Source organism: Coregonus clupeaformis, chromosome 9 (assembly GCF_020615455.1).
Source record: "Coregonus clupeaformis isolate EN_2021a chromosome 9, ASM2061545v1, whole genome shotgun sequence".
Lineage (NCBI taxonomy): Eukaryota > Metazoa > Chordata > Actinopteri > Salmoniformes > Salmonidae > Coregonus > Coregonus clupeaformis.
The window spans coordinates 30,450,623-30,521,847 of record NC_059200.1 but is presented as its reverse complement, the minus strand read 5'-3'; the positions used below and the strand labels follow the sequence as shown (position 1 = coordinate 30,521,847).

The following is a 71,225-nucleotide window of genomic DNA, read 5'->3' as shown; positions in this document are numbered from 1 at the left end:
TGCGTTTTGCAAATTAGTAACATATTGTACATTTAGCAAATTTCTAACATATTGTACCTTGTGCAAATTCGGAACATAATACGAATTGTAATTCGTAACATATCATACGAAGTGGGTGATGGACATCCACAAATTAATATATACCATACAAAAATATAAATGCAACATGTAAAGTGTTGGTCCTATGTTTCATGAGCTGAAATAAAAGATCCCATACATTTTCCATACGCACAGAGAGCTTATTTCTCTCATATTTTGTGCACAAATCTGTTTACATCCCTGATAGTGAGCATTTCTCATTTGCCAAGATAATCCATCCACCTGACAGGTGTGGCATATCAAGAAGCTGATTAAACAGCATGATCATTACACAGGTGCACCTTGTGCTGGGGACAACAAAAGGCCACTCTAAAATATGCAGTTTTGTCACACAACACAATGCCACGGATGTCTAAAGTTTTGAGGGAGCGTGCAATTGGCATGCTGACTGCAGGAATGTCCACCAGAGCTGTTGCCAGATAATTGTATGTTAATTTCTCTAACTAAGCCGCCTCCAACGTCGTTTTAGAGAATTTGGCAGTACGACCAACCGGCCTCACAACCGCAGACCACGTGTAACCACGCCATCCCAGGACCTCCACATCCGGCTTCTTCACCTGCGGGATCATCTGAGACCAGCCACCCAGACAGCTGATGAAACTGAGGAGTATTTATGTCTGTAATAAAGCCCATTTGTGGGGGAAAACGCATTCTGATTGGCTGGGCCTGGCGCCCAAGTGGGTGGACCTATTCTCTCCCAGGCCCACCCATGGTTGCGCCCCCTCATGTGAAATCCATAGATAAGGGCCTAATTTATTTATTTCAATTGACTGATTTCCTTATATGAACTGTAACTGAGTAAAATTGTTAATTGTTGCATGTTGCATTTATATTTTTGTTAAGTATATTAGTGTTAGCAAGTAATGTTAAACACTTGCTAGTTCTTATTAGCTAAACACTTGCTAGTTCTTATTAGCTAGCAGTGGATAACATAACAAGCTTAGCCTAAATGGTAGAACATCATGATCATGTTTATAGTAGAGTTATGTGTAGCCAGAGTGTCTATGCTAAATTGTCATTAATTGCTCTTCTCTCCCACAGATTCCCATAAGGTCTCAGACTCCAGGATGGGAAAATGCTTAACAAGAATGAAACAGATGAATACCCAATGTTTTATTTTAAATAGTCAATTTCTATTCTGACTTGTAATGTTAAAAGGAGAGAAAGACAGCCCCTGTTTATCTGAATTAGCTAGACTACTCACTATACCAATGATAGGCTACAGATTTGAGTTACTGCAATGAAAATTCTTTTTCCAATGTATCTTTCTATTAAATTATATTTTGTTTGAGATTATATGCCGTTATAAATGTTTGCAACTCATTCATAATTGGCCAGAAAGTTTCCACTTTCTTTAAAGGTGTCTTTTCAGCAGTAATAAATGTTGGTAACTAATTTGTTAATGGTCAGTGGATTGGCACTTTAAAATAAGGTATACTTTTAGTAGTTATACATGTGGTTAAATAGTATAGATTTGAGAGTTCACTCAGAGATTAGACATACTTATAGGCAGTATTTGGTACTCATCACTACATACATGAGAAAATATAACACTTTGTTAAACATGTTCAGTCAATTAATGGTGGGTATGAAGACCAAAACATTCAATGTAATGTGCGGATACCTCCTCCACTGTTTTACCAACCAAAGGTATAACAGTTACCATTTTACACAGGAGCGTTCACCACACATCACAGAGAAGTGGTAAGTGTGTTGATCTAATCTGGTAAGGGGTAATACACTTTATATACAAAACTATGTGGACACCCCTTCAAATGAGTTAATTTGGCTATTTCAGCCACACCCGTTGCTGACAGCTGTATAAAATCGAGCACACAGCATGCAATCTCCATAGACAAACATTGGCAGTAGAATGGCCTTACTGAAGAGCTCAGTGACTTTCAACGTGGCACCGTCATAGGATGCCACCTTTCCAACAAGTCAGTTCATCAAATTTCTGCCCTGCTAGATCTAGCCCAGTCAACTGTAAGTGCTGTTATTGTGAAGTGGAAACGTCTAGGAGCAACAATGGCCACACAAGCTCACAGAATGGGACCGCCGAGTGCTGAAGCACGTAAAAATCGTCTGTCCAAGGTTGCAACACTCACTACCGAGTTCCAAACTGCCTCTGGAAGCAATCTCAGCACAGGAACTGTTCGTAGGGAGCTTAATGAAATGGGTTTACATGGCCGAGCAGCTGCACACAAGCCTAAGATCACCATGTGCTGGAGTGGTATAAAGCTTGCCGCCATTGGACTCTGGAGCAGTGAAAACGTGTTCTCTGGAGTGATGAATCACGCTTCACCATCTGGCAGTCCGATGGACGAATCTGGGTTTGGTGGATGCCAGGAGAACGCTACCTGCCCGAATACATAGTGCCAACTGTAAAGTTTGGTGGAGGAGGAATAATATTCTGGGGCTGTTGAAAGGTGGGCCAAGACCTGGGACAGAGCACCAATGCATCACACCCAAAAGTGAAAAAATAACTATTCCCTTAAACGCAGTTTTAACTCCCACAAAAGACCAGAACAAAGTTTCGCAACTATTGAAAATAAGGTTGCATGATGACACAAATATTTATAATATTGAAACCTTATGTAAGTGCATTTATAAATAGTTAATAACTGGAGGTAAATATTGGCTCACTACTTGGCAAACTGACCAGTTATTGCACTATTCTGACCAATGCGATATAACCATTTATTAATGGTTTATCATGCATTTACAAAAAAAGTAATAATCGTTAACATAATTATAACCCTTTTATAAACCCCTTATAAATGGAACCTTATTGTGAAGTGTTACAGTATTGGTTAGTTGTAGTGGGGACAGTAACAGAACTTTCTAAAAATAACACTTAGATAAATGTTTTTTTTGTATGTTTTTTTTGTTTAGCTCACATACTAAATACTGAACAAAAATATAAACACACATGTAAAGTGTTGGTGCCATGTTTCATGAGGTGAAATAAAAGATCCCAGAAATTTTCCATACGCACAAAAATATTGTTTCTCAAATTTCGGGTACAAATTTGTTTACATCCCTGTAATGAGCATTTCCTCCTATAGTGGAGAGCCTGCTCTGCTTTCTATAGATGTGTGCCATGCCCGACCTGTGATTTCCGTTAATCTGATTGGTCAAGACACACACACAACCTGCAGCACTCTGATAAGCTTTTGCGTCATGTTTTATTAAACCAAATCAAAATTGAAAAGTGCTGTGGCAAATGCCTGACTGCCACACATTTGCCGGCAGCCCTACATAGCAGGGCAACTTCCCGCAGACAGCAATCAACAACAACAATATTCAGAGATCTTTTGTCACTAAATACAAAAAGGAGATCAGTAAAGAGTACATGTATAACACGATGGGTTAAACAAGCAAGTTGTTTGGGTAAAAACACCTCATGACAGAGAGGAAGCAAAATAAAGGATAAGACCTGAGGCAGGTTCAAAGTGGCAGTGAACAGGAAAGAAAGGGAGAGCAAGGCCCAGCCAGAACTGCACAGGATATTATTAGAACCAAGTGTCCCTTGTCCCAAATCAAACTTCAGCACTAATATAAAATAACAGGGCTATTACTGGAAAGTATTCATACAGTTCATGGTTCATACACCATTGAAAATAGATATATGTATACTGATTTATTCATACATTGCCTTATGCTTCTTAGATAGATATCAAGTCTACAATGAATTTTAGTTTTAAAAACAGCCATACTTGTTGGTTGGGGCTGTGGGCCTGGAAGAGGATTCGTCAGAGAACCACAACTAGCTACAAACATATACACATGCATAACTAAATAGTAGAACACTAAACTAAGGTTAACAGACGCATAGGAGAGGAAATGGATGAAACCAAGAGAGAAGAACAATATTGAACAAGTGGGTTGTTGTTCTGGCTTCAGGAATGGAGGTTCAAATCCACTCTCTTCCTGCGAGTTACACTCCAACTGGGCTTTGCAGTTGGACGCCACTGAGCGAGGCAGATCAGTCAACCTAGATCAGAGAACAATTTAGATCTGCTACGCAGCCCCTGAGACAGTCTGAGAGAAGCAGAAAGCCCAGACACACAGAAACAAAGTCAGACACACAGCCATCAGCTTTACACAGCTTAATTCCAGCTAACAGCAAACCCAATCCCAAGAAGTGCTGCCTGCCACAATATGTATTAGCTATACTGCAGTGTTTCAGGACCACCAGGAGATGGGGGTGTTCTCAGGGTAACTGAGACAGCACTTTACCACTCGTGTTCATTTTCAGACATAGCAGAAAAACATCCTTTCATTTGTCTATCTAAAGTAGGCTCAAATATTTATGGATGGGTTACCTAATGTAGCCTCTGCTTTGGGTACTTGTTCCTCGTTTGCCCATAGGGTTTCCAGTGGTGTAAAAATACTTGTTTTTTGGGGTATCTGTACTTTCCTTTACTATTCATATTTTGGACTACTTTTACTTCCCTACATTCCTAAAGAAAATAATGTACTTTTCACTCCATACATTTTCCCTGACACCCAAAAGTACTCATTACATTTTCAATGCTTAGCAGGATAGGAAAATGGTCCAATTCACACACTTATCAAGAGAACATCCTTGGTTATCTCTACTGCTTCTGATCTGGCGGACCCACTAAACACAAATGCTTCATTTGTAAATGATGTCTGAGGGTTGGAATGGACCCTGCCTATCCTTAAATTGAAAGAAAAAAAATGGTGCCATCTGGTTTGCTTAATATAAGGAATTTGAAATTATTTATACTTTAACTTTTGATACTTAAGTATATTTTAGCAATTACATTTACTTTTGATACTTAAGTATATTTAAAACCAAATACTTTGACTTTTACTCAAGTAGTATTTTACTGGGTGCCTTTCACTTGAGTCATTTTCTATTAAAGTATCTTTACTTTTACTCAAGTATGACAATTGGGTACTTTTTCCACCACTGAGGGTTTCCATGTTTTGTTCTCTACCTGTAGCATAGAAGGAACTGTGTTTAGAATTACAGACTCAACATTTTTTGGTTCCCAGACCAATGTATACCCCTTTTACATCTTGTTTCAACATTTGTTCATCCCAAAATACTGATATAAATGGAAGAATGGTGCCACAAATCAAACATGGTATTACTCAACTTTCAATGCTCACCAACATAGCTGCCTATACCACAAAGTCAGGTGCTGCAACAACCTTCCATTTTCATAGAAATTCAGCAATAGAGTACCACAGTATGAGTCATAATACCCATAAAACCTAGCGGTCAAACAAGGAAATGGTTCCAATCGTTTTCCCACAGCGGATTTTAGAAACTGAAAATAAGTGCTGTGTTTTGTGTAGGCTTACCCTGGCGTGGCATTTTGATAACCGTGTAAATCTCTCTAGGACAAGGTGATTTATCAATATAGTCATCTGTATTTACCCCCCCCAAAATGAAATGCTAATTAGCTGTGAATGTGGCTATCATAAAAAACTATAAAATGCCATGATGATCTGGAATCGAGGCAAAGGTAAGAATCTCAGAATTAACTATCAAATGTTAGTTAAATGTTAAATGTAGTAGTAGTCTACATTTGACTCATTTCTCTCTGCCTCCTTCTTTCCACTCCTCTCCTCTTTTGACCTCACCCTCTCACCGTCCCCCCCTACTCACAAGGCAGGCAATACGCTTGACTTCATCTTTACTAGATGTTGCTCTTCTACTAATCTCACTGCAACTCCCCTCCATGTCTCCGACCACTACTTTGTATCCTTTTCTCTCTCGCTCTCCTCCAACACTACTCACTTTGCCCCTACACAGATGGTAACGCGCCGCCGCAACCTCCGCTCTCTCTCTCCCACTACTCTCTCCTCTTCCATCCTATCATCTCTTCCCTCTGCTCAATCCTTCTCCCTCCAATCTCCTGATTCTGCCTCCTCAACCCTCCTCTCCTCCCTTTCTGCATCCTTTGACTCCCTGTGTCCCCTATCCTCCCGGCCGGCTCGGTCCTCCCCTCCAGCTCCGTGGCTTGATGACTCATTGCGAGCTCACAGAACAGAGCTCCGGGCAGCTGAGCGGAAATGGAAGAAAACTAAACTCCCTGCCGACCTGGCATCTTTTCACTCCCTCCTCTCTACATTTTCTTCATCTGTTTCTGCTGCTAAGGCCACTATCTACCACTCTAAATTCCGAGCATCTGCCTCTAACCCTAGGAAGCTCTTTGCCACATTCTCCTCACTGCTGAATCCTCCCCCCCACCCTCCTCCCTCTCTGTGGATGACTTCGTCAACCACTTTGAAAAGAAGGTTGACGACATCCGATCCTCGTTTGTTAAGTCTAATGACACTGCTGGTCCTGCTCACACTGCCCTACCCTATGCTTTGACTTCTTTCTCCCCTCTCTCTCCAGATAAAATCTTGCGACTAGTGACTGCAGGCCGCCCAACAACCTGCCCGCTTGACCCCATCCCCTCCTCTCTTCTCCAGACCATCTCCGGTGACCTTCTCCCCTACCTCACCTCGCTGATCAACTCATCCTTGACCGCTGGCTATGTCCCTTCCGTCTTCAAGAGAGCGAGAGTTGCACCCCTTCTCAAAAAAACCAACACTCGATCCCACTGATGTCAACAACTACAGACCAGTATCCCTTCTTTCTTTTCTTTCCAAAACTATTGAGCGTGCCGTCTTTAGCCAACTCTCTTGCCATCTCTCTCAGAATGACCTTCTTGATCCAAACCAGTCAGGTTTCAGGACTGGTCATTCAACTGAGACTGCTCTTCTCTGTGTCACGGAGGCTCTCCGCACTGCTAAAGCTAACTCTCTCTCCTCTGCTCTTGTCCTTCTAGACCTGTCTGCTGCCTTTGATACTGTGAACCATCAGATCCTCCTCTCCACCCTCTCCGAGCTGGGCATCTCCGGCGCGGCTCACTCCTGGATTGCGTCCTACCTGACCGGTCGCTCCTACCAAGTGGCGTGGCGAGAAGCTGTCTCCGCACCACGTGCTCTCACCACTGGTGTCCCCCAGGGCTCAGTTCTAGGCCCTCTCCTTTTCTCCCTATACACCAAGTCACTTGGCTCTGTCATATCCTCACATGGCCTCTCCTATCATTGCTACGCTGACGATACACAACTAATCTTCTCCTTTCCCCCTTCTGATAACCAGGTGGCGAATCGCATCTCTGGCAGACATATCAGTATGGATGACGGATCACCACCTCAAGCTGAACCCTGGCAAGACGGAGCTGCTCTTCCTCCCGGGGAAGGACTGCCCGTTCCATGATCTCGCCATCACGGTTGACAACTCCGTTGTGTCCTCCTCCCAGAGTGCGAAGAGCCTTGGCGTGACCCTGGACAACACCCTGTCGTTCTCCGCTAACATCAAGGCGGTGACCCGATCCTGCAGGTTCATGCTCTACAACATTCGGAGAGTACGACCCTGCCTTACACAGGAAGCGGCACAGGTCCTAATCCAGGCACTTGTCATCTCCCATCTGGATTACTGCAACTCGCTGTTGGATGGGCTCCCTGCCTGTGCCATTAAACCCCTACAACTCATCCAGAATGCCGCAGCCCGTCTGGTGTTCAACCTTCCCAAGTTCTCTCACGTCACCCCCCTCCTCCGCACACTCCACTGGCTTCCAGTTGAAGCTCGCATCCGTTACAAGACCATGGTGCTTGCCTATGGAGCAGTGAGGGGAACGGCACCTCCGTACCTTCAGGCTCTGATCAGTCCCTACACCCAAACGAGGGCATTGCGTTCATCCACCTCTGGCCTGCTGGCTCCCCTTCCTCTGCGGAAGCATAGTTCCCGCTCAGCCCAGTCAAAACTGTTCGCTGCTCTGGCACCCCAATGGTGGAACAAGCTCCCTCACGACGCCAGGACAGCGGAGTCACTCACCACCTTCCGGAGACATTTGAAACCCCACCTCTTTAAGGAATACCTGGGATAGGATAAAGTAATCCCCCCCCCCCCAAAAAAAAATTAATAAATAAATAGTAAAGTGGTTATCCCACTGGCTATAGGGTGAATGCACCAATTTGTAAGTCGCTCTGGATAAGAGCGTCTGCTAAATGACTAAAATGTAAAATGTAGTAATGAATAAATTGGCTACATTTCTTTAAATGGACAATTCCGTGAATTGTCTTGTGCAAATTTTAAATTGACACAATACCTGTTAGCAAATGTGTCAGCTAGAGATGACGTGCAGGAGCTTGCTGGGGTTTGTAGTTTTGCATGTCTACTTTGATGGTAATTAGCATTTTCTAATCAAGAGTAAATAGTGCCGAATATATTGATAAGTCACCTTGTACGAGAGCAATTTACATGGTTATCAAAACGTCACGCCAGGGTAAGCCTATAAGAAACACAGCACTTATTTTAAGGGTTTCTAAAATCCCCTATGGGAAAAATGAATGGTGGAAAAACAATTGGAACCACCGCTAGGTTTTATGGGTATTATGACACCTCCACTGTGGGGCTCTATTGGCGAGTCAGGCACAGGAGGTTGGTGGCACCTTAATTGGGGAGGAAAGGGTCATGGTAATGGCTGTAACGGAATGGTATCGAATTCAAACACATGGATTCCATTCCAGCCATTATTATTAGCCATCCGACCCTCAACAGCCTCCTGTGGAATCAGGTGCACTTCTTCAATTTTCCATGTCTTGTCCCAGACCTACTGTGAAATCCTGTATTTCAATTGAAACCAGTGAGGATTTTTAAAGAAAATGTTACACTAATGGAAACTGAAATTGTGAACACTGAATTTCTTTAATTTATTACATTGGTTTGGAATTTGAGGGATATTATCATGCTTAAAAAAAATAAAAAATACATTTTAGGTACTCGTAATGTGATGCATTTGTTAAACCATTTCAGATGTCACATTAACACTTTTAAAATGTCAAATTATAAAAAAAAAAAAAAAAAAAAACACTTTCTGCTGTTGCCTCAAATTCTGAGGGGTCAATTTACTTGGAGCAGATTGATACCGCATCAACAGGCACAGCAAGATATGACAGTGAGAAAGAGTACAAAGATGGACTTGGCACCACACACACAGCTGTATTCTTCACACACACACACACACATCTCCCGTATGACCACACCACCTTTCAAAAGAAACAGTAGCACTGTGGAGCCCCAGAAATAAACACTTTTTCCTTGTCGTTAACATAGCGATGTGTGTGTCTACAAATATCTCTCAGGTGCCAAAGAGAGTAAACAACATGCGCCCCCCCATCATATAAACATTTTAGCAGCAGGCATGGACAGCAAGAAGTGGGAGACAGGATGAAAATGGAGCACAAACACTAAGTCCAGCATTTCCCATTACAGACAATCGATAACTGGAAGAAGCAGCACTTTCGGTATGTTAGGGGGATTTGTCCTAACAAATCCAACACAGACCCCCACAGTGGCATTCAGCTGCTGTGGTCCCACCCAAACCTGACTGGCTCAGACAACAGCTGGCTTAGCCTTAAACCATCACAAAGTCTTTCCAATCTAAGTGCATGGACCATACAGTAGCTGAATATCGGAGTTGTGTACTCTACCCTTTGGCGAACGTGAACTAAGAGAGTTGTCAAACAGTACATCAATCCCCTTTACATCTCTCCCCTTTAACACGTGATGAAGAACAGCAGAGACACATTCTTATCAGGAACACTTGGTCTTTCAGTGCTCATATTGCCACCATTACTATTTGAGGAAATGCATTGAACATAAATCATGTGTACTCTGAAAATTAGCAAAACTAAGCAAGGAGTAGGCTTAACATTGTTTTCAGCCACAAGGATATGAACATTGGGGTTTTATATAAAATTGTGAATTCAGCTTCAATAACGAAATGGTCTTTAAAAAAGTAGGTACGTGTTATGATCAAAAATGAGACATCTTAGCCTAATTCTCCCCATTTTCCTTTGAAGCAAAGTAGTTTCGTTCTAGTTGTGCATCTACAAATAAATTAAGTGACAATTCAAAAATAAACACAGCTTATTAAAAAACATCCACATAAAAAGTTAATACATTAATGCGTTAGATCAATTCAAAAGTAAAATTCAACGTTGCTCTACTTCAGACCATAACTTAACGATGGACTGACTATAATATACCACCAGCAAGCAGTTCATTAAAATGCAAGCCCACTGAACAATTATTTGCAGGTCATATGATTGAGAGCTGTGAAATTCATTAAAAACAGCTAAAACGCACATTGCTTTCAGATTCTTCCATGTCAGTGAAAGGAAGCAACAAAGGAAGCTGTAAGAAATGTTGAACAGCATTGCAAAATGTTGTAGAAAGAAATACAAAAACAAAGAAAATGGCACAAATCATTTTAGAAGCAATTTTCAAAACACACAGAAAATCTTAAAATCACTGTATAAGCATTATTTTCACACAGGCACCTGAACATGATACAGCAGGGGTCTTGAAAAAAAAGTAGAAACTTGCATATAAATTGGAAGAACTCACTTTCACGCGCACACCAAACAGCTAGGCCAAGTGGCCTAACCAATCATTCAGAACTCGGAGGCCTGTGTGAGTATCCTTGAGGTGATTGCACCTCCTAAGAGGGATGAAAATACAGAGACTCATCACTTTCATGCTTTTCTTTCACCACACAAAGCACACCAACTCGCTCACTTCCCCAGCAGAGTGCTCCTCAAACCATCTCCTCCATTAAGAACCAGATTTTGGTTTACAGGCTACAACACTATTGTTAAAGTAATATGTTTTTCTTAAATGCATATACAAAAAATACCCATTTTGCTTAATTAAGTGCTTGAAAATATAAGGGGGAGACTTATGCAATATTTCCCTGGAGATCAATGATCCCTCCTCTTAAAAGGTCCAATGCAGCCATTATCTAAATATCAAATCACTTCTTGGTAACAATTAAGTACCTTAGTGTGATTCTTTTTGACTGTTTTAATAGAAAAACAAACAAATAGCTTCTTAGCAAAGAGTAATTTCTCAATAAATAATTTTGCTAGGACTGTCTGGGAGTGGCAAGGGGAAAACTGAAACTAGCCTAGCTGTTATTGGCAGAGAGGTTTGGAACTCTCTTATTAGTCTATTAACTCATTTACCGCATGGTGATGTCACCAGGCAGGCCAAAACTCTATCCCACCAACACAGGCAGTCATTATCATCATTTTCACAATATTATTACAACCTCAGTGTGGAAATATATAAAACACAGGAAAATTACATTTGACTGCACAGGGCCTTTAAGAATCAAATTCAACATAAGAAAAGGGGACATGTCTAAATCAAAACAATGAACCGATTAAGTACTTTGGACTGTTAGCGCACTTTTACACACCGACTCAAGACTGCCCACCCTGTTTTACAAAGAAGCATAGGGCTTATTGTTCTACCACTCAGGATCAAAAGTAAAAGGGGTTAGAGTTATGAAAAAGACAACTTGTTTAGGCTTTTTTACCCCATGGTATGATCTGGTGTTTTCTACTCTAATATTTATGGGAACCCAGTAAAGTTACGTCATCAACTGTGCATGAACAATCAAAGCACAAAAACGCATAACAGTTTTAGCTGTCAATGTCCACCATAGCAAACTGGGTTGTCCATCACACAAAAACAATTCCCACTGCCGATCAAGACAAAATAAGTTATCTATTCGCTATTGTGCAGCATTAGCCAAATAAGATATACTTTTTCTCTTGATTGAAGTTGACCTAATCTGATAACACTTCAACACACTGCATACAATGGAAACAAAACAAAATGTTTTAAATACCACGTCCCAGAGGTCTATCCTTCGCTTAGAATTCCACAGTGAAGTAACTTAAGTGTGTGTGAGACACAGTTTTGTACACAGCAGGGGTATGTTTGACCTTCTTGTAGTTCCCTCTGTCTGCAAGAACAAGCCAGGAGGTGACCAGAAAACCCAACAGAGGGCTGGACCAGGAAGCTCAGACATAGATTCCTGCCATTGCATATAACCTGGACTGGCATTCAGCAGTGGGTACACTCAGAAATTATTCAGCCCATGAATGACAAGAGGTGAAAAGTAAGTAAAAAAATCAAAGACAGTAAGAGATCACACTGTCCTATAACAGGTGGAAACCGGTGCAAATCAATGTGCTTATTAAAGTGAAATTGCCTGAACAGAGAACTTAAGGTTAGAAGCCTACATAACATCTATGACAGCTGCTTGCAAGCCATGTCAGTGTTTTCTGCAAGCAAAATGTTTTGGTATTTTAAATCACAGCTCTGTAGTTTATTATTAAATATCACTCCAATTCAATATTTTAGCAATTTATATTTGAGCACAATACGAGGATCTTGTTCTGAACCATTTGGCAGAAAACGAAATTGTTCCAACTTTGTCATGGCTTTACCAATACTACCTGAGTGACTTTTTTTTATATCGGTATTTATAGATTTGTCTTTAAAAGAACAACAGTCCAAAGCCATTCTTAAAAGAAGTTAGTATGTCATTAATATATATCTGTAGTAATTAATATATATTTTTAAACAATTAGTTACATAAAGTGCTATTAATCCACACAATAACCAAATCACTTATGCTAGAGAAAATAAACTAAGACATTTCCTCCTTTAGCTCAAAACAAAAAAAAACAACAGAGAGAGAGATGGTAGTACCAATGACATTGTGGCTGTCCACTCATTGTATTACCAACTGTGGCCTGCCTTGACATGTTTATGCCTCTTGACACAAACACTTTGATTAAAGACATTGACTGGATGATACTGTATTATGAAACGTCATCACCACTACATCTCTACACACAGTATAACAAAGACCGGCTGGTCTGGGACATGAAATTATTAGTATTGCGATGGTTCTGTGTCTCATCTTTGCTTGGCTATATTAAACTGCGACTTCTCCCGTCTCATCCACTCACTCATCTACACCCACCAATACTTTGTGCATGAAATACATTGTCATAATAACTAGAGAGAGATTAAAAGAACAAATGCTGAAAAAGCACAAAGTATCCTAGGCTGAATAGGTTGGTTAGCAAATGAAAAGCTAATTGCTTGAGCAAGAAAATGAGCCATTTCTCCATGTAGTATCAGCAAATATAGCCTAGGTAGGCCTAATGAATTACTAACATCTTGAGCCTCTTACTGATCAAATACACCAAACAAAAAAACGAATTTTAAGAAATATCACATATATAGCCCTTCCGCCACAATAAGTCACTTCTCATCTTCCAGAAAACGCCCACAAGCTCAAGAGAACCTACAAATTAAGGAATAGCCTACATCAATCTTAATTTGAAATGAATTAATGAAATATGTGGACTGACAACTGCAAGGGCTTAAGAAGAGTCAAAATAATAAACAAAAGCAAAACTCAGATCAAGACAATTATATACTGAAACTGTTTTTTCAACTGATTAGCATGCCTACCAAAAAGTGAGAACCGAACCACAAGATTAGGACCTGGCTTTAGTTTCATTCTAACTGGACACTTCTGTATCTGTGCTCTGGGAGTTTGTTCCTACTGTAGATCACATTTGAAATCGCTAAACCATACAAAACAAAGAAAAACTAAAATAGGTGTCAAGAGATACCCAGAAGTCAGTTCTTTGCAGGGCATAGTTATTTCACTAAAGTAATTAAGACAAATGCTTTCCCTCAAATATATTTAGCATTTAACCTGCTAACAGGACTCCGTCTTCTCCAATTTTGTGAATTTCAAGGCATTCTTATCGGAGTTTATAGTTAATTTTTATTTCAAAATGAATTCAAATTTGCACATATACTGATGTGTATGCATAACTCATAACACACAGATCTACATATATTGGAATAATTTGAATGCAAATAAAACGGAAATAAAACGATTGAGGCATCTTACTGTCAGACTGATACTCGCCATAGTTCAATGGGCAACAGGATAAAGGCTTGGGAGGTGCAGTTTGGGCCTTCCTCCATCTTATTTCTCAACACCCAGAGGAAGGAGCTATGAGACCAATGTCTAACACAGCAGAACGTTTCACAAGTGTCCGTTCACATGGGAGACTGAGGCACCCAACATCTCTTTCAAGTGTCTGAGTCTTTGTGTAGTCCAGAGCGTCGGCAGAAGCTTCTGCGCTCAACTTAATTCCAATAATTGGATTTATATGATCTCACATTACCCCTCCCCTTCTCGTCTTCCTCTGCGGCAATGCCCCCCCCCCCCGGCAAAAAAGGAGTCCCCATTATCCCATTCTGTATTCCAATGAAAGTCTGTCACAGGACACTCATCCGTCAGTCCCAATATCACAGTTGACTCAATATTGTTTTCCAAAGAGATTATAACCGCCAATAAAGATAACTGCAGCACCCAGGTAGGGAGAAGGTTAGTGTTGACAGACATTCACTACCTCACTGATCAGGTCCATCCTTGGTCTTATCATAGAAGACTACTCTTTTTGGATCTGGGGGAAGGAAAGGACAGAGAAATTATTCAGTGTGTAGGCCCTGGGGAACTTAGCAATTCATAATGTATGTTATTCAAACTTCAGCTGTACACCTTTGATCATCAAATAGAAAACCCAATTTCACAACTTTGAAAACACACTACACAGAAAAAAGACCTTTACTTTACCTTGTTTTTGCAAATTGAAGACATATTCCATTTCTGTAGAGAAAAAACAAAGATTGATTAATATCCAGGTGCATAATACATTTTATTATTAGACACACAATTATGTGATGCTAAAGGATTAAAAGCATTTGGTGCAAGTGAAATAGTAGGTTAAAGCTACCCATGTGTAATAACCAGTGCTTGACTTGGGCCGGAGCTGTCTGTAGTGCTGTACTGGCACCTCCAATTTTTTGGGAACTGCGTACCGGCTCCTCCATAAAACAAAGTTGCCTATCGCCAGCCCGGATTCACACACAGTGTCAAAAAAAGGTTGATTAAAGCGGAATGAAGGCGGGACCTGCATCGAATAGCAATGGAGAGTGGGCATTCATATCCCGATTCCGCTTTGTTCAAGTTTATTTGCCGCTAGTCTGTGAATCTGGTGTATGCGTGCCAGTAGACTTCGAGTTTGAGAATGCGCAGATTGAGAAGGCACCATGCCTGAATGCCTACCTTTCAGCGTGTCTCTGTGTGTGCTGTGCATAATTTGTGTGTCTGCCAGTGCGAGTGGGCCTATAAAATAATGATAGACTAACTATATAGCCTAATAAAAAAATAACTAGTCATACTACAAGCTATCTCGCTAGTTAACTATTTATCAATAAGCATTAATGTCGTTGACGCCTTTCCACCGGCACTGGTGAGATATAAATCTGACACCATTATTGGAAAGCTGGGATACCCCTCTATTAAACAGTAGGCTAGCCATGTAATTCCGACAACGTTAAAAATATTCTAAGAATAGCCTAATTGACAAACAGCTTCCATGCTGTGCATAGATATTTGAACCTTATAAGGTTAGATAAACATATCTTAGTTCGCTACCTTGCTTTGAAGTAGCCTAACTTATCAATGTTATTTCTAATTCATTGAATGATGGAATAATTGTGTAAAGACAAAAGTATTTGGTTGTAATAGTCTATATCAAGGGTGGCCAAGCATCCTATAGGAGAGCTACTGGGTGTGCAGGCTTTTGTTCAAACCCCACTCTAAAACACCACATTATAGCCTAAACATCAGCTGCTCAACAGGACCTTGATAAGCAGACTCGTGTGTGTTTCAGGGATGTATCAAAAGGCTGCACACCCAGTAGCTCTCCAAATGGAGGGTTGACCACATGTTTTATACAATAGCCTAACAGTGCAGTTATTCTAAGCGCGTTGATAAAAAAAAGGCACAACAGCAGGAGATTGGGGCCTCCTGTAGCTCAGTTGGTAGAGCATGGCGCTTGCAACGCCAGGGTTGTGGGTTCGATTTCCACGGGGGGCCAGTATGAAAAATGTATGCACTCACTAACTGTAAGTCGCTCTGGATAAGAGCGTCTGCTAAATGACTAAAATGTAAATGTAAATGAGATTGATCCAATGTAGGAAACTGAGACCAGCAGCCTTCTAGTGTCAATACCACATTTATGCAGACTTTTTCATGTAGGAGACACCACTAATTATTGGTCACGGAAATGTGGTTCGAAGTTATGGAAAAGTCATGAAATTCCATCAGTCAAAATGTGTATGAACCCTTAACAATGGAATAATCAGAGGTCTATCTATAGCATAATGTCATTTGTGAATTTCAGTGAACATTGTCTAATGGACCAACTTGAAAAAAAGACACCTCCTGCACGTCTTTCATCCCAAGTCAAGCACTGGTAATACAATGTTTTATGCGTTTATAGAAATGACACAGCAGAGGAAGAGGAGTTACCTTTAGTGTGATAAGTAACAGCAGCTTTCAGATCAAACGACCCCGAGCTACCTCTGTCCAGCCTCTTAGAGTGGGCCTGCTCTTTAGACGGACCCAACACCAGGTTGGTCAGGGGGGCCTGTGCAGGCTCAGCACTAATGTCTTTACCAGAGGCCAACACAACTGCACCTGAACTCTTCGCCTCGCACTTTGTCTCTTCCTGTCCAGACAGCTGAGCCTTTGTCCCATCCTCACCCTTCATTGTAGCAGGGGGGCAAGCTGGGGCACTAGTCCTTTTCTCTGAGTCTTGAGCCAAAGTGAGAGGCAAAGGCTCTGGGATTGATAGGCTAGCGTCAAGGCCTGGCTCAGCTGCAACAGCAGGGCATGGCTCCCCTTGAAAGGTGACCACCGCAGCCTTGCCCTCCACAGCAGCCACCGGCCCGCTTCCTCCTTCTGGCCCCACGTTTGGCTCATTAATGAAGGACAGCCCCCACTGATTCTGGAAGATGTCCCCCAAGGCTTTCTGATTTGTCTGAGCGGCCGGGGTGTCCACTTGGCGAGCACTCGGGAGCACAGGTTGCATATTTAAAGGGTTTAGGGGGTAAATGAAAAGAGTACACTTTCTCAGATCTGCAGCGAGGTTAGTTGAAGAGCTACAGTCATTGTCCAAAAAGGCTGCTACGTTCTCCCCGCATGGGAGAGAGGGGGATGGTGGAATACTACTAGCAGCAGGAGTGAAGAAGGTACCGACAGAGGGGCAACCATTTCCATCTCCAGAAACGAGACCATTAGTAAAGCTAGCTGAGGTGATGGTTTTCATAGCAGACATGGGGACCTGTGACAATCTACCAGGCACCTGAGGAGGCTGTACCTCTCCTCCAGCTTGGGCTGCTTTGTTGAGGTTCTCCTTAACTTTACTTGCATAACTGATCTTGGGCACTATTTTAGCACTACTGTTGTCCACAGGAAATACTGGAGGGGGCTTGAATAAAGTCCAAGAGTCCTCTTTTGTAGAGGAGGAAAGCTTGGCTTTGGGCCTATCCTCAAACTTTTTACCAAAGGCAACTGCAGCAGTTTTACTGTCTGAGTTTTTCCTCTGCAACTCGCCCACAGACACTTCTGGCGCACCCATCTGCCTGACTGCTGTCTGGGCATCTGCTTTATGGACAAGTCTCGAGCTCACCACTTTCTCCATTGGTTCAAGTCCAGAAGAATCTGGCTCCTGTGTAGCATTACCCTGCTGCATGGCTCTCTCCTTTTCGCTTGTCAAATGCTCTGTGTTCTTGATGCTGTTGCGCCTGGCCTTGCGTTTCTTAGGAGTAGTATATCCACTTTCTGAGCCACTGCCATCGTTGTCAGGGGGTGACTTGCTGGAGTAACCATTGGTAATATGAGCAGAGTTTACCACTCCATTCAGAAGCAACGCAGACTCCTCCTTGTCCAACAGCTTTCCCTCATAGTCATTAGTGAAATCCAAGGCCTTGTCCTTGTCATTTTTGCTGTCCATATTCTTCTTGTGATCAAGACACTCTTTGCTGGCCACTTTTGAAAGAGTGCTATAAACCTTTCGTGTTGACTTCTGTTTTACATTAGTATTTATCAAATGTCTGTTACCATTGCTGTTGGTGGGACGAGGGACACAAAAAAAATCATTTGCAGACAGTATCTTCTCCCCCTCCACGTCACTGGTGTTTATTTTCCCATTGCCTGTAAAAGGAAACAAAAAGAAAGTTAGTTGCACTGCCAGTGATACAATATCATGTGTGCAGACACACACACATATATATAAAGTCCAAGCAAATTCCATAATTCCCTACCACCTCACAAAAGGGACTAACAGACCTAATCTGTTTACAAGACCTATGCAACCTCGAAGCTCCTTTTGCAGGAAACATTGTGAGGCCTTTATAAGATTATGCTGTATCATGACAATTTAGACTGAATAGGTCAGCTGGTAGCAAGCAACCACGCCAGTGCCCATATCAGATTCCATTGAACATAGTAGTCCACTAGCCTACTTGTTAACAGATACCATACATAAATCACTTCAGAAAAACGTGTGCTGTATGTAGAAATGGCTATTACATATAGTCCTATAACTTTTGGTAACTGGAAGGTGGTTGACAGTGTGACTGAGCCTGACTTTGCTAGCTAATTCAACAATACTTGCCCCACTAGCATCTAAAGAAAATGTTCAACTAAATGAATGTTTTGCCATCTTGCTCCTAAGATACCTGTATACAATATGGGCGAACAAATAACATCTTAAGTAATGTTATAGAATAACACAAATTGTGTTAGGTGTTTTATTTTCTTGTCTGAACTGAAGCAATGGTTCAAGGTATGCACAATTTAGTTTTCATGCATGCCATCAATTGTAAACTAGTCTAAAGAAACTGGTGATGCTACAATTACATTTGGTTCAGAATTGTTTATCAGCTAACTAGAAAGACAATTCTAACTGTGTTAACACTCCTCAGGTCATCTACCCAGGCTAACATGTTTGCGCGGCTTCATGGCTAGCTAGATAGACGCAACAGGCCCGACTGAGCCGCAGCTGTTTGTAAGTGTAACATGTCTGGCACTAGCTCCAGTAGTTATTTAATCCCTGGAAAGTCTCAAAATTAAGTTAGGTAACTAGTCATCTTGCTTTTGCAGCCCTGTCTGCAGCCAAGTGGTAATTAGTAAACAAAATAACATTGAAACTTGTTTTATGCCCAAATCTCTCTCTCGTTACTAGGATTAGTTAGCTAGCTCGTTAGCTTTCCAGGTTGTATTTTCTAACATGGCCGACAGGAAATGGCAACTCAGAACATTCCAGTGGAGCCGGCTTGTTTTTGTTAACAACATATTTCACGGAATTCACACCAAATTAGCGATTACTTTTTGGGGGTAAACTCAATGTATTCACGTGAGAAAATAATTTAACTACAAAATTACTAATTAGTCACACAGGAGAATTGCGAGTTCCATAAATGTAGAACTGTGTGGTGAAACCGCCGCACAAGGTCAATCCCCTATCTGTCAAACCACCAGCGACAGCTGTCACGCGACGTTTAACTATCCCTAACTAGCCATACTCAACTCTAGTCCCAGCTAACTAATAAGTTCAATGGTTCTTTACCAGCTCGCTACCATCCTGCTATGACTGTCTCGCGAGCTAGCAAGCTACATTGACGTCGGTAATAAACTGGCTATCTAGCTAGTTAAGTAATTTATATTAGCTGGCTAACTTTTCCGGATGGCCCAACCTGTTTTCTTCGTCTGCGTTTCCTGGTACTGGAAGTAGATCTGATCATTTTTTACAGATGATTTGTATTGAATAGGGTTTCTTTCTTCTCCATGGTGGTGATATCGTCTATCTTGTGCCCGATCTTTGGGCTGTTCCTCCATTGAAGTGTTATAGAATATCCGAGTCCTTCTACCAGTGTGCACAGTAGCTCACTGGGCAAGTGAAACAGGGAACATCTCAATTGCGTCCTTTCTCCTCGTCTCCTTCTCAAAACCCATTGCTGGAGAAGATGAGAGGGGCGGGACCTCTGGCTTTCTCATCCAATGGGTTTTGAGAATGAGACGAGGAGAGAGGACGCGAGGAGAATATAATTGAGATCGTCCCACAGTCTACTGTCCAATCAACGCCTCTGTAAACGTCAGCAGTATGTCTAAAAAGTATCAAAGTCTGCTATTTTTGGTGGTTCCTCACCGTCATTGCAAACAAAGGTAATTGTAAATACATACATATACAGGTTGAACAACTGAAAATATGATATAGTTCAGAAGAATAGCCTATGCGAGATTATATTGAATTCAAGCAAATCTGAACTGCCACAAGTGGTCTTCACACACAATTGAGACCTGCTGAGACCATAGAGATAGATAGAGGACTCATCTTTGTATCTGTGCTATTATGGCATGTGTGACAGCATGTGCAGCGCCATTGAGCCTATCTCCACGATGATTTACCGCTGCCACCTGCAGTGCTGTTGTCCTGAACCAAATCCTGCGTGTCATTCATTTATTGTGGCCACTAGATGGTGGTGATATAGCTAAAAACCATTTACAAACCATAGGCATCCAAATTTGAAGAAGACAATGCTCTGACCATTGGCTGATAGCTCCCTACCACTGAAATATAATAAGAACTGGAGACTTTGTCCAAGATGTCCGACCGTTGTTTTCAAGGTAATCTACTCACATTCGTATACGCCGATTCATGGACTGTCGATATCCGGGTTCATCCGGTTTATACAGACCAACATCACATGCACAAAAGCGCATTTCAGACCGAGAGCCTAATGCTTCTTAGGTAGTTCTTTATGAGTTTTAGTTTAGAAAACGATCTTTCCGCAGATGCGACAGTTACAGGGATGTTAAAAACAGCTTGATTGCCGTAGCAACATCAGGGAAACTGGGCAAAAGGGAGTGGTACTTCAAATACAGCAGTTCTGCAACATCTTTAATTGACCCTCTCATTCTCCTTAGTTGCCGGACTTAACATGTTACGGAAAGATAGTAACTGTGTAGGAAGCTCTGGGGACAGGTCGTCTGGATACTGGCAGCCAATACATTGGCAGATGCAAACAGATTATCATCTTTAGTGGACAACAGTTCTTGAGGGCTTGAACAAAAAAAATTGTTTTGCGATTTCGTTCATACTAGTGAACCGGCGTTTGAGTTGTGTGGTTGCAATATCAACAGTCCCTTATCTCTTGTATATCTTGGCATGCATAATTCAAGACTAAGTTTAAATTGTGTGCAGCGCAATGGACATATAATGCACAATTTCTCAGGAAGTCTGGGTTGGCAATACTCAGTATAGAAATAGTCTGGCCCGCAACCTGGACCTAAAGGTTGTGGTGAAAACATTTGCACACAAAAAAGGAAGACTTCAGAAGACCAGGTGAGTCCCTCAAGTTTGATTTAATTTGATTTAATTGAATTTACTTAGAATACTGCAGCCCATTTGTGTAGGCCAGACAAAACCCACAGAGTTCAACAAATGTAAATGTTCAACAAATGTTCAACAAATGTAAATGTAAATGTAACAATAAATAGTGGCTGAATTTATCCTCAAGCCAACTACTTTTTTTCTAATGGTTAGGCTATTTGATGTGTCATTTTTATAAAAAGTTTATAAATAGCAGCTAAATAGCTGCTAAATACGGTATATAGCTATAGATGGTACACTGCATAATCCCTAGTAAGCTAGTGTTTTGAGGTTGAACTGACTGTATTATTTGGCATTAATAGACGCACAATAACTTTTTATCCAAGCTGGGAGAGAGTGTGAGGACGGCTCATGTCATGCAGGTACAGGTAGCCTATACAGGACAGTTGTATATTTTTTTTATCTAACTTTTCTATGTGGAAATTGTCTTTCTGGACTGGACATCAGTTCAGCTGCGGTACCGAAGCAAAACTATAGGAGCAGTCGAAACCGTGCTTCTAGACCGGAACCCTGGCCCCTTGCTCCCGAATGACTTCCCCCTCTCATTGAAATTCACGGCTGACCGCAGTACCGCAGGCATTGTTAGCAGAAAACAGGATCCCCCATTAGTGAATGGAAAAAAGGCAATCTTCGTGGTCAAAATTCCTGTAAAAACTTTTTTTTCCAAAGACAATCATGGTACCAATAATTGCTTCTAATACAGCAGTGCTTTCGGAAAGTATTCAGACCCCTTCCCTTTTTCCACATTTTGTTACATTACAGCCTTATTCTCAAATTGATTAAATTCATGTTTTTCCTCATCAATCTACACACAATACCCCATAATGACAAAGTGAAAACAGGTTTTTAGAATTTTTTGCAAATGTATTAAAAAAATACAACAGAAATACCTTATTTACATAAGTATTGAGACCCTTTGCTATGAGATTCGAAATTGAGCTCAGGTGCATCCTGTTTCCATTGATCATCCTTGAGACGTTTCTACAACTAGATTGGAGTCCACCTGTGGTAATTTTAATTGATTGGACATGATTTGGAAAGGCACACCTGTCTATATAAGGTCCCACAGATGACAGTGCATGTCAGAGCAAAAACCAAGCCATGAGGTCTAAGGAATTGTCCATAGAACTCCGAGACAGGATTGTGTCGAGGCACAGATCTGGGGAAGCGTACAAAAAATACTTGAAATTGAGCTCAGGTGCATCCTTTTTCCATTGATCATCCTTGAGATGTTTCTACAACTTGATTGGAGTCCACCTGTGGTAAATTCAATTGATTGGACATGATTTGGAAAGGCACACACCTGTCTATAAAAGGTCCCACAGTTGACAGTGCATGTACAGTGAGGGAAAAAAGTATTTGATCCCCTGCTGATTTTGTACGTTTGCCCACTGACAAAGACATGATCAGTCTATAATTTTAATGGTAGGTTTATTTGAACAGTGAGAGACAGAATAACAACAAAAAAATCCAGAAAAACGCATGTCAAAAATGTTATGAATTGATTTGCATTTTAATGAGGGAAATAAATATTTGACCCCTCTGCAAAAAATGACTTAGTACTTGGTGGCAAAATCCTTGTTGGCAATCACAGAGGTCAGACGTTTCTTGTAGTTGGCCACCAGGTTTGCACACATCTCAGGAGGGATTTTGTCCCACTCCTCTTTGCAGATCTTCTCCAAGTCATTAAGGTTTCGAGGCTGATGTTTGGCAACTCAAACCTTCAGCTCCCTCCACAGATTTTCTATGGGATTAAGGTCTGGAGACTGGCTAGGCCACTCCAGGACCTTAATGTGCTTCTTCTTGAGCCACTCCTTTGTTGCCTTGGCCGTGTGTTTTGGGTCATTGTCATGCTGGAATACCCATCCACGACCCATTTTCAATGCCCTGGCTGAGGGAAGGAGGTTCTCACCCAAGATTTGACGGTACATGGCCCCGTCCATCGTCCCTTTGATGCTGTGAAGTTGTCCTGTCCCCTTAGCAGAAAAACACCCCCAAAGCATAATGTTTCCACCTCCATGTTTGACGGTGGGGATGGTGTTCTTGGGGTCATAGGCAGCATTCCTCCTCCTCCAAACACGGCGAGTTGAGTTGATGCCAAAGAGCTCGATTTTGGTCTCATCTGACCACAACACTTTCACCCAGTTCTCCTCTGAATCATTCAGATGTTCATTGGCAAACTTCAGACGGCCCTGTATATGTGCTTTCTTGAGCAGGGGGACCTTGCGGGCGCTGCAGGATTTCAGTCCTTCACGGCGTAGTGTGTTACCAATTGTTTTCTTGGTGACTATGGTCCCAGCTGCCTTGAGATCATTGAGAAGATCCTCCCGTGTAGTTCTGGGCTGATTCCTCACCGTTCTCATGATCATTGCAACTCCACAAGGTGAGATCTTGCATGGAGCCCCAGGCCGAGGGAGATTGACAGTTATTTTGTGTTTCTTCCATTTGCAAATAATCGCACCAACTGTTGTCACCTTCTCACCAAGCTGCTTGGCGATGGTCTTGTAGCCCATTCCAGCCTTGTGTAGGTCTACAGTCTTGTCCCTGACATCCTTGGAGAGCTCTTTGGTCTTGGCCATGGTGGAGAGTTTGGAATCTGATTGATTGATTGCTTCTGTGGAAAGGTGTCTTTTATACAGTTAACAAGCTGAGATTAGGAGCACTCCCTTTAAGAGTGTGCTCCTAATCTCAGCTCGTTACCTGTATAAAAGACACCTGGGAGCCAGAAATCTTTCTGATTGAGAGGGGGTCAAATACTTATTTCCCTCATTAAAATGCAATTTTTGTTGTTGTTATTCTGTCTCTCACTGTTCAAATAAACCTACCATTAAAATTATAGACTGATCATTTCTTTGTCAGTGGGCAAACGTACAAAATCAGCAGGGGATCAAATACTTTTTTCCCTCACTGTAAGAGCAAAAACCAAGCCATGAGGTCAAAGGAATTCAAATCAAATCAAATCAAAGGTTATTTGTCACATACATGTGTTTAGCAGATGTTATAGTGGGTGTAGCGAAATGCTTGTGCTTCTAGCTCCAACAGTGCAGTAATATCAAACAATTTCACAACATATATCCAATACTCACAAAACTAGTAAGGAATGGAATTTAAGAATAAATACATACAGTGGGGGGGAAAAGTATTTAGTCAGCCACCAATTGTGCAAGTTCTCCCACTTAAAAAGATGAGAGAGGCCTGTAATTTTCATCATAGGTACACGTCAACTATGACAGACAAATTGAGAAGAAAAAAAATCCAGAAAATCACATTGTAGGATTTTTAATGAATTGATTTGCTAATTATGGTGGACTATGGACTATCAACTCTATGCGAAGGAGATGTGTCTCGCTGCATGAGGTGGTCACACCAAATACTGACTGGTTTTCTGATCCACGCCCCTACCTTTTTTTTAAAGGTATTTGTGACCAACAGATGCATATCTGTATTCCCAGTCATTTATTTCAATTGACTGATTTCCTTAAATAAGCTGTAACTCAGTCAAATCTTTGAAATTGTTGCATGTTTTGAGTTTGCGAGAAAGGCATTTCACTGTACTTGTGCATGTGACATTGAAACTTGAAATGTTGCGTTTATATTTTTGTTCAGTGTATATACAGTGGGGGGAAAAAGTATTTAGTCAGCCACCAATTGTGCAAGTTCTCCCACTTAAAAAGATGAGAGAGGCCTGTAATTTTCATCATAGGTACACGTCAACTATGACAGACAAATTGAGAAAAGAAAATTCAGAAAATCACATTGTAGGATTCTTAATGAATTTATTTGCAAATTATGGTGGAAAATAAGTATTTGGTCACCTACAAACAAGTATTAATGGCACCTGTTTGAACTTGTTATCAGTATAAAAGACACCTGTCCACAACCTCAAACAGTCACACTCCAAACTCCACTATGGCCAAGACCAAAGAGTTGTCAAAGGACACCAGAAACAAAATTGTAGACCTGCACCAGGCTGGGAATACTGAATCTGCAATAGGTAAGCAGCTTGGTTTGAAGAAATCAACTGTGGGAGCAATTATTATGAAATGGAAGACATACAAGACCACTGATAATCTCCCTCGATCTGGGGCTCCACGCAAGATCTCACCCCGTGGGGTGAAAATGATCACAAGAACGGTGAGCAAAAATCCCAGAACCACACGGGGGGACCTAGTGAATGACCTGCAGAGAGCTGGGACCAAAGTAACAAAGCCTACCATCAGTAACACACTACGCCGCCAGGGACTAAAATCCTGCAGTGCCAGACGTGTCCCCCTGCTTAAGCCAGTACATGTCCACGCCCGTCTGAAGTTTGCTAGAGTGCATTTGGATGATCCAGAAGAGGATTGGGAGAATGTCATATGGTCAGATGAAACCAAAATAGAACTTTTTTGGTAAAACTCAACTCGTTGTGTTTGGAGGACAAAGAATGCTGAGTTGCATCCAAAGAACACCATACCTACTGTGAAGCATGGGGGTGGAAACATCATGCTTTGGGGCTGTTTTTCTGCAAAGGGACCAGGACGACTGATCCGTGTAAAGGAAAGAATGAATGGGGCCATGTATCGTGAGATTTTGAGTGAAAACCTCCTTCCATCAGCAAGGGCATTGAAGATGAAACGTGGCTGGGTCTTTCAGCATGACAATGATCCCAAACACACGGGCCCGGTCAACGAAGGAGTGGCTTCGTAAGAAGCATTTCAAGGTCCTGGAGTGGCCTAGCCAGTCTCAAGATCTCAACCCCATAGAAAATCTTTGGAGGGAGTTGAAAGTCCGTGTTGCCCAGCGACAGCCCCAAAACATCACTGCTCTAGAGGAGTTCTGCATGGAGGAATGGGCCAAAATACCAGCAACAGTGTGTGAAAACCTTGTGAAGACTTACAGAAAACGTTTGACCTGTGTCATTGCCAACAAAGGGTATATAACAAAGTATTGAGAAACTTTTGTTATTGACCAAATACTTATTTTCCACCATAATTTGCAAATAAATTCATTAAAAATCCTACAATGTGATTTGTCTGTCATAGTTGACGTGTACCTATGATGAAAATTACAGGCCTCTCTCATCTTTTTAAGTGGGAGAACTTGCACAATTGGTGGCTGACTAAATACTTTTTTCCCCCACTGTATATGGACAAGCAATGACAGAGCGGCATGGACTAAGATACAGTAGAATATTATAGAATAGAATACAGTATATACATATGAGATGAGTAGTGCAAGATATGTAAATATTATTAAAGTGACTAGTGTTCCATTTCTTAAAGTGGCCAATGATTTCGATAGGCAGCAGCAGCCTCTAAGCAGCCTCTAATTGTCCATAGAGCTCCAAGACAGGATTGTGTCGAGGCACAGATCTGGGGAAGGGTACCAAAAAGACTCGAAATTGAGCTCAGTTTCATCCTGTTTCCATTGATCATCCTTGAGATGTTTCTACAACTTGATTGGAGTCCACCTGTGTGTTATGATGTTTTCATAGTGTGATGGGAGCCAGGTTGAATTGAGTAGAAAATTACTTGGCACCTCACAGTCTGGGGGGGCATGCATTTCATTATGTCAAAGGAGATTACTGATGTTTTTCTTAGAAAGATTGATGGACATGATATACTGACTTGGGGTACAAGGTAATAACATCAAATAAGGGAGTGCCCATTGAGGGTTGCCAGATGTTCTTGAAGAAACGTGTACTCGAAGCTATATAAGCTGAGATATGGTTTTTGTTCAGTAGTTCGGAATGACAAGAGGCAAAGCACTGTCTTTTGTTATAACGAACCTGGTACCGACTATTAAACCTTTATATTAACTTTCCACAGAGTTGTCTAAGTATATTCTTACATCCTTAATTACGTGATACCCTAGAAACTCATCATAACACTGTGGTAAATTCAATTGATTGGACATGATTTGGAACGGCACACACCTGTCAAATAAGGTCCCACAGTTGACAGTGTATGTAAGAGCAAAAACCAAGCCATGAGGTCAAAGGAATTGTCCGTAGATCTCCGAGACAGGATTGTGTCAAGGCACAGATCTGGAAAAGGGTACCAAAAAATGTCTGCAGATTTGAAGGTCCCCAAGAACACAGTGGCCTCCATCATTCTTAAATGGAAGAAGTTTGGAACCACCGAGACTCTTCCTAGAGCTGGCCGCCTGGCCAAAATGAGCAATCGGGGGAGAAGGGCCTTGGTCAGGGAGGTCACCAAGAACCCGATGGTCACTGACAAAGCTCCAGAGTTCCTCTGTGGAGATGGGAGAACCTTCCAGATGGACAACCATCTCTGCAGCCCTCCACCAATCAGGCCTTAACAGTAGAGTGGCCAGACGGAAGCCACTCCTCAGTGAAAGGCACGACAGCCCGCTTGGAGTTTGCCAAAAGGCACCTAAAGGACTCTCAGACCATGAGAAAAAGACAATGTAGGAGTGGCTTCGGGACAAGTCTCTGAATGTCCTTGAGTGACCCAGCCAGAGCCCGGACTTGAACCCGATCAAACATCTCTGGAGAGACCTGAAAATAGCTGTGCAACGATGCTCCCCATCCAACCTGACAGAGCTTGAGAGGATCTGCAGAGAAGAATGGGAGAAACTCCCCAAATACAGGTGTGCCAAGCTTGTAGCGTCATACCCAAGAAGACTCAAGGCTATAATCGCTGCCAAAGGTGGTTCAACAAAGTACTGAGTAAAGGGTCTGAATACTTATGTAAATGTAATATTTCAGTTTTTGTCTAAAAAACAGTTTTTGCTTTGTCATTTTTGGGTATTGTGTGTAGAGCTATAGTCCCCAGTAGCTCAGTTGGTAGAGCATGGTGCTTGCAATGCCAGGGTTGTGGGTTTGTTTCCCACAGGGGGCCAGTATGAAAAAGTATGCACTCACTAACTGTAAGTCGCTCTGGATAAGAGCGTCTGCTAAATGACGTAAATGTAAATGTAAATGTAGATGGATGAGTGGGAAAAAATATTTAATCCATTTTAGAATAAGGCTGTAACGTAACAAAATGTGGAAAAAGTCAAGGGGTCTGAATACTTTTTGAATGCACTGTATATCCTTGAACCAATTATTTTAAAATTGCATACAGAAGAAATGAAGGATAATTTAGTTGCTAATGGCAGCCTGCAGTACCCTGGTGGGCCTTAAACTTGAGTTACTCAGAGGGGGCAGCACTGAGCTAACCTGCAACGACACTTCCTAGAGTAGCTCAAACTGAGCATATTATGTCTCCACATAGGAATGAATGGTGTAACGTGATCGATGGCTTTGTCCATTCATATATACAGTCATTGCTCCCAACCCATAGGAATCACATCCAGTTGACTACTTTAAAATGGTAGAAGCTCTCAATGGCAATGTCCAAATTAAAACGGGTTATACCCAATGATGTATATAAACCCTGGATTGCTGATGCTACGTATTGGCCAGTGAGAGACTTTGAAGCCACCGGTCGGCCATATTGGCACTCCCCAGAAGGAGCATTCCTCCATAAGAATTAATGGAATTCTACAGTATTTCAATAAAATGTTTCAAAGACAAAATGACATGTATTTAAGTATTTTGTTGTTGTAGTGGGGACAGTAACATTAGAACTTTCCTATTATTATTATTATTATTATTATTATTATTATATATATTTTGGATCACATATTATAATTTCAAAGTATGCATTAAGGTGTCTGTAATAGACTAAACGTGGCAAAAACAAATGTAAACATTAATAAATGCATTTCTATAGCTTTTAAAAAAAATTTTTTACAATGGTAGGGGAGTGCCAAGATGGAGGCGCAGTGATTTCAAAACAGCGCCCCCCTTTCAGTCATCAAGTGTATATAAATAATTGGTTATATCCATCTAGTCCTCTATCTATCTCTATGGCTGACACACATTGTGGGGTACTAGCTGCACTGCAGAATGGTTTTTACAATACATCATTCTGTATGGTGCTTAGTTCTAGCTGGTATTCAGCTCACACAGGATATAATTTAATCAACATACTAAACCTGTCTCACCAATTAGATAATACAGTTGAACAAATTTAGAATTTTCAAATATGTGTTGTTGTAGCCGTCTGACATTTGTTGAGTGGGGTGTGGTGTGTGGTCGACAGCACTTCCCCTGTTAAATCTACTGTAAATTGCTATCCAGGCACCAGGTGGTGCCATTTCATAATAATAATAATATGCCATTTAGCAGACACTTTTATCCAAAGCGACTTAGTCATGTGTGCATACATTTTTACGTATGGGTGGTCCCGGGGATCGAACCCACTACCCTGGCGTTACAAGCGCCATGCTCTACCAATTGAGCTACAGAGGACCATAGTTTATAGATTTCATCCCACCGTAAACTTTAAATGCTGGTAGTCAATGAATGTTTGACCACTGAGAGTGACCCTGAATTTGTCATTTAAAAGCACATACTGATACTAATCCTTGTATAGACATATGACCTAAGGGTACTATACCATGCCATAATAAGAAATGACCTTGAACTGCGAATAGCTTTCATTATAGCATGAAGATAACCCCACTATTTCCCATTTACTTATTGATGACCATAAGGCACCACTAGACATCTCACCACAGAGGAGATGTAATATTGGACATCACAAGAGAATCCTTCCCCATAGAGAACCTAGACACTGCCAGTTCCAGTGATTCAGCCACCCCCTCCCCTCCTCACCCCTCCCTTCCTCTCCCAGCCTGCTCTCTGAGGCGCTGGAGGTCCCTGTGCATGTGTTGTCCTCTGGAAGTCTACTTGAGTGCAGTGAAGATGAGGATGAGTTAATGTGGCATTATCCTCATCGGCTCAGTTGCTGCTGGCCACTGTCTTTCATTTGCTTTTCAATCTCTCTCCTCCTTTTGGCGCTGTGGGTGATGCAGCAGGACGGGTGTGGCAGTGAGCAGACTGTGGACGTCCTCTCTCAGGAGCCACAGAGACTTTTGGTGGTCCTGGGAACATTGTCCTGTCTGTGGAACGATTGAGCACAATGGTAAGATTCAGCTGTGAATCACTTTTGTCTGTGTATGATGATATCTTGAGTCATTCATTTCTATGTAGTTGGTAATAGTTTGTAAGTTATGTATTTTCCTTCATACCAATCAAGAGTTGTATTACACAATTTGCCCAAAAGTGCAATTCACTAATGTGAAGTCGTAAGCAGTCTGAGATTGTTATGCTGTCATTCTATGTTAAAGACTCAGAGACTGCATGAGGAGATCCATGTGAAACAGCAGCAGATTATGCTATGTCCTCCAGACCACGGTCACTCCAATGGAATAGAATCAGGGCTCTGTGACAGGATGACCACCAACCTGACCAGGGACATTGACCGTAAGTAGAAATACAGCAGTCATGCATGTGTATTACTCTGAAACTGTAATCTTTTAATTAAGTGTCTTTGGTTTTCAGTCACTCAGGCAACGTAGAGGGATGTGAGGGCGCTTGCCTTCTTTAATAAAGCGTCTGTACTAAAGGCAGTAACCATACTATTACCATACTAATACAGTGCTGCTGGAACCCTGAGGTCTGCTTAAAATGTCTCCAAAGCAGGGGTTTGCTTCGTTCTTTTATTCCAAAGTGCTTTGTTTATGCTGATACCAAATTGCCACAGCTTGAATACTATTGTGGGAAAAGCCATGTCTTTGCACAATAGACAAATATTGATATTTACCTATGACGTTGATTTACTTTGAATGTTTGCTTTGTTCGTTTATCCAGTATGTGTGTCCGTGTAAATTTGCAGAGACAGAGGTGTTCACTTGTTTTCCTCTCTGGCTTAAAACACCAGATTAATTAAATGTTCTGCTCAGCTAAGCATATTAACCATTTTATGTCTCTGTTTTGTACAGTTCATTATTTCAGAGACTTGACTTCAAGAAGAGTGCTCATTAAATAATTTGAAGGCCTGAGGAGTGAATTCATTTAACTGTTTATTTAAAGGATTTTCTCTGTGGTAGGATGAGAATGTCCAAACCTTTAACACGGACTTCCAGAGCTTTCTGGGTTAGTAATAATAGTTACTTTTACTGTTATATGTACCAATTGATTCTATTAACCATTGCCATAAAGGTAGGCCCTATTTCCATTGATACTTTTTTTAATGTAACCCTTTTGTGATGAAACTGACAACCAAACCAAAATACTATTAAAAGATACATATTTTAAAGGGGTTCACCCCAAATACAAAATGACATATTAGTTTTCTTACCCTTTAAGCAGTCTATGGACAAGGTTTGATAGCAATCCATGCTTTGGTTTAGTTTCCCTGGCACTGTTTCCAAATGTTTTAGTATTTGTGGCACAAATCCCATCCAAGTTCTGGTACCAATATAAAGTCACTTATAGATGATTTGAATATGATGTGCGAAAAATGCTAATGTTGGTAATATGTTATGAATTTGCAAAACGAATGATATGTTACGAATTCTAGCTGGCTAACGTTAGCTAGGCTAGGGGTTAGGGTTAAGGTTAGGATTAGGTTTAGGAGTTAGATTAAAGGGTTAAGGTTAGGGATAGGGTTAGGGGAAGGGTTAGCTAAAAGGGTTAAGGTTAGGGTTAGGGGAAGGGGAAGGGTTAGCTAACATGCTAAGTAGTTGCAAAGTAGCAAAAAGTAGTAAGTAGCTGAAAAGTTGCTAATTAGCTAAAATGCTAACGTTGTCAGTGAAGAGATTAGAACTTGCAACCTTTGGGTTGCTAGACATTCATGTTATACGCCTACCCATCCAACCACCCTACTTTCGTTTTTGCCTTAAGTAACCATCTGTCTTATGTAACCATACCAATATCTTACTAATTTGTGTCCCGGATTTAAATAAAATAAAATACAATTGTATTTGTCACACGCGCCAAATACAACAGGTGTAGACCTTACCGTGAAATGCTTACTTACAAGCCCTTAACAAACAATGCAGTTTAAAGAAAATTTAGTTAAGAAAATATTTACTAAATAAACTAAAGTAAAACATTTTTACAGATAAAATAACAATAACAAGGCTATATACAGGGGGTACCGGTACCAAGTCAATGTGCAGGGGTACAGGTTAGTTGAGGTTTAAAAAAAAAATTGGGGGGGGTCAATGCAAATAGGGTGGCCATTTGATTACTTTTTCAGCAGTCTTATGGCTTGGGGGAAGAAGCTGTTAAGGAGCCTTTTGGACCTAGACTTGGGGCTCTGGTACCGCTTGCTGTGCGGTAGCAGAGAGAACGGTCTTTGACTTGGGTGAATGGAGTCTTTGACAATTTTTTGGGCCTTCGTCTGACACCGCCTAGTATAGAGGTCCTGGATGGCAGGAAGCTTGGCCACAGTGATGTACTGGGCCGTACGCACTACCCTCTGGGCAGTGCAATTGAGATTACGTCATCTGTGGATCTGTTGGGGCGGTATGCGAATTGGAGTGGGTCTAGGGTTTCCGGGATGATGGTGTTGATGTGAGCCATGACCAGCCTTTCAAAGCACTTCATGGCTACTGACGTGAGTGCTATGGGGCGGTAGTCATTTAGGCAGGTTACCTTCACGTTCTTGGGCACAGGGACTATGGTGGTTTGCTTGAAACATGTACAGTAGGTATTACAGACTCGGTCAGGGAGAGGTTGAAAATGTCAGTGAAGACACTTGCCAGTTGGTCCGCGCATGCTCTGAGTACATGTCCTGGTTCTGGCCCCGTGGCCTTGTGAATGTTGACCTGTTTAAAGGTCTTGCTCACATTGGCTACGGAGAGCGTGATCACATAGTCGTCCGGAACAGCTGGTGCTCTCATGCATGCTTCAGTGTTGCTTGCCTCGAAGCGAGCATAAAAGGCCTTTAGCCTTTCTGGTAGGCTCGCATCACTGGGCAGCTCGCGGCTGGGTTTCCCTTTGTAGTCCGTAATAGTTTGCAAGCCCTGCCACATCCAACGAGCGTCAGAGCCGGTGTAGTAGGATTCAATCTTAGTCCTGTATTGACGCTTTGCCTGTTTGATGGTTCGTCTGAGGCCATAGTGGGCTTTCTTACAAGTGTCCGGATTAGTATCCAGCTCCTTGAAAGTGGCAGCTCCAGCCTTTAGCTCAGTGTGGATTTTGCCTGTAATACATGGCTTCTGGTTGGGATATGTACGTACGGTCATTGTGGGGATGATGTCGTCGATGCACTTATTGATGAAGCCAGTGACTGAGGTGGTATACTCCTCAATGCCATCGGATGAATCCCGGAACATATTCCAGTCTGTGCTAGCAAAACAGACCTGTAGCGTAGCAGCCGCGTCATCTGACCACTTCCGTATTGAGCGAGACACTGGTACTTCCTGCTTCCTGGTCAGATTTGCCAAATGGAGGGCGAGGGAGAGCTTTGGACGCGTCTCTGTGTGTGGAGTAAAGGTGGTCTAGAGTTTTTTTTCCTCTGGTTGCACATGTGACATGCTGGTAGAAATCAGGTAAAACAGATTTAAGTTTGCCTGCATTAAAGTCCCCAGCCACTAGGAGCGCCGCTTCTGGATGACCATTTTATTGTTTGCTTATGGCTTTATACATCTCGTTGAGTGCGGTCTTAGTGCCAGCATCAATTTGTGATGGTAAATAGACAGCTACGAAAAATATAGATGAAAACTCTCTTGGTAGATACTGTGGTCTACAGCTTATCATGAGGTACTCTACCTCAGGCGAGCAATACCTCGAGACTTCCTTAATATTAGACATTGCGCATGAGCTGTTATTGACCAATAGACACACACAGCACCACATTTACTATATAACGTTTAGTCTATGAGACCAGGCTGTTGAGCCTGCTAGGAGGTAGAAAAAAGACTAGTTGACCACCACCACTGTGAAAACCCTTTCAATCAGAGAAGATCAGATCTCACCCAGGGAATCTGATGCAATGAGTTGTGTGCTCATCAACAAATAATGATGAGTACTTCTTTACAGCAGGGGATATGCATATATGCATAAATGCCGACACTCTTTTCTGTCATGTAATTCCTTAGGCCGCAGTTGTAAGTGCCAACATGTTTTTTCAGTTTATTCTTTTTTAAGGGCTCTTCACTAATTCAAAAGCTCTGGTCCTAAGCCAGAAATGGAATCTAAAATACTTATATCAGATCACGTATCAAAGGGCAGACAGTGTGAGACAAACTTGCTTCTTGTCAGGCAACAGAATCAAATTCCTGCGCAAGCACTGGCGTAGCACAACCCCCCGCAGCCCCCACAAGGCGGGGGGTCCACGAGCCCAGGGGGTCGGAGCCCCCAGATAGCATAGCATATGAAAGAAATGTTTAGAATTACAGGAAAATAGCTTTAAAACTGCATAATTTTCTCTCAACCTCATGGCAAAATGTGTAGAATAGCAGGAAATTAGCTCAAAGAGTCGGGACAATCCTTTTCCAACAGGGAAACTTTATTTATATAGTTAAAAAAATAAGGAATTTGTTGCATTATGTTTTAGCTTAAGATTTACATTTAGTGGAATTTTATAAGGGAAAAGATTTGTTTGGGGATTTTTCAAAATACTTTCAATATTATTAATTTCCATGTCGGCTCTATGCCTGGCAATTCCCTTGTCCGGTGCAAAGGATCCCAGTTATAAACTGCTAAATGGCATATTATAAACTCTCCCAAAAAGTTAAAGAAATTCTATAAACAGGCAATAATGGATATTAACAAAGAAAATGTCTTATGTAGTTTCTTGCAGTAGCGTGCTGTGACTTATATTCCTCTCAAAACTGTGATTCCTAAAAGATGTGTCTGGAGATTTGGTTAACTCGATTTGCCTATAATCCTAAATTAATCAGGAATGAGCAGGGTCAGCTATACCATAAGGACCCCTTATTCATGTCCTCATTACATGTAGTGCAACAAGACACTCATGGTCTATAAAGTTCTCTATTTTTGATAGATTTAAACAAACAATATTGGAATCACCATGGTCACAACCATAAACTGTCAACTCCATCTGCCTGATAGATTAAGATAGAATATGAATTTTGGTTAAAATATGTTACATTTAATTAGGTTTTAGAGTCAAAGCAACTGAGGAAAAACCAATAAATGAAGGTTGTTCCTTTACTGGTAGCTGATTCTTTTGTCTATCAAAATATACTGAACAAAAATATAAACGCAACATGTAAAGTGTTGGTCCAATGTTTCATGAGCTGAAATAAAAGATCCCAGACATGTTCTATACGAACAAAAAGCTTATTTCTATCAATTTATTTGCACAGAATTGTTTACATCCCTGTTAGTGAGCATTTCTCCTTTGCCAAGATAATCCATCCACCTGACATATCAAGAAAATGATTAAACAGCATGATCATCATACAGGTGCACCTTGTGCTGGGGACAATAAAAAACCACTCTAAAATGTGCAGTTTTGTCACACAACACAATGCCACAGATGTCTCAAGTTTTGAAGGAGTGTGCAATTGGCATGCTGACTGCTGGAATGTCCACCAGAGCTGTTGCCAGAGAATTTCATGTTAATTTCTCTACCATAAGCCGCCTCCAACGTCGTTTTAGAGAATTTGGCAGTACGTCCAATCGGCCTCACAACCGCAGACCACTTGTAACCACGCCAGTCCAGGACCTCCACATCCGGCTTCTTCACCTGCGGGATCGTCTGAGACCAGCCACCCGGACAGCTGATGAAACTGTGGGTTTGCACAACTGAAGAATTTCTGCAGAAACTGTCAGAAACCGTCTCAGGGAAGCTCATCTGTGTGCTCATCGTCCTTACCAGGGCCTTTACATAATGGCGCCGGAGGGGATGGCTGCCGTTTTTCAGGCTCCTAACCAACTGTGCTATTTTGTTAGTTTTTTTGCATTGTTTGTACCTTATCTTTTTACTTATTGTGTACATAATGTTGCTGCTATCATCTCTTATGACCAAAAGGAACTTCTGGACATCAGAACAGCGATTACTCACCTCGCACTGGACGACGATAATATAGAGCTGGCGGGATTTTCCATGCATCGGCAGGACAGAGAAGCTACGTCTGGTAAGACAAAGTGCAGCGGTGTGTGTCTATTTGTCAATAACAGCTGGTGCGCGATGTCTAATATTAAAGTAGTCTCGAGGTATTGCTCGCCTGAGGTAGAGTACCTTATGATAAGCTGTAGACCACACTATCTACCAAGAGTTCTGTCATCTACAGTTGAAGTCGGAAGTTTACATACACTTAAGTTGGAGTCATTAAAACTGGTTTTTCAACCACTCCACAAATTTCTTGTTAACAAACTATAGTTTTGGCAAGTCGGTTAGGACATTTACTTTGTGAATGACACAAGTAATTTTTCCAACAATTGTTTACAGACAGATTATTTCACTTATAATTCACTGTATCACAATTCCAGTGGGTCAGAAGTTTACATACACTAAGTTGACTGTGCCTTTAAACAGCTTGGAAAATTCCAGAAAATTATGACATGGCTTTAGAAGCTTCTGATAGGCTAATTGACATCATTTGAGTCAATTGGAGGTGTAACTGTGGATTTATTTCAAGGCCTACCTTCAAACTCAGTGCCTCTTTGCTTGACATCATGGGAAAATCAAAAGAAATCAGCCAATTTTTTGTAGACCTCCACAAGTCTGGTTCCAAATGCCTGAGGATACCACGTTCATCTGTACAAACAATAGTACGCAAGTATAAACACCATGGGACCACGCAGCTGTCATACCGCTCAGGAAGGAGACGCGTTTTGTCTCCTAGAGATTAACGTACCTTGGTGCGAAAAGTGCAAATCAATACCAGAACAACGGCAAAGGACTTTGTGAAGATGCTGGAGGAAACAGGTACAAAAGTATCTACAGTAAAACAAGTCCTATATCGACATAACCTGAAAGGTCGCTCAGCAAGGAAGAAGGCACTGCTCCAAAACCGCCATAAAAGAGACAGACTACGGTTTGCAACTGCATATGAGGACAAAGATCGTACTTTTTGGAGAAATGTCCTCTGGTCTGATGAAACAAAAATATAACTGTTTGGCCATAATGACCATCATTATGTTTGGAGGAAAAAGGGGGTCCTTGCAAGCCAAAGAACACCATCCCAACTGTGAAGCACGGGGGTGGCAGCTTCATGCTGTGAGGGTGTTTTGCTGCAGGAGGGACTGGTGCACTTCACAAAATAGATGGTATCATGAGGAAGGAAAATTATGTGGATATATTGAAGCAACATCTCAAGACATCAGTCAGGAAGTTAAAGCTTGGTCGCAAATGGGTCTTCCAAATGGACAATGATCCCAAGCATACTTCCAAAGTTGTGGCAAAATGGCTTAAGGACAACAAAGTCAAGGTATTGGAGTGGCCATCACAAAGCCCTTACCTCAATCCTATAGAACATTTGTGGGCAGAACTGAAAAAGCGTGTGCGAGCAAGGAGGCCTACAAACCTTACTCAGTTACACCAGGAGGAATGGACCAAAATTCACCCAACTTATTGTGGGAAGCTTGTGAATTGCTACCCGAAACGTTTGACCCAAGTTAAACAATTTAAAGGCAACGCTCCAAATACTAATTGAGTGTATGTAAACTTCTGACCCACTGGGAATGTGATGAAAGAAATAAAAGCTGAAATAAATCATTCTCTCTACTATTATTCTGACATTTCACATTCTTAAAATAAAGTGGTGATCCTAACTGACCTAAGACAGGGAATTTTTACTAGGATTAAATGTCAGGAATTGTAAAAAACTGAGTTTAAATGTATTTGGCTAAGGTGTATGTAAACTTCCGACTTCAACTGTATATTATTCGTAGCCGTCTATTTACCACCACAAACCAATGCTGGCAGTAAAACCGCACTCAACGAGCTGTATAAGGCCATAAGCAAACAAGAAAATGCTCATCCAGAAGCGGCGCTCCTAGTGGCCGGGGACTTTAATGCAGGCAAACTTAAATCCGTTTTACCTCATTTCTACCAGCATCTCACATGTGCAACCAGAGGGAAGAAAACTAGACCATGTTTACTCCACACACAGAGACGCATACAAAGCTCTCCCTCGCCCTCCATTTGGCAAATCTGACCATAATTCTATCCTCCAGATTCCTGCTTACAAGCAAAAACTAAAGCAGGAAGTACCAGTGACTCACTCAATACGGAAGTGGTCAGATGACACCGATGCTACGCTACAGGACTGTTTTGCTAGCACAGACTGGAATATGTTCCGGGATTCATCCAATGGCATTGAGGAGTATACCATCTCAGTCATCGGCTTCATCAATAAGTGCATCGACGACGTCGTCCCCACAGTGACCGTACGTACATATCCCAACCAGAAGCCATGGATTACAGACAACATCCGCATCGAGCTAAAGGCTAGAGCTGCCGCTTTCAAGGAGCGGGACACTAATCCGGACACTTATAAGAAATCCCGCTACGCCCTCAGACGAACCATCAAACAGGCAAAGCATCAATACAGGATTAAGATTGAATCCTACTACACCGGCTCTGACGCTCGTAAGATGTGGCTGGGCCTGAAAACTATTACGGACTACCAAGGGAAACACAGCCGCGAGCTGCCCAGTGACGCCAGCCTACCAGATGAGCTAAATGCCTTTTCTGCTCGCTTCGAGGCAAGCAACACTGAAGCATGCATGAGAGCACCAGCTGTTCCGGACGACTGCGTAATCACGCTCTCCGTAGCCGATGTGAGCAAGACCTTTAAACAGGTCAACATTCACAAAGCCGTGGGGCCAGACGGATTACCAGGATGTGTACTCAAAGAGTGCGCAGACCAACTGGCAAGTGTCTTCACTGACATTTTCAACCTCTCCCTGACCGAGTCTGTAATACCTACATGTTTCAAGCAGACCACCATAGTCCCTAAGCCCAGGGAAGCAAAGGTAACCTGCCTAAATGACTACCGACCTGTAGTACTCACGCCAGTAGCCATGAAGTGCTTTGAAAGGCTGGTCATGGCTCACATCAACAGCATCATCCCAGATACCCTAGACCCACTCCAATTCGCATATCGCTCCAACAGATCCACAGATGACGCAATCTCAATCGCAGTCCACACTGCCCTTTTCCACCTGGACAAAAGGTTCACCTATGTGAGAATGCTGTTCATTGACTACAGCTCAGCATTCAACACCATAGTGCCCACAAAGCTCATCACTAAGCTAAGGATACTGGGACTAAACACCTCCCTCTGCAACTGGATCCTGGACTTCCTGACGGGCCGCCCCCAGGTGGTAAGGGTAGGCAACAACACGTCTGCCACGCTGATCCTCAACACTGTGACCCCTCAGGGGTGCGTGCTTAGTCCCCTCCTGTTTTCCCTGTTCACCCATGACTGCGTGGCCAAACACAACTCCAACACCATCATAAAGTTTGCTGATGACACAACAGTGGTAGGCCTGATCACCGACAATGATGAGATAGCCTATAGGGAGGAGGTGAGAGGCCTGGCGGTGTGGTGCCAGGACAACAACCTCTCCCTCAATGTGAGCAAGACAAAGGAGCTGATCGTAGACTACAGGAAAAGGCGGGCCGAACAGACCCCCATTAACATCGACGGGGCTGTAGTGGAGCGGGTCGAGAGTTTCAAGTTCCTTGGTGTCCACATCACCAACAAACTATCATGGTCCAAACACACCAAGACAGTCGTGAAGAGGGCACGACAACACTTTTTCCCCCTCAGGAGACTGAAAAGATTTGGCATGGGTCCCCAGATCCTCAAAAAGTTATAGAGCTGCACCATCGAGAGCATCCTGACTGGTTGCATTACCACCTGGTATGGCAACTGCTCAGCATCTGACTGTAAGGCGCTACAGAGGGTAGTGCGTATGGCCCAGTACATCACTGGGGCCAAGCTTCCTGCCATCCAGGACCTGTATACTAGGCGGTGTCAGAGGAAAGCTCCAAAAATAGTCAAAGACTCCAGTCACCCAAGCCATAGACTGTTCTCTCTGCTACCGCACGGCAAGCGGTACCGGAGTGCCAAGTCTAGGTCCAAAGGGCTCCTTAACAGCTTCTACCCCCAAGCCATAAGACTGCTGAACAATTAATAAAATGGCCACCCGGACTATTTACATTGACCCCCCCCCCCCATTTGTTTTTACACTGCTGCTACCCGCTGTCTATTATTTACATTTACATTTTAGTCATTTAGCAGTATCTATGCATAGTCACTTTACCCCTACCTACATGTACAAATTACCTCGACTAACCTGTACGCCCGCACATTGACTCGGTACAGGTACCCCCTGTATATAGCCTCGTTATTGTTATTTTATTGTGTTACTTTTTATTATTATTTACTTTAGTTTATTAAATATTTTCTTAACTCTTTCTTGAACTGCATTGTTGGTTAAGGCCTTGTAAGTAAACATTTAACGGTAAGGTCCACACTTGTTGTATTCGCTGCATGTGACAAATGAAGTTTGATTTGATTTGACCTGACTGCATTTCGGAGTAGTAACCTATTTTAGTGGGCAAATGCTCTCCTTCAATGGCCACTGGTACGCTGGAGAAGTGTGCTCTTCACGGATGAATCCCGGGCAGATGGCGTCGTGTGGGTGAGCGGTTTGCTGATGTCAACGTTGTGAACCGAGTGCCCCATGGTTGTGGTGGGGTTATGGTATGGGCAGGCATAAGCTGCAGACAACCAACACAATTGCATTTTACCGATTTTGGCTTTTTGAATGCACATGACGAATGCACATGACGAGATCCTGAGGCCCATTGTCGTGCCATTCATCCGCCGCCATCACCTCATGTTTCAGCATGATAATGCACGGCCCCATGTTGCAAGGATCTGTACACAATTCCTGTAAGCTGAAAATGTCCCAGTTCTTCCATGGCCTGCATACTCACCAGACATGTCTCCCATTTTGCATTTTTGGGATGTTCTGGATCGATGTGTACAACAGCGTGTTCCAGTTCCCGCCAATATCCAGCAACTTCGCACAGCCATTGAAGAGGAGTGGGACAACATTCCACAGGCCACAATCAACAGCCTGATCAACTCTATGCGAAGGAGATGTGTCTCGCTGCATGAGGTGGTCACACCAAATACTGACTGGTTTTCTGATCCACGCCCCTACCTTTTTTTTAAAGGTATTTGTGACCAACAGATGCATATCTGTATTCCCAGTCATTTATTTCAATTGACTGATTTCCTTAAATAAGCTGTAACTCAGTCAAATCTTTGAAATTGTTGCATGTTTTGAGTTTGCGAGAAAGGCATTTCACTGTACTTGTGCATGTGACATTGAAACTTGAAATGTTGCGTTTATATTTTTGTTCAGTGTATATACAGTGGGGGGAAAAAGTATTTAGTCAGCCACCAATTGTGCAAGTTCTCCCACTTAAAAAGATGAGAGAGGCCTGTAATTTTCATCATAGGTACACGTCAACTATGACAGACAAATTGAGAAAAGAAAATTCAGAAAATCACATTGTAGGATTCTTAATGAATTTATTTGCAAATTATGGTGGAAAATAAGTATTTGGTCACCTACAAACAAGTATTAATGGCACCTGTTTGAACTTGTTATCAGTATAAAAGACACCTGTCCACAACCTCAAACAGTCACACTCCAAACTCCACTATGGCCAAGACCAAATAGCTGTCAAAGGACACCAGAAACAAAATTGTAGACCTGCACCAGGCTGGGAAGACTGAATCTGCAATAGGTAAGCAGCTTGGTTTGAATAAATCAACTGTGGGAGCAATTATTAGGAAATGGAAGACATACAAGACCACTGATAATCTCCCTCGATCTGGGGCTCCACGCAAGATCTCACCCCGTGGGGTCAAAATGATCACAAGAACGGTGAGCAAAAATCCCAGAACCACACGGGGGGACCTAGTGAATGACCTGCAGAGAGCTGGGACCAAAGTAACAAAGCCTACCATCAGTAACACACTACGCCGCCAGGGACTCAAATCCTGCAGTGCCAGACGTGTCCCCCTGCTTAAGCCAGTACATGTCCAGGCCCGTCTGAAGTTTGCTAGAGTGCATTTGGATGATCCAGAAGAGGATCGGGAGAATGTCATATGGTCAGATGAAACCAAAATAGAACTTTTTGGTAAAACTCAACTCGTCGTGTTTGGAGGACAAAGAATGCTGAGTTGCATCCAAAGTACACCATACCTACTGTGAAGCATGGGGGTGGAAACATCATGCTTTGGGGCTGTTTTTCTGCAAAGGGACCAGGACGACTGATCCGTGTAAAGGAAAGAATGAATGGGGCCATGTATCGTGAGATTTTGAGTGAAAACCTCCTTCCATCAGCAAGGGCATTGAAGATGAAACGTGGCTGGGTCTTTCAGCATGACAATGATCCCAAACACACCACCCGGGCAACGAAGGAGTGGCTTCGTAAGAAGCATTTCAAGGTCCTGGAGTGGCCTAGCCAGTCTCCAGATCTCAACCCCATAGAAAATCTTTGGAGGGAGTTGAAAGTCCGTGTTGCCCAGCGACAGCCCCAAAACATCACTGCTCTAGAGGAGATCTGCATGGAGGAATGGGCCAAAATACCAGCAACAGTGTGTGAAAACCTTGTGAAGACTTACAGAAAACATTTGACCTGTGTCATTGCCAACAAAGGGTATATAACAAAGTATTGAGAAACTTTTGTTATTGACCAAATACTTATTTTCCACCATAATTTGCAAATAAATTCATTAAAAATCCTACAATGTGATTTGTCTGTCATAGTTGACGTGTACCTATGATGAAAATTACAGGCCTCTCTCATCTTTTTAAGTGGGAGAAGTTGCACAATTGGTGGCTGACTAAATACTTTTTTTCCCCACTGTATTTAAAATGTTGTTAGTATTAAGATAAATATTTGTGGACATTATTTTTAGAGTGTCCCGTCTTTCAAGAATCCCTGCGCTCTAAAACAGCACCATTTTCTCTCAGCCTCATAGCAAAATGTGTAAAATAGTATGAGATTCGCTATAATACTGCACATTTTTCTTTCAGCCCAGAGGACATTTCTCCAAAAAGTACAATCTTTGTCCCCATGTGCAGTTGCAAACCGTAGTCTGGCTTTTCTATGGCCGTTTTGGGGCTTCTTCCTTGCTGAGCAGCCTTTCAGGTTATGTCGATATAGGACTCGTTTTACTGTGGCTAAAGATACTTTTGTACCGGTTTCCTCCAGCATCTTCACAAGGTCCTTTGCTGTTGTTCTGGGATTGATTTGCACTTTTTGCACCAAAGTACGTTCATCTCTACGATACAGAACTCGTCTCCTTCCTGAGCGGTATGACATCTGCGTGGTCCCATGGTGTTTAAACTTGCGTACTATTGTTTGTACAGATGAACGTGGTACCTTCAGGCGTTTGGAAATTGCTCCCAAGGATGAACCAGACTTGTGGAGGTCTACAATTTATTTTCTGAGGTCTTGGCTGATTTCTTTTGATTTGCCCATGATGTCAAGCAGGCACTGAGTTTGAAGGTAGGCCTTGAAATAAATCCACAGGTACACCTCCAATTGACTCAAATTATGTCAATTAGCCTATCAGAACCTTCTAAAGCCATGACATCATTTTCTGGATTTTTCCAAGCTGTTTAAAGGCACAGTCAACTTAGTGTATGTACATTTCTGACCCACTGGAATTGTGATACAGTGAATTATAAGTGAAATAATCTGTCTGTAAACAATTGTTGGAAAAATTACTTGTGTCATGCACAAAGTAGATGTCCTAACCGACTTGCCAAACTATAGTTGATTAACAAGAAATTTGTGGTGTGGTTGAAAAACAAGTTTTAATGACTCCAACCTAAGTGTATGTAAACTTCCGACTTCAACTGTAGGTCAAATTAAGATCCTACATATGTAGCGCTAGAGAGCATGACTCCCAGTGTGCAGTAATGCCAAGTCTCATAGATTTGGCACAAGACACAGAATTTTTGCCTTATTTGCAGTGACACATCTTCCTGTAGTGTGTACAGTGGCTCAGTCAGGATCACAACCATGCATAAAGGTTTGAACAGATACAGTATATAGTTTGCAGGAATAAATCACTTGAAGATTTAGTCCGTTTTTTGTCTACATTTGCTGTCTATTTTTTTGTATTGTAATGGCCATCTGTCATGTGTACCTGCTTGTGTCTCATCTAGCTCGGGGACGCCTCTCCATGCCACAGTGTCAGTGTGAGCCACAGCCCCACCCTGGGGTTCCGAGGGACCAGGAGTGGGCCAGAGACGGCAGAGGACCATCCAGCCAGCAGGGAGGGCAGTGTGAAGACTGTGAGATGTGTCTGCGGTGTAGGAAAGTCCAATACAGTCCTCATAACACCAGGTAGGACTGTGCAGAGGCAGGATTTGTGTATAATGCATTATTCCTAATGCTTGGAAAGAAGTGTATAGCACTGGGCAGAAAGGATGTATTTCTGTTGACGGGCCCTGTCTGAAATGTTATCGTTAGCCTTGGGTCTGCAGAAACCACACATACTTAGTATGAACTTTGTATGTAATGTATGTAATGTATTGTACATGAATGTGTTTTCATAATATTATGTATGAGTTGAGTCTTAATATGAGCATGAGTCCACGAAGAGCATGTTTATTTGTGCAGTGTGTGTGTGTGTGTGTTATGCCTGTCCATGTGTGTATGTCTTGTGTACGCTGATGCGAGGACTGATGTTTCTGGGTTAATTATTACACAAGGTAAGCCAGTCAAGCGGCAGGAGAGAGATGCAACCCTGCATTTCCCCAGGCATTAGCTTTCAGCTTCCATACAGAACAACCCATTTTTCTTTTTCTGTGATGCCAGTAGAAGTCAAACACAACTCTGATAGTTTGAAGGAAGCATTTGTGTGATGGTAAAATAACATCATCATTTTTAAATTGCTTGTGGTTGTTTATTTTGCTTAACAAGCGGTTTGAGATTCTGTCCGTTATGAAAAGCGCTATAAAAGTTCAATAAATTATTATAATTATTATAATAGATATTTACTCCACAAAATCCTTAACTGTGGTGTGTTTTCTTTAACAAATGTGTTGTGATGTGCCATTCTAGATGTATTTATATCATGTGACTTCTGTTAATTTAGCCCCTGACTTTCTGGACCTGTGTCTGTGGCTCTGTTTTGTCAATTCCATTTTCCTGTTTGCTTACGGTTTACAATTTTAGTAAATTGCTACTTGTGTGCCGTGTTGTTTTTGTCACTGCCGAGGAGAGTGGAACTCATTGAACCGGGGAGAATTCTATGGAGAGCGGGGGAAATTAGTGCTAACCCACAGCTTATCTCCCAGGCTTTAATTAGCACATGAACCATGAAGGGACCCCCACTGACTCTCACAGCACTTAATAGACAGGCTGGATTTAGCATTTTAATTTCTGGTGTTGACGTTGAACTGACAGAAAGTAGACGTTGCTCTGAATCATAGATAACGCAGAGGGAAACATGCCCTGCAAGAATGTTACTTGTCATTACCATGTTGGATTGTGTGTTTGAGGGTTCCCTCGTTCAGACTGCTGGGCTCAGAAGTGGCCTCTGGCAGGGCATTGATTGACTCTGGAGGCTGAGGTCAGGTCAGGGATCACTGGTGGACTCTAGGGCATATTTGGCAGAATCTCAATTGCATACTCCTCGCGTCCTCTCTCCTCGCCTCCTTCTCAAAACCCATTGGAGGAGAAGTTCACCTCTGGCTTTCTCATCCAATGGGTTTTGAGAAGGAGGCGAGGAGAGAGGAGAGAGGATGCGAGGTTTATGCAATTGAGATTCTCGCACTGTGCTGATAGGCCTTGATGGAGAGTATGGTCTGGTGCGGTGTTATGAGGAAGTCAGTACAGTACATTTGAAACACATCCATTAATTCTTAACCACCCACACATAAAGATCTCCCACTTTCAAACTTTTCACATATTTTGGAATGATTTGTGAGAAAAATGCTGTATTTACTCAACATTTAACAATGTATATACGATTAGTGATTGTCTGTGTTTCAAAATGTATTTCCTATCCACACAGTGTAGGACTGGAGACTCTCTCAGACATTAATGAGAGGCTACAGCGTTCGTTACAGGACATCATTGATTGGCTATCTGTGAAGGATGAGGAGCTATCTGACAGTTTGCCTTTACATGGAGATATAACAAGCTACAAGCATCAGAGTGAGGTACATCAGGTAGGCCAAAACAATCTAGAAGATATACATTTTATTTGTTTGACTTTTATTGTGTATTTATTGCAGGATATGTACACAACAGACGTGCCATATATAAATCAAATACGAGCATAATAATGGCTTTGTACAGTTATTTTACATTAAGCCATTGTTTATGGGGTGGTTGGCAAGAATGGTTTAGATGATCTTTAAATGCCCATGCAAAATCATCTCTACAGTCTTTGACGTCTGTCAGTTGTACTGAATCGCAAACTCCCAATGCATGCAATGTATGAAATGTAGTCCAAGTGAAATTATAAATAGAGAGAGAGTACTTCAACCCACATTATGATGTAGTCTGAAAGTATTGTCATTGGAAATCAACACAGATTCAGTCTGGAGCCTGAGCTTGTGAATATTTCTTCTCTTGTTTGCTCCTGGCTATATTTGCCAGTCCACAGAGGTCTGTTATCTAATTCAGTTACAAGGGAGAAAAAAACAAGATATTCAGTGTCTTATGTATAGGGTAGTATATTTTACATTTACATTTTAGTCATTTAGCAGACGCTCTTATCCAGAGCGACTTACAGTTAGTGAGTGCATACATTTTCATACTGGCCCCCCGTGGGAAACGAACCCACAACCCTGGCGTTGCAAGCGCCATGCTCTACCAACTGAGCTACAGGGAACTAGCCCCCTGGGGAAACTAGCCCCTCCCCACAAGATGCCACCAAATTATTTTCCCAACACTTTCCCTGGCTGTCACTGTTCTTGCTGAACGAAAAATGTCCTCTGTGTCAACACAACTTTTGGAGATATTTCAACAAAACGATTTAGTGGTAAGTTGATTTTAAAAAATGAAATGTATTCCAATGAAGTTAGATCTATATATATTTTTTAAATATACAAGTAGGAAAGCCTTAAAATAAGTAATCCACTTGTTTAGAGAGAAAAATTGGGCTACTAGGCTACTAGGGGGTAACTGGCCCCTGGGGGCGATTTACCCCTTTATGGTTATGAATGTGTTTCTACCTGTCATTTAGACAATGACTAGCCCAGTTAGTGCTAGTTTATGCTAACTTGCTAGCTAGCAACTTCACTAGCAGTAAATGCTAGCCAGCTAGCTAGTTAGCATAAGCTGCTAGGAGTGCTAGCTAGCAATCTTAGTACCAGATCGTTTGAGGTAAAATACATAAAAAATATAACGTAACTTCATTTCAGTTGTAAATGTTTCCACTAGTGACTGATAGCTTTACAGTTAATGCAACTTTATAGCATTTTAGCAATTTTACACAGCATTTTATGTCATATAGCTAGATAGCTATCTATGTTTTTAAGAGAGAGCTTTTCAATTGGCATCTCTCCCCCTGTTTTCAGTCACAGGTGGGGACTGGATTAGGTGTGAGCAGTGCAGGAGGTGGGCTCATGAGTTGTGCTCCAATTTTACTGGGGATAGCTTTATTTGTGACCTACAGGTACAAATTAGAATCGTGCAATAGCAGAGCATAAGAGAGTTGCCACATCAATGTTACACTGAGTTAATTAGTTAAGTTATTGTTATTAAATGTTATTTTCCAATGTTATTTTATGTTATTATTTATATTCCATTCCAATATTATATTCCAATGATAAAAAAAAAAAAGAATTAAAAACAACTATAATGCAAAACCTTTTGCTCCTGAATGTCATTTTAAAGACTGCTGGGATTTAAAATCTTGCATTATTCAAATCATATTTAGTGCAATTGTACATCATGGATTGTATGGAAAAGGGACAACAAAGAAAGAACAAAGGAAAATTAATGTGCAGGTGAGTTAAAAAGAGGGACTTTACATCAAACCAGCAGTTACCCTGGTACTTTATAAAAATGCCCCTTTTCTAAAAACAAAATTTCATGAATTAACTAAAAAAGTGTAAACTGTAGCCATTTATTTCTTATAGTTTATTCGCCTAAGCATGACCTTCATCCACATACCAATTTTTTTCTCAAAACGTTGCTTTTTTGTGTCCGCAATTAGATATTGTTCTTAGGGGGGGGGGGCTTGTTACACCCTAGTATCCTGCTCCAGTTTTCTGGTTTTATTAACGTTAAGTCTTGTTATGCTGCTATGTGCAGCACTTAACCCAGAGCAGATAGAATGATGATGGAACGGATGTCTGTTCTGTTGATCTCATCCGTAGGTTTTTGTTGAGGAGTTGAAGTCTCGGGGACCTTTTATTTACTCTGTGTTGGAGTCTGCTCAGGCCTTTCTGTCACAATGTGCCACTGTGGATCCAGATGACAACAAAGGTGGGGAAGTCAACAAGATATGGCAAACCCAATTATCAGATCGACAAGTTACGAAGTTAGTTATGTGTTCCTGGTTAGGAAGAAAATGCTTATCTCATAATTAGCTGAATCCTGATTTGTCATTGTCTCTCCAGTGAGATCTGCCCTTTCTGTTTCTCTGCATCTCCTGTCTGTAGACATGAGTACTCGGCAGCAGAGTGGCGGTCGCTGGGTGTGGAGGCAGGCTGCAGTGGCCGGAAACCTGTGGGAGAGTGTGATGTCACGCAGCGTTCAGCGCCACAAACACATGCAGTGTACTCTGGAGCGCCTCACAGAGCTACAGGGGGCCGTGGAGGAGCTGTGCCTGGACATGGAGCAGGCTGAGGGGGTGCAGGAGGCCTGGGGGCCCATAGGAGACCTCCTCGTTGACTCACTGCAGGACCACATCGATGCCACCAAGGTATGCAGGAATCAACAACACACAACCATTTTTGTTTTCCACTACTAAGGTCAATTTTTCTTTTCCATTATATAATGACTACTGAGCCGAACATTGAAAGTGAGCTGATATGCTCCAAATGCTTGGGCATAGAATAACAAAATTAGCAACTATGCTCTACACATTATATAGTTTGATCTATTCTAGATTGCTTTAGCAGCAGATACAGCACATTTGGTCAAAGACCCTATGTAGGCTACATACCAGGATATTGTGTTATGATTGGCAAATGGTTGCCATGTTAGTGACTGGTATGGCCTCTATGTTGTAGTTGTTCCAGGAGGAGCTGACTCAGGGTCAGGCGGGCATGAAGCATGTCAACCAGCTAGTCCACCAGCTGACCATCTCCAGTGTCCCCCTGTCAGAGGATAACACCCAGGGTCTGGAGCAACTCAACACCAGGTGGAAACTGCTGGAGGTACAAAAAAAGGGAGTGGCTAAAATCCAATATGAGATTTTACAATGCTGATCTTCCCCTGGAAGCATGTTCTCCAGCAGTCTAATTTTCCCATCACTTTTCTAAAGCCTCTTGATGTCAGATCCCATGTAGTATGTTACTCTGTCCCTGGGAATGTGCTGCAGCATGCTTAGAGATGTGTGTGCTGTAGTGTGTGTGTGTTTCCCTGTTGCAGGAGTCCACTGAGAAGAGGCTGAGGCATCTGCAGGATGCCCACAGAGACTTTGGGCCCAGGTCCCAGCATTTCCTCTCTGGTAAGGTGTTTCTCTCTCTCTCTGCTGGAGAACCCCCTCAGAACGCTGATTATATTTGCCATGCTGTGTGCCCTTGCTCTTCTGGTTACATTTGCCATGTTACATTATTGTGCTTGCTTGATTTACATTGTTTTATTTTAGGTTCAGTGCAGATTCCATGGGAACGTGCCATATCGCCCAACAAAGTGCCATACTACATTAAGTAAGCATAAATAAAAACACAAAAAATGTCTAAACCAGTGTGAAAAAATACCAGCCTTCCAGCACAAATACAAGTCTACCAGCATGTCACAACAACTTCCCTCTTTTCGTGACCCGTGTCCCAGTTTGTTTACTGTGACCACCATATTTACTGTGACCCCTGTCCCTCTACGTCTCTCTACATTTTACTCTCTCTCGCTACAGCCATCAAACCCAGACCACTTGTTGGGATCATCCACAGATGAAAGAGCTCTACCAGGCACTTGGTAAGACTGCAGAAAAATATCTGCATACACCTGATTGCAAGGATGCTTCCTATTATGGTGTTGATCTAAACATGCCCTTATTTACCATCTTTCCCCAGCTGATCTGAACAATATCAGGTTCTCTGCCTACAGAACAGCCATGAAGCTTCGACGTGTACAACAGGCCTTGAGATGTGAGTGTGTTACTGTGTCCGGTGGCCTGTAATAGTAATAGCCCCACTCAGTCACCGCAGCAGTAGTGTTACAGCTAGCACCCTTCTCCCTTTCCCCTCTACCCTCAGTGGACAAGCTGAGCCTTGGCTGTGTGGCAGCGGTGTTCCAGGGCCTGGACTCGGGGTACAATGACCCCGTGGCGGACGCTGTGGAGGTTATGGATGTCCTGGAGGTCATCCATGCTCTGACCAGCCTGTACGAGCAGCTGCAGGAGAAACATGGCATCTTGCTCGACATCCCCCTCTGTGTGGACATGTGTCTCAACTGGCTGCTCAATGTATATGACAGGTCTGCCTAACCTTAACATAATCTTCTTTTTCTACAGTTTATTCCCCTTTGTGTCTATCCTTTAGCCCTTCCATTCCCAATCTCTATCTATTCCATAACAAATCCCTCTCTCACTCTGTCCCTTAAATATTTTCCCTCCCTCCCTCTCCATCTCTCTCTGCATCTTCCTCTCATCCTCTCTTCCTCTAAGAGACATCCTAGGTCAGCCCCACATCAGGGGTTGCTCTCTCTATCTTTTAGATCATTTAGCTACAGTACATCACTCTTAGCAGGGCTCCATGGATTAGCCATTCAGTTTAGTGAACAATATTCCCCAGGGCAACATCACCAACCAAGTATCAAATGAATATCCATTGTTGCGTGACAACACTCAGTTTGTGTGTGTGTGTTTTATACTGCGGCCTTTACGCTCTTGGGATAGCGTGCTATAGTCCCTGGGAGATTGTGTGTGTGTGTGTGTGTGTGTGTGGCTATAGATGCTTTCCTATGCACTTCAGCTGAGCGGCTAAAGGCCAATACAGTGAGTATAGCGCTCTGGGGCAAACACCTGGATATCTTATGAATGTGCGTGGATGTGCATTTGTGTGTGAGAAGGAGAGAGATAGTGAAGGTGCATTACTGAATTATCTCATGCTTAGATGGCAGTTGACTCCGTTGAGTAAAAATGTATACTGCTGTGAAAAAACATCCACCTCACCCCATACTGCGTGGTAATCAAACATTGAGATTTCCTATTTTTCTCTCTCTGCACCCTCTAGTGGCCGTAATGGGCAGGTGAGAATCCTATCTTTCAAGACAGGACTGGTGTGCCTATGCAATGCTGACATTCAGGAGAAGTGCAAATGTAAGATGTGCTTTGTTACTGTATATGATGCATTTTCAATCAACCGTAACTTCCCTGTAGCTCAGTTGGTAGAGCATGGCGCTTGCAACGCCAGGGTTGTGGGTTTGTTTCCCACGGGGGGCCAGTATGAAAAATGTATGCACTCACTAACTGTAAGTCGCTCTGGATAAGAGTGTCTGCTAAAATGACGTAAATGTAAATAATCACCACAAGCAAGTTTAAGAGTACAGAGAAGTGTAGGTTGTCTCCTATATGTCCTGTCTGAGGAGAGGGTATGTTAGATCTGTTCTGGCAGGTGTCTGAGCCTGGTGGATGTGCTGATCAGCAACACCTCAGTGCCCTGCTCCAGGAGATAATCCAGATCCCATGGCAGCTAGGAGAGGTGGCCGCCTTCGGAGGGAGCAATGTAGAGCCAAGCGTGGCCAGCTGCTTTCGCATGGTGAGCTAGGATTTACATTGGTCAAACTAGCTGCTATTGTTAAGTATAGCCCAAGGTTTTCCCCATCTAATTCCCTGTTATTGTGCAAGATTACAATAAGTAAAATCCAATCTGTGTTAAAAACTGATACTTGTCATTAAATTATTTCCAATCTTGATATGTGATGTTGTTGATTATCAAAGTGGATTTTGAACATTCTTTATGCATCTGTAAGGTGCAATCTATTCCAAATAATGTGAGCAGCAGAGTAATGTCACAGAGGATTTGAGGTTGTTTATAAGTCTTTGAGAGTAGCTCTGAGACCATGGTGGAGACATGCAGATGCCTGATTAAACACTGTGAGCCCTATTCAACTAACCATCTATGATGACAGTTATGATAACTCAAACCATATAATGTTAAAAGCTAATGTCAAACATTAATGATAAATACTGAGACATCAATGCCTTGTTTCTGATAGGCTCTTTTAGATCAGCCAGTCATATGCTTCTGTTTCATCTTGACATGTCTGAGTGAGATTAGTAAACATTAAACTATTTCAAAGGGGTCATGGCATTTTAATAGGCTGTGTTAACTTATCTGAAAGGGCTAATTACCACAGGCTCTGTCACTCTGACCTTTTGCTATCTGTCAGCTTGTTTGTGTGGGCTTTACGGAGGTACTTATGTGTACATTGGGGTATTTGTGTACGTTGTGTGTATTTGTATGTGCACATGCATGTCTGTTTGTGTAGTAAATATGTGATTTGTCCTCTGGTATGTCTCCATGATAGAAGCAGTCCTTCACTCCAGTGGCTTCGGGATGCTACTATAGTAGACATGCTTTATCAGGCTCCACAGCTGTATTAGAGCACACCACTGGAACCCAAAAGGGAATGACAATTTAATTATGCAATTTCTCTCATCTAGGCCCTCAAGAAATGTAACATGGAGTGCCTTTCAAACCATTTTAATGAGAATTTAGTCCAGTAATGAACATTAGTGACTCATGAGGCTTTTCTTTAACATTTCTTATCATCAATGTCAGGAATTATTTCTGGCAATAAATGACTGTAAAGCGCCAGTAATTTGCTACAGCTCTACTTATTCAGTCTCTGAAGGGGACCAGCTGCCCTCAAGCTGCCAGAGAGCACGGCCCCTGCCTCGGGATCTCTGGTGGTCTCATGGTCCTCTTCTCCTCCCCACTGTGTGGCTGCAGGCTCCTGGGAAGACCTCCATCCAGCTGTCCCACTTCCTGGAGTGGATGAGCCTGGAGCCCCAGTCCGTGGTGTGGCTGCCCGTGCTGCAGCGAGTGGTCCAGGCAGAGAATGCGCAACACCAGGCCAAGTGCTCCATCTGCAAACAGTGTCCCATCAAAGGCTTCAGGTGAGCCACAGGGCCTCGACAGGGGAACTCCATTTCAACCATAAAGAGAATGTCAATAATGTTTAGGCTTTTAACTCATTTTCCCCCAGATACAGAAGCCTCAAGCAGTTCAATGTGGACATTTGTCAGAGCTGCTTCCTGTCCGGGCGTAGTACCAAGGCCAAGGCTTTAATTTACCCCATCATGGAGTACTACACCCCAGTAAGACTAATTATATTATGCCATACTACACCCAAGCATGGCTACAAGAATATTCCCATGGAATTGAAATGTACATTTTTTTCTGATCTCTGAACAGACCACCTCAGGGGAGAGGATGCGTGATTTTGCCAAAACACTGAAGAACAAGTTCAGATCAAAGCAGTACTTCAGCAAGCATCCCCAGAGGGGCTACCTGCCTGTACAGTCTGTCTTGAGGGCAGGGAGTGAGGAGACGTGAGTCCATATAATTAGTTCTAAAGCCTGGGAGGTCTTATGTGATGGCACATCCAGAGACTGTCAGCACAGATTGACTCCTGACTTTGATTGACATCTCTGTGCTTCCTTTAGGCCCAGCTCGTCCCCAAGGCTTCCCCACTCAGACACACACTTCAGGATTGAGCACTATGCCTGCAGGTATGAGTCAAGAAATCCTAATATAGCATCAGCCACCTGCTGCTGCCCATTAGCTGGGTAGACTTCACCCCGGGGGTGTTGGGTCAGGCTGAGTCAGAAAAGTGGGCCTGAAGCCTACCAGCGCTAGGGCCAGGAGGAGAGCACGTTGAAGGTCAGCAGGGTCCACAGAACCTTATAACCCAGTTTCTCAGGCAATGACTCCTGCAGCCTATATTTGGAACAGCTGGGCTGAGATCAGCAGCCTGCGCATAGTGAACACTACGTGCATACAAAGGCTATCCCCGGCACCGCTGTGTTTACTTCAACAAAGCAAGTATTATGTCAGCCACACATTTGTCAGTTTCTTTACTTCAATGTCAGGGAAGAAATCTCTAAAAACTTCTCTAGTAACTTCTTAATTTTAATCTGTACATTATCCATGCATGCAGTCTTTATCTGTCGCTACATTCTGCCCTCAGCAGCACTGCCCACGATGTGCCTTTTCTCTGAAATAATCTTCTCCACACAGATGAACATGATGCCACTAATGAGCATGGTGGAGTGGTGTGACTCCCTTATTTCGGCTTAATCATATTAAAACATTTAGTCTGGCATGTCCTCATTCTCTGCCAGATCATGTTTATAAAAATTTAAGCAACAAGTGAAGAAAGCACATAAATGTAATTCTGCCAAGGAAAGTGTCTACAGAAAAGCACAGAAGCCTGATTTAGGAGCAACAGTTAAAGTGTTCCCCCTTGTAATGTTTAGACTGCTGCATTTGTACTTCTTGGAATTCCCTCCCATGATACATATTCCCTTTACCTCACAGTGAACTATGTTTTTACTGTCTGCTTCTGTTCAAGACTCGCTGAGATGGATGACCAGAACTGCTCCTTCTTCAATGAGAGCCTGTGAGTTTATCATATAAAGCTCTTACTTAATGATACGACAAGATGAGACTGTGTCCTTAGAGAACATTACATTATCTTTACTCAGGTTTTCTCACATGTCCGCATAGTTCATTCTGTCCTTCCCTCTGTTAATGGCCAGGGATGAGGATCAGTACCTTGACCGCCTGGAGCAGGACTCCCTGGCCTCCTGTCATCATTACCTGGGTTATACAGGCTGTGAGACCCAGGATGAGCTGCAGAGGACACTGGCCATGCTGGAGAATGAGAACAGGTGAGAGGTCACTAACGCTCATGTCATTATCATTTCATGAGTGGTGAGATCAGTCCAATCACGTCCAAATCAAAATACTTCTACCATCAGGGTATCAAATCATATCCAATCATAATTTGTTTACCTCTGATCTGCCATAAGAGCATAGATGAAGACATAAAAACACAAATGAGTGCCTGGGGTCACAAAGGTATAATTTCCCCCAGGGTGCTCCAGGGGGAGTACCGACGTCTGAAGTGGCAGCATGCTGAGGCCCAGGCATGTCCACACCTGAGAGAGGGCTCTGTGGACCAGGAGGACTACCAGGACCAGGCCTTGCTGGCTGAGGCCAAAGACCTGAGGCACCATAAGGGCAGGCTGGAAACCCGTATGCAGATCCTGGAGGACCACAACAAGGAGCTAGAGTCCCAGCTCCACCGGCTCAGGGAGATTCTACAACAGGTGAGTCCCAGCCAGAGATTAGCAGACAGGAGGATGCCTCGAATGCACAGTCCTGTCCACATGAAAGTGCATCGTTTTATTTCCTCATGATATTAGAATATGTTTTGTGAGTCCAACAGAACAGAGAGGATTCAGAGGACAATGTATCGACTGGAACACCATCATCTGTGTACTCTCCTGTGTCACGAAGAGACCAGCTGGGGAGACAGCTAAGCTCAGGAGCCTCCAACACAGAACCCCCAGGTAACATACTACGCTAGTTTGATATGAGGATTAACTATCAAAGACATGTTGCCATTAGGGGCTTGTCTAGAAGGGAGCCATCATGCCTTTGTTTTCCCTCTGTGTAACCAGGGCCGGCCTTGGAGCCAGAGCAGGGTGATACAGCCTATCACCTTCAACAGGTCATAGAGCAACTGAAGAACGTCTTCCCCTTAGAGACCAGAGAGAACGGTGAGTTCAAAGGGGTGATAACCTGGCACAAAGGCTGCATTCTTCTGATAATGATCAGTGGGATATCTCCACTGCATAATCCTTATCACATCAGAAAAATATGTCTGAAAAGTATGCCAGCCTTCTTTGACCGTCTCTGGATATTCTCTAAGAGTGTGTACTTAGTACATTTAAATGTCTGTTCTTTTTGGCCCCATAGGTGTAGCATCACCTTTTTGACTTGTTTGCCATTCCAGAGACCAGACTGTGAACCTAACAACATCTATCCTTAACGGATAGCCTACAAGATTCCTCTCACTATGATCGAGCACATATCACTACTAAGCTCCATGTGTGTTTTATCCACCTTAATACACATTGAAATGAATAAACAGGCTGATAATGAGAATCATGACTCTGTTTTACAAAATAAGTGTACATTATGGATGTCCAGTGGTCAAATGTACTACTGGATGGAAATCTGATGTGTTGTTTTATGGTGTCAGGCCCGTCTTTGTCTATGTGTAATATTTCGTGATGTTGATATTTTTTTACATTTTCAAGAATGAATAAATTCATAATTCAATGTTTCTCTCTAAGCATTTAATTATTTGGAACAAAAGTACATTTCCACATGCAGTTATTCAAGTCAATATTCAATATTCTGGGGGCTCAGTAATAGTTTTAATATATGAAAAAGTTATATTTCATTGTCACAATGTAGACCTACAGAGGGAACAGCCATACAAATCACTCAGTGCTTTCCATGCAAGGATATTCTCTTCTGCTATGCGGATTTAATCCACAGGATGGCACTATTTTATTGGGAAAACACAATTTTCACGCCACTATACAGAAGTAACTTTTTCGTAGCAGGTTAGGAGAATTTACACAGCAGGTTAGGATAATTATCGTAGCGGGTTAGGAGACTGAGGTTAAGGTTAGGAAAATTGTTGGAGTTAGGTTTAGCGAAAACGCTCTCCAGCCGACCCACAATTTCCGGTTTACTACCGGTATACGTCATCTACATGCGGTCTCATGATATTTTTCTTTCTTTGAGCTCCTGCGTCAGGAGTGTGCAGTCATGGTATGTTTTTTCTCTCCACGCATTGCTAATTTCTAATTCACAACTATTTCAAAGATGTGTATTTGCTAATGCATATACATACGAGCCAGTTGCTTGTGGCCCTAACTAACGTATTCGCAGAGGTGTTTGCTAGCCAGCCACGTAGTTGACGTTAGCTAAGCGAACACTTCTAATGTATACTTCGCAAGATCGCTAACTAACGTTACTGAAAGTGCTATCAAGCAATGTGACACAGGCTTCAGTAGAGAGGAAGCCTTAACTATAATATATTTGGTACAGTCATTTACTAGTGTTTATCTTGTATCTAGGTAAACGTACCGAAGACCCGCAGGACTTACTGCAAGAAATGTAAGAAACATCAAACTCACAAAGTTACCCAGTACAAGAAGGGCAAGGATTCTCTGTATGCACAGGGTAAGTTTGCTACGGAGTTTAACGTTAAAATCAAATGTTATTGGTCACATACACATATTTAGTAGATGTTATTGCGAAATGCTTGTAAAACGTAGGAGCTAGAAGCAGAGCTGCCATGTGTCATTACTTCCCATTCCCTGGCTACTTGAACATTCAGATGTATTTATGTGTGGTGTCTACCTCGGCATGCATTAATCCGGTAACAATGTATTTCAGGCAAAAGGAGATACGACAGAAAGCAATCTGGTTATGGTGGCCAGACCAAGCCTATTTTCAGGAAGAAGGTATGCAAGAATCATAATGGGGAAAATATTTACATATGCACTTTTCTGTTTGTTACCATGTCTACCCTACTAGTCAGCACATAAATCATTTCCATATTTTTATGTTACATGCTTGAATCCTTGTGATTTGTCCTGCAGGCTAAAACTACAAAGAAGATTGTGTTGAGGCTGGAGTGTGTGGAGCCCAACTGTCGGCAAAAGAGAATGGTGCCCATCAAGCGATGCAAACACTTTGAACTGGGAGGAGACAAGAAGAGAAAGGTAATAATACTGGTTCTCTTCAGTTTTGAGAGCCAGCAAACTTTGTGTATAGTAGCCTAATTGCAAAAGGTAGGCACTAAGCAGAGGGTGGAGTTAATGAGATTGACACTAAGACAATTGAGCTTCTTATATAGTGATTTTAATCTATTTGCAGCAATCTGTGAAATGTTATATTTTTTGACATCTCTATCCTTTTTCTTACTCTTTCAGGGCCAGGTCATCCAGTTTTAAGCTGTTTCTCTTTTCTTGGGTCACTTATCAATAAAATATGTATTGTAACTGTACCTGAACTTGTACTGTATTTACTGTTCTCACTTGATAAACCTCTAGTATACGTTGAAACATTGGAACCAGTTAGACAAGTGATCTTGAGTTGTCTGACACATGCAGTTACACATTAAATGTACTGTATCTGTAATGAAGTTTGGATGATACCTTCCACCTAATTGACTTTCAATTGTGTAAAGCAAAAGTGCTACATAATTGTCTTCCTTGGGGGCAGAATGTAGGTTATAGTTGTTAAATACTTCTCGGGAAAACAAACTAGATAATTGCCATGTATTATTCAGTGTTTCTAATGGAATAGCTGTGCATTTAATACTCCTGAAGATGTACACCAGTGATCATCAACTAGATTCAGCCACGGGCCAATTTTTTTATTGAGAGGATGGTTGGGGGGCCGGAACATAATTACAGATGCAAATTGACCGCAAGAATCCCAAACAGATATATTTGACTAAAACTTTATTTCAAACCTTGCTTACATTTGTATACCATCACGTCTCTTTATTATACTTGGGAACAGATTTTCCTAATTAAATTCAGTTTGAGCTGATTTTCTGAAAAACACACAACAAATGTTTTTTTAGCTCAGAAAACATGGGTGGCTGAATAAAACCGGGCTGCCAGTTGGGGAAACCTGATGTATGCTGTATCCTGAACTTCCATTCCCCTCTTATGTATGTTTTCTTTCACTGACTTATAATTAAAGAATGGACACAAGTTTAAGAGCATCACTGAGACCGTTACAACAGCAGTCATTTTCACACTAATCATTCATCTGGCTTTTTGATTTGTTTATTTGACCATTTTAAACAAGTCCAAGGTGCATTCATTGAGGATGACAAAGCCAATACTTGACACAGTACGATAATGAAGGACATTACCTAACTAGACAATTCAAAATGTCCAGCATTCACTTCTGTTTATTCATGTACCAATAATGTACTATTACATAAAGTGTACCATATTAGGTTGAAATCAATATATTTGTAGGGGTTTATGATGTGGCAATCCACAAGAGTACAAAAAATATATATTTTACAATATGTCCAACATTTTCCATGCAGTCCTGTTTCAATATCTGGGCTTGTGCTCTCCATGGGGGTGACATTAAAAGTATCCGTAGTGCAAGAAGGCCTATATACCATTAGTGCATTCCATTGGAATTGTACAAAAAACAAATGGTTAAGGATGACACTTGGAAGAGACATCAGGTTTGCTTACTTTCATAAACAATAAATGGAACTGGACATGCAGTCAGTTATTTTTCCATTGGCACAGCTGATGGATTTCTAACGTTGTCTCAAAGTGTTCTGTTGAAGACTAGATTCAACTCCGTACTGGTTTCTAGTGATATAATTCAGTCCTCAGATGTTGGTTTGTCACAGAGTAGCTCGGATGGCTTCATTCCGCAGCACTTTGTAGGTAAGCCAATAGAAAACATTGAAGCAGAGGAAACTCAGCGGGAACACAGCCCTGGATATAGTGTCAATCCTTTTTGCCCGATCTACAAACCGCCTGCGGATGTCATACAGTGGAAACCCAGGAGGTAAGGCCTGAAAGATTGGGGCATCCATCTCTGGTGGTGCATCTTCTGCTACTCCATAACTATGGAGAAAATAGGCCTGGCTCTGCTCTGCCAGCTCCTGCTCCTAGGAAAGAACAAAAGGAAAAGGGTAAAATGTCTGTCACCCTCATAACCTGCAACATTTTCTCCACATTACTTGCCACATACAGTATTATGATTATTCAAGTGTGGCAAAGTCAAAAAGGACTTGGATTTTGTGATGAATACATTTCACATGAGAGAGATTACACAACAGATAGCGATGACAACACCTTATCACTCAGTGAGATCTACCATTTTGTTTTTCTAAGTGAACAAACAGTGGAATACCCCCCATTAAACTAGACTCCAGTCAGCGTGAGAAGAGTAGGAGTTTTTACCCTGGCACAGACACTGCACTGCTGAGGGCCAGACAAGGTCCCCTGGCAGGCGTTGTTGCCTGGCACGCTGTTACCTTTCACTTTGCTGCTATCACCACTTCCCTGCTGATAGAGCCAGAGCAACATGGAGGTTTAGCAGGCATACGGGAATACTGTGATTCAATCTAAACAACATGCAGTGACACATTACTGTAGACATTCAAGTACATTATTATGTAAACAGAGTCTGAGAAATACCAACTGAATGTGTAAAGATCTAAAAATAAGATGAGACTTAGGTAAAAAGAAAGTAGGCTACCCGGTCCCTGAAACTGATCTAGATGCAGGTGTCAGGGAAAAGTATTGGGATGTTTCATAATATAGTGGAAGGCTAACTGTGGAGCTACAGACAAACTACTACCACAATTCAGTTAATTCCAGATCATTTTTTATAATTTTTTTGATCACTTTCTTTTGGGTTACTTATTATTTTGAGATCCAAAGTGAAACGGCAAGCCAAGCTGTTGAGTAGAGCAATTATACCCAGAAGAAGGAAGAAAATGACTTGAATTTAGAACAGGTCTGTGGATCTCCCAGCATGAGATACGACAGCCAGCTGAACTGTATAACTGCTGCATAACGGGGCATAGAGGGAATAGCAGGTGACAGCAGCCTGAGGGGTGGGCTGCACAGGGGCTTGGACTCACAGTTCTCTGCCGCTGTTGTTCTTTGATATTTTTCCTCAGTCTGAAGAACTCTTTGTGCTGTCGTGAGACAAAGTTTACTGCTGCATACTCCAGCAGTGCAGCGAACACAAAAAGAAGACACACAGCCATCCAGATATCAATGGCCTTCACATAAGACACCTACACAACCCACAAAAAAATTAATAAGGGTTAGAACTTCAACATGCAGATAAACAGCATGATGTTTTCCACCACTGAAATAACGTGCAATGATTAGGTATTAAGTATAAAACTGGTAACTGGCATTTTCTGAATTAAAGCATCTTTTGAAATCAATTTTGATTTAATGTATGTAGGTTGTCCAGCTAGAACACCTGAGCAAAATATAAAACATTTCCTCTCTTACCTTAGGCAAGGATGCCCTGGACCCAGAGCTTTGTGTTGTCATGGTGAGCACTGTGGTGATACCAAGGCCCACTCTAGCTGGGGCGGCGTCCATGTTGATCCAGAAGGAGACCCAGGAGAGGATGACGGTGAGAAGGCTGGGGATGTACATCTGGATCAGGTAGTAACCCATCTGTCTCTCCAGGTGGAACTTTACCTCGATGCAGGCAAATTTACCTGCCAGCAGATGCCAGATGGTTAGAGATGAAGACATTGTCATTAAGCAAACTGTGGCAATAACATACCATTGAGAGTCCAGAATCTACCTGTGTTGTAGTGCTTGGTGCAGTAGCCTAAGTCTTTCTCCTCTTTCAACACAAACTGAGGAAGCATCAGGTCATCAGCCACCTGCACAGGGCCAATGTCCAGCCACTGGAAACACAGGTCATTCATGGTGTAGCCAACTAGAGCACAGAGGAGAAGGGAGAACATGGGTTTCTTTTATTCATGATCTAGCCCACTACAGAGGGAGAGACAAGTTTATTTATAAAGTTGTCAACATCAAAGCCTGTCTAGTCAAGTGTAGAGAAAGGGGAAAAAGAGGCACCAGGGAGTGAAACTAGCCGAGTGCAAAGAATGGATAAAAAATAGAGAAAATAAAACTCACAGCTTTCCAGCTGCATAGAGCACGTCTGAATGTCCATAGGGAAGTTCATCAGATCCATGGGGCAGGACAGAATCAGCGTTAACCTGGCTCACAGAACCAGAAGCATGTAGTGAGAGGGTGAACAGAAGACAGGTACGGGGAGTTTTGTACACTAACATTACCTGTGGCTTCAAATTGAATGTTGATAATTATTGTTACTGATCACGTTATAAATAATACAATTGTACTCTTATATATAATTATGAGGAGACACTACTGTTTTAGAGACACTGGTCACCTGATACTGTAGAGGACATTCCCATTTTGGAATATCCGCAGCAGTTTGTTGTCTGTGGTGACTTCGTGAAAGTTTGCCCCTTTTTCATTGGCAAAGAAAAGGTCAGGTTTCCAGATGGAGTCCAACATGGAAGGATCCAGGTCCAGAGAGTCATCAGGGTACTCCTTATAGGCTAGTCGTGGGTCGTTCCATTGTTGCCGTAGAAACACATTGAGCCGATAGTCCTATGGTAGTTATAGTATAAAAGAGACAGTCTATTAAAGGGAGTGAACAGACCCTGTTTGGAGGAAAGGTGGATGAGTATAAAAATCCCTCACCATAGTGGTTTCTGTGATGGACCCAAAGCTGTTGATGAACAGGTTGATGGTGACATTCACAGGAGGACCTGCAAAATAGTCCATGAGAAACGCAGCTACTCATATATACTGTATCATAATTTCAATGTGTTTCACTATGCTGTTTTCTGATACAGACAATTCTTTATTTGCTTAGCATGTACAGTAAAATGCATTACTCATACAGTACATGTTCATCCATCATTCATCCATGTTTATTAATATTTAAAGGAAAAGATATGTGGCAGAGCATCTGTGGCAAATATAAATGGATCTGAAAACATTGTCAGGTCTATTTAATGACAGGGGATAGTATTGTCTTCCAGCGCACAATGGAATAAGAACTCTCTTACTGTATATACTGAACAAAAATATAAACGCAACATGTAAAGTGTTGGTCCCATGTTTTATGAGCTGAAATAAAAGATCCCAGACATTTTCCATATGCACAAAAAGCTTATTTCTCTCAAATTCTGTGCACACATTTGTTTACATCCCTGTTAGTGAGCATTTCTCCTTTGCCAATATAATCCATCCACATGACAGGTGTGGCATATCAAGAAGCTGATTAAACAGCATGCTCATTACACAGGTGCACCTTGTGCTGGGGACAATAAAAGGCCACTCTAAAATGTGCAGTTTTGTCACACAACACAATGCCACAGATCTCAAGTTTTAAGGGAGCGTGCAATTGGCATGCTGACTGTAGGAATGTCCACCAGAGCTGTTGCCAGAGAATTGAATGTTCATTTCTCTACCATAAGCCGCCTCCAACGTCGTTTTAGAGAATTTGGCAGTACGTCCAACCGGCCTCACAACCGCAGACCACGTGTAACCACGCCAGCCCTCCACATCTGGCTTCTTCAGCTGCAGGATAATCTGAGACCAGCCACCCGGACAGCTGATGAAACTGAGGAGTATTACTGTCTGTAATAAAGCCCTTTTGTGGGGAAAACTCATTCTGATTGGCTGGGCCTGGCTCCCCAGTGAGTGGGTCTATGCCCTCCCAGGCCCACCCATGGCTGTGACCCTGCCCAGTCATGTGAAATCCATAGATTAGGGCCTAATGAATTTATTTCAATTGACTGATTTCCTTATATGAACTGTAACTCCGTAAAATTGTTGAAATTGGTGCATGTTGCGTTTATATTTTTGTTCAGTATAATAATAATAATAATACTAATACGTTTGTATAGCACTTTTCATTACAGAGTTGTCTCAAAGCTCTACTGATACTTTTTTTCATACTGTATATACAGTGGGGGAAAAAAGTATTTAGTCAGCCACCAATTGTGCAAGTTCTCCCACTTAAAAAGATGAGAGAGGCCTGTAATTTTCATCATAGGTACACGTCAACTATGACAGACAAAATGAGAAAAAAAAATCCAGAAAATCACATTGTAGGATTTTTAATGAATTTATTTGCAAATTATGGTGGAAAATAAGTATTTGGTCAATAACAAAAGTTTCTCAATACTTTGTTATATACCCTTTGTTGGCAATGACACAGGTCAAATGTTTTCTGTAAGTCTTCACAAGGTTTTCACACACTGTTGCTGGTATTTTGGCCCATTCCTCCATGCAGATCTCCTCTAGAGCAGTGATGTTTTGGGGCTGTCGCTGGGCAACACAGACTTTCAACTCCCCTCCAAAGATTTTCTATGGGGTTGAGATCTGGAGACTGGCTAGGCCACTCCAGGACCTTGAAATGCTTCTTACGAAGCCACTCCTTCGTTGCCCGGGCGGTGTGTTTGGGATCATTGTCATGCTGAAAGACCCAGCCACGTTTCATCTTCAATACCCTTGCTGATGGAAGGAGGTTTTCACTCAAAATCTCACGATACATGGCCCCATTCATTCTTTCCTTTACACGGATCAGTCGTCCTGGACCCTTTGCAGAAAAACAGCCCCAAAGCATGAAGTTTCCACCCCCATGCTTCACAGTAGGTATGGTGTTCTTTGGATGCAACTCAGCATTCTTTGTCCTCCAAACACGACGAGTTGAGTTTTTACCAAAAAGTTCTATTTTGGTTTCATCTGACCATATGACATTCTCCCAATCCTCTTCTGGATCATCCAAATGCACTCTAGCAAACTTCAGACGGGCCTGGACATGTACTGGCTTAAGCAGGGGGACACGTCTTGCACTGCAGGATTTGACTCCCTGGCGGCGTAGTGTGTTACTGATGGTAAGCTTTGTTACTTTGGTCCCAGCTCTCTGCAGGTCATTCACTAGGTCCCCCCGTGTGGTTCTGGGATTTTTGCTCACCGTTCTTGTGATCATTTTGACCCCACGGGGTGAGATCTTGCGTGGAGCCCCAGATCGAGGGAGATTATCAGTGGTCTTGTATGTCTTCCATTTCCTAATAATTGCTCCAACAGTTGATTTCTTCAAACCAAGCTGCTTACCTATTGCAGGTTCAGTCTTCCCAGCCTGGTGCAGGTCTATAATTTTGTTTCTGGTGTCCTTTGACAGCTCTTTGGTCTTGGCCATAGTGGAGTTTGGAATGTGACTGTTTGAGGTTGTGGACAGGTGTCTTTTATACTGATAACAAGTTCAAACAGGTGCCATTAATACAGGTAACGAGTGGAGGACAGAGGAGCCTCTTAAAGAAGAAGTTACAGGTCTGTGAGAGCCAGAAATCTTGCTTGTTTGTAGGTGACCAAATACTTATTTTCCACCATAATTTGCAAATAAATTCATTAAAAATCCTACAATGTGATTTTCTGGATTTTTTTTCCTCAATTTGTCTGTCATAGTTGACGTGCACCTATGATGAAAATTACAGGCCTCTCTCATCTTTTTAAGTGGGAGAACTTGCACAATTGGTGGCTGACTAAATACTTTTTTCCCCCACTGTATACAATAAAAACAACACATTTAGAATCAAGGCAGGTAAAATAGCAATAGTGGGCTGGGTGCTAAATACATTTTAGATTGGGACTAGGACTATGAAAAAGACAGTCTGTAGAAGTGGGTTTTAAGGCCGCTTTAAAGGTTCTGAGTGATGGAGCGGCTCTCAGATGGTCAGGGAGAACATTCAATAGGCGAGGAGCAAGGGACCAGAAGGGTCGGTCCCCCATAGTTCGGAGACGTGTCTTGGGGACTTGAAGCAGTAGGGAGTGGCTGGAGCGGAGAGTGCAAGGTGGCTTGCTGATTGAGATGAGGTCGCTGGGCTTTAAATACAAGCATGACCATTTTGAAGTTGATCCTGTAGTTGACCGGTAGTCAGTGGAGTTGGACCAGGATCGGGGTGATGTGGTCTGACTTCTTGGTCCTGGTCAGGACCCTGGCAGCACTGTTCTGGATTAGTTGGAGCCTCTGTAGGGATTTGGCTGGGAGGCCCCCAAACAGCGCATTGCCGTAGTCAATCTGAGAGAAGATGAAGGCGTGGATGAGTTTCTATGCATCTGGCTGGGAGAGTGATGGTATGACCAGGCAATGTTTTTAAGATGGAAAAATTATGTTTTACATATTTGTTTAATGTGGGCATCGAAGGACAAAGAAGCTTCAAACTTGACTCCTAGGTTGGAGATGACAGAGGACAGGTGGATGGCTTGGCCGTTGATTGTAGGGGAGATGTTTCCAGCACTGGTGACCTGCTTGGGTGTCCCAATAAGCATAGCCTCAGTCTTTTTACTGTTCAACTGGAGGAAGTTCTCTTTCATCCATGCCCTGATGTCCTCTAGGCAGCTTAGGATCTGGCCGAGAGGGAGCATGTAAATTAAAGACAGGACAGGCCCCAGCACTAACCGCTGTGGGTCGCTGCATGTGACTGAGGACTCCTCCACTATTAGAAAGTCCAGATCGATGTATTGCTTCCTATTGGAGAGGTAGGAGGAGAACCAGTTCAGAGCTGTTCCAGAGACAGCAGTGTGTTCTCTGAGACACCACAGGAGGATGATGTGGTGTACAGAGTCAAAAACAGCACTGAGATCTAAGAGGAGGAGGATGCTAGGAGATCCAGAATCAGCAGCCATCAGCAGGTCATTGGTAACTTTAACCAGAGCTGTTTCGGTGCTGTGCAAGGGCCGGAAGCCAGATTGGAAAACCTTTTACAACTGATTAGATGACAGATGTGATTGAAGCTGGTTTGCAACCACTTTCTCCAGTACTTTTGATTCGAAGGGGAGGTTGGAGATGGACGTGTAGTTGGATAGGATGTCCTGGTCACGGTTGGGTTTCTTCAGTAAGTGGGTGACTGCAGCTGTTTTGAAGATTGATGGTACTGTACCTCTCCGGTCAGCAGGGACTTGTTGATCAGGGTGGTGAAAAACATAAGCAGGCTTGATGAGCAGGTTTTGAGTAGGGATGTAGGGAGCAAGAGGTGGCCTTTCATTTTAGAGATGATTGACTGCACAGCGGCGGATGTGTTTACACAGTTTATAATGTGGCAAGCTGTCTTGTATTAGACTGAGTTATCACAAACAGACAGGATAAAATGGTTGTCATTTCCAATATGCTCTCATTAGTATATTGCATCCCTCAACTACTGACATCATAAATATTTCATAATCTCATTTCCTAAGAGGGTATAATTTATTGATTCTACTTAAGTTACATTAGTATATTTATAGACAATCAGCAGGGAGTTACTTTGCATGGCATTCACTGGCATATTTCAGTGATGTGGAGCAAGTATAAAATATATATGATGAGATTTGACCCTTGAGAAATAAAGAGGAACTATGTCAGATGGAATCTGCTGGCTTTGCTGGCTGTGAAGAAACAGACTGAACTAGGGGCTCTATTTAATCTGATCCCGCGACATACATTTTAAGGTAATTTCTGATCGAGTCGACATATGGAGTGTTTACTGTGAATGCAGTCTCCGCTAAAGCGGGAATATTGCCTTTAAATTTCAATCACGCTGTAAAGCTGAACTTCTGCGATGCGGATTTAATAGAGCCCTAGGTCTGTGGGTTAACATGCACGCAAAATGACCAAAAACAAATGCTCTGAGTAATTTTGTCTTTAAGTATCACAACAAATAACAATTATAATGTGAAAGTGGAAATCTTTTAGATTTATATAATATTGTATCTTAGATTTATTCTGTAAAGCTACTGTACTACACCCACCTGTTTAGGGTTTACTGTACTGTACCATAATGTGTATAACTGTATGTGTATTGTTGTATTGTGTAATCTACTCTACAGTGTATTGCATTATACCTTTGAAGTTGGGTCTAATGCGGGCGTCATACCCAGATGTCCTTCCCATGAGTTTATCCAGAAAGTCAGATGGGGAAGGGGCCTTCCCTAGCCTGCTAGGTAGCTTCATCTCCTTACAGGTCCCAGGCCTGCCAGATGGGATGAGGAGGAGGAGGAAACTGTGAGAGGAATGTCAGGAGAGGTATTATCTGGAACTGATGGGCAACTACTGTTTCAGATGGTCATAATAAAGGGATGTGAGAGAGAGGAATTGATTCATGAAGGTGCATCTCAAGTGATTTTCTGCAAAAACATATTTCTCTGAAAATATAATTCGGAAATAAGAATGGCTAGGATGATATATGCTCTTTGTAATTACTATTTCTTTGTAATGAGCCACAAGCAGTTAAGTAGTGACTATGTTTTGTAATAAAATTGTAATATTCATATAATTACAATTAAGATATGGTACTTGACTGGGTGTGATCATTTATATTGATTTTAGAAAACACAGGTCATGTAGCTTTCTCCTTTATGTAGACTATGTATATCTTATCCCTGGACAAAATCATCTCTTTCCCAACGTTCCAAATCACATTTACAGTTAAGTCATTTAGCAGACGCTCTTATCCAGAGCGACTTACAGTTTGTGAGTGCATACATTTTTCTTTTCTTTTTTCATACTGGCCCCCCGTGGGAAACGAACGCACAACCCTGGCGTTGCAAGCGCTATGCTCTACCAACTGAGCTACTCTCTCCCTCTCTCATCGGTTTTCTTTCATATATTATCCTACTTTGTTAAGTGTAGGACTTCTCCGGTCTAGTCCCAATGCATTAGACTAACAGCAGAATCGTATCAAATTGTTAAGCTAAATGTAGAGTTGTTGTATGGATAAATATTTAATACGCGGTAAAAGTCTGCAAAATTTGGAGGGATAACTACGTCATACGCCTCTTAGTATAAAGTCCAAATAAAAATCCTACATTTATTGGTCATTATTTTTACAAAATGCTAATCAAAATCAATTAAATATATATTATATATGTATTATTTTTAGGCACATTTAAACAACATAATATATTGTAGAACATATGAACCTTTCAAGGAGGCAACTGATTATATTTCTCTGTAGGCAATTAGCCTTAGTGATTTTCATATAATTGGGAAAACATTGTATATTCCCCATGGTTCAACAACTTCTCTCACTTCAAAAGTAGCAGATCTCTATTTCTTCAGTTTACACATTATAAATGCACATTGAATCAACATATTCATTTTTCTTAGTCTCCTCCTAGTTTTACTCAAACAACCACAGGCATAGGCTATAATAAAACAATAATAAGTACTTACTACGTCAAAAGGCAAGACAATTATGTTTCTTACCTGCCTTGTAGAAAGCAGACGGATGAGACCCATACCATCCATAGGACTAGTGAAAGCATTCTCCGCTTACAGCTCTATGCATAAAATAAAATACAAATGGATGAAGAAGTATTTAGAGGCATATAACTCAGTGAAGAGTCTGTGAACCTAGGCAGAGAAACATGGTGTTGCTCCGCTACCCAGACAAATCTTTATTGAGCCCTCTAAGCCTCTGGCTCTCTGCAGGTGTAACATCCAAGATGATGCTGGTCTATAATTCAAGGTCTGGGGAAGTTTTGCCATGTGATCTTTTGTATGAAAGACCCACAAGCTTTATGTCTTTTTCATAGCTAAATGCATGCTCCAGGAATTACAGCAGGAATATTTAAACAGACAGCAGCATTTTATACCTCTTCTTTTTTTTTGTCAGTGCGTTTTTAAAGTTCCAAATACTTTGAGACTTTATCTTATTTTGGCTTTAGACTTTAATGAGCACTGTTTGGATCCACAGTCAAGGCATTTTCTATGAAATAAATCAGTTTTTCCCCCTAAAAATAAAAACACAATCATAACAGAGAACGTGGACATACATTCCCCAAATATATATACACTGAACAAAAATATAAACACAACATGTAGTGTTGGTCCCATGTTTCATGAGCTGAAATAAAAAATCACAGAAATGTTCCATACACACAAAAAGCTTATTTCTCTCAGATTTTGTGCACACATTTGTTTACATTCCTGTTAGTGAGCATTTCTCCTTTGCCAAGATAATCCATCCACCTGACAGGTGTGGCATATCAGGAAGCTGATTAAACAGCATGGTCATTACACAGGTGCACCTTGTGCTGGGGACAATAAAATACCACTTTAAAATGTGCATTTCTGCCACACAACCCAATGCCACAGATCTCAAGTTTTAAGGGAGCGTGCAATTGGCATGCTGACTGCAGGAATGTCCACCAGAGCTGTTGCCAGAGAATTGAATGTTAATTTCTCTACCATAAGCTGCCTCCAACGTCATTTTAGAGAATTTGGCAATACATCCAACCGGCCTCACAACCGCAGACCACGTGGGGGGTATTTCTATCTGTAATAAAGCCCTTTTGTGAGGAAAAACTCATTCTGATGACTGGGCCTGGTTCCCCAGTGGGTGGGCCTGGCTGCCAAGTGGGTGGGCCTATGCCCTCCAATGGCTGCACCCCTGTCATGTGAAATCCATAGATTAGGGCCTAATGAATTCATTTCAATTGACTGATTTCCTTATATGAACTGTAACTCAGTAAAATCTTTGAAATTGTTGCATGTTGCATTTATATTTTTGTTCAGTATATTTCTAGATACATATCTATCTCCATTATTAAAATAATTAATTTCAAGAATTTATTAAATAAATATTAATTGGTAAAAGGATTTTGAATTTGAATAAGTCAAGCTTGAAGACGGGCACTCAAGGCAGTTAAGCAGACAAATGCAACAATAAAGGGCACAACATTGTTATCAAAGGAAAGTACTTTCAAGGTGTACAATAAAAAAGGGGAAGACATTTTGCATATTTCTTTCTCTCGACTAGTTAATTAAACTATCCCTCGAAGGGATAGAATTACTTCAGTCTCTTTCAACACATAGATACATTCTAACACCTATTGAGGAACTCAGTAGTAAAAGTCAGACATAAGGCGGCAATACATTTCACACATTACTGTTTTGTAAAATAGTAACTATGCTTACGGCAGACTACCTTAGCAAAAGGGATGCTAGCTGTACTTCACACGTGTTAAGACATTTCCCTCACATCTGTAAAACCTTTCCCGCCTTCCCACAGGGAGGTGTTTAAGAGCCAGTGTCAGCAGATGCTGAAAAATCATAAAAATCATGCAAGTTTTTGCATGTAAAAGCATTTCCAGTTCCATAGTGGTTAAGTAGGCCAGCTTTAATTTTGAATGTGGTAGCCTTCTGTAGAGCATAGTTATACTGCAGACCTACTTTCCCAGTGAGTGGTTCT

At 42.0% G+C, this 71,225-nt stretch overlaps 4 protein-coding genes across 6 annotated transcripts; 2 read left to right on the top strand and 2 right to left on the bottom strand.

Moving 5' to 3' along the window:
• Positions 1 to 14,246: 14,246 nt before the first annotated feature.
• On the bottom strand, positions 14,247 to 19,831 carry LOC121574192 (nuclear fragile X mental retardation-interacting protein 2). Its single transcript, XM_041886831.2, has 4 exons — positions 19,634 to 19,831; positions 16,404 to 18,089; positions 14,661 to 14,693; positions 14,247 to 14,490 (listed from the first exon to the last, which is right to left on the bottom strand). The coding sequence occupies exons 1-4, from the start codon at positions 19,773 to 19,775 to the stop codon at positions 14,438 to 14,440; spliced, it is 1,914 nt and encodes a 637-aa protein (XP_041742765.2). The 5' UTR covers positions 19,776 to 19,831; the 3' UTR covers positions 14,247 to 14,437.
• A 10,263-nt stretch (positions 19,832 to 30,094) lies between these two features.
• LOC121573742 (dystrophin-related protein 2) lies at positions 30,095 to 56,685 on the top strand. Of its 3 annotated transcripts, none has more exons than XM_041885947.2 (24): positions 30,097 to 30,308; positions 30,514 to 30,649; positions 44,363 to 44,543; positions 46,219 to 46,375; positions 48,536 to 48,644; positions 48,821 to 49,083; positions 49,394 to 49,540; positions 49,731 to 49,833; positions 49,975 to 50,035; positions 50,239 to 50,300; positions 50,399 to 50,473; positions 50,582 to 50,801; positions 51,560 to 51,645; positions 51,927 to 52,084; positions 53,282 to 53,448; positions 53,538 to 53,649; positions 53,747 to 53,883; positions 53,998 to 54,063; positions 54,906 to 54,953; positions 55,093 to 55,224; positions 55,431 to 55,665; positions 55,785 to 55,908; positions 56,020 to 56,118; positions 56,355 to 56,685. In XM_041885947.2, exons 1-24 carry the CDS (start codon positions 30,306 to 30,308, stop codon positions 56,366 to 56,368), a joined length of 2,895 nt encoding a protein of 964 aa, XP_041741881.1. In that variant the 5' UTR covers positions 30,097 to 30,305; the 3' UTR covers positions 56,369 to 56,685. The 3 variants fall into 3 exon arrangements, with proteins under 3 accessions (XP_041741883.1, XP_041741881.1, XP_041741882.1); XM_041885948.2 differs by having other exon boundaries at positions 30,098 to 30,308; positions 49,755 to 49,833; positions 56,318 to 56,685; XM_041885949.1 differs by lacking the exon at positions 56,355 to 56,685 and having other exon boundaries at positions 30,095 to 30,308; positions 55,762 to 55,908; positions 56,020 to 56,109.
• A 391-nt stretch (positions 56,686 to 57,076) lies between these two features.
• rpl36a (ribosomal protein L36A) lies at positions 57,077 to 58,427 on the top strand. The gene is made up of 5 exons (XM_041885951.1): positions 57,077 to 57,184; positions 57,493 to 57,598; positions 57,815 to 57,882; positions 58,021 to 58,143; positions 58,354 to 58,427. Exons 1-5 carry the CDS (start codon positions 57,182 to 57,184, stop codon positions 58,372 to 58,374), a joined length of 321 nt encoding a protein of 106 aa, XP_041741885.1. The 5' UTR covers positions 57,077 to 57,181; the 3' UTR covers positions 58,375 to 58,427.
• Positions 58,428 to 59,198: 771 nt separating this feature from the next.
• On the bottom strand, positions 59,199 to 67,998 carry glra4b (glycine receptor, alpha 4b). The gene is made up of 9 exons (XM_041885950.2): positions 67,876 to 67,998; positions 62,683 to 62,750; positions 62,366 to 62,589; positions 62,089 to 62,171; positions 61,748 to 61,885; positions 61,444 to 61,658; positions 61,059 to 61,217; positions 60,373 to 60,477; positions 59,199 to 60,077 (listed from the first exon to the last, which is right to left on the bottom strand). Exons 1-9 carry the CDS (start codon positions 67,982 to 67,984, stop codon positions 59,808 to 59,810), a joined length of 1,371 nt encoding a protein of 456 aa, XP_041741884.2. The 5' UTR covers positions 67,985 to 67,998; the 3' UTR covers positions 59,199 to 59,807.
• Between the last annotated feature and the right edge of the window lie 3,227 nt (positions 67,999 to 71,225).

What these genes read in the sequence shown, in the direction of transcription:
- LOC121574192 (XM_041886831.2), bottom strand. Translation starts at nt 19,775, where the DNA reads ATGGAGGAACAGCCCAAAGATCGGGCACAAGATAGACGATATCACCAC. An exon ending in AACGCAGACGAAGAAAACAG is followed by an intron (nt 18,090 to 19,633) that starts GTTGGGCCATCC and finishes TTCCTTTTACAG; the next exon opens with GCAATGGGAAAATAAACACC. An exon ending in CTTCAATTTGCAAAAACAAG is followed by an intron (nt 14,491 to 14,660) that starts GTAAAGTAAAGG and finishes TCCTTCCCCCAG; the next exon opens with ATCCAAAAAGAGTAGTCTTC.
- LOC121573742 (XM_041885947.2), top strand. An exon ending in TACAGTCCTCATAACACCAG is followed by an intron (nt 44,544 to 46,218) that starts GTAGGACTGTGC and finishes CTATCCACACAG; the next exon opens with TGTAGGACTGGAGACTCTCT. An exon ending in CATTCAGGAGAAGTGCAAAT is followed by an intron (nt 51,646 to 51,926) that starts GTAAGATGTGCT and finishes AGGGTATGTTAG; the next exon opens with ATCTGTTCTGGCAGGTGTCT.
- rpl36a (XM_041885951.1), top strand. An exon ending in GGATTCTCTGTATGCACAGG is followed by an intron (nt 57,599 to 57,814) that starts GTAAGTTTGCTA and finishes AATGTATTTCAG; the next exon opens with GCAAAAGGAGATACGACAGA. An exon ending in GAGGAGACAAGAAGAGAAAG is followed by an intron (nt 58,144 to 58,353) that starts GTAATAATACTG and finishes TTACTCTTTCAG; the next exon opens with GGCCAGGTCATCCAGTTTTA.
- glra4b (XM_041885950.2), bottom strand. Translation starts at nt 67,984, where the DNA reads ATGAAGCTACCTAGCAGGCTAGGGAAGGCCCCTTCCCCATCTGACTTT. An exon ending in CCATCACAGAAACCACTATG is followed by an intron (nt 62,590 to 62,682) that starts GTGAGGGATTTT and finishes TAACTACCATAG; the next exon opens with GACTATCGGCTCAATGTGTT. An exon ending in AATGTCCTCTACAGTATCAG is followed by an intron (nt 62,172 to 62,365) that starts GTGACCAGTGTC and finishes TCTGTGAGCCAG; the next exon opens with GTTAACGCTGATTCTGTCCT.